The 62,331-nt window shown below is 35.3% G+C and overlaps 2 protein-coding genes across 4 annotated transcripts; one reads left to right on the top strand and one right to left on the bottom strand.

Annotated features, from left to right (window-relative positions):
• Positions 1 to 29,080: 29,080 nt before the first annotated feature.
• LOC120253763 (phosphatidylinositol-glycan biosynthesis class X protein-like) lies at positions 29,081 to 36,985 on the top strand. 3 transcript variants are annotated; one of them, XM_039262010.1, is made up of 9 exons: positions 29,081 to 29,334; positions 30,400 to 30,535; positions 30,608 to 30,695; positions 31,534 to 31,627; positions 31,750 to 31,865; positions 33,699 to 33,737; positions 34,465 to 34,864; positions 34,948 to 35,105; positions 36,619 to 36,985. In XM_039262010.1, the coding sequence occupies exons 5-9, from the start codon at positions 31,812 to 31,814 to the stop codon at positions 36,676 to 36,678; spliced, it is 711 nt and encodes a 236-aa protein (XP_039117944.1). In that variant the 5' UTR covers positions 29,081 to 29,334; positions 30,400 to 30,535; positions 30,608 to 30,695; positions 31,534 to 31,627; positions 31,750 to 31,811; the 3' UTR covers positions 36,679 to 36,985. The 3 variants fall into 3 exon arrangements, with proteins under 3 accessions (XP_039117944.1, XP_039117943.1, XP_039117942.1); XM_039262009.1 differs by lacking the exon at positions 30,400 to 30,535 and adding an exon at positions 31,402 to 31,443; XM_039262008.1 differs by lacking the exon at positions 30,400 to 30,535.
• Positions 36,986 to 38,624: 1,639 nt separating this feature from the next.
• Positions 38,625 to 60,224, bottom strand: LOC120253762 (putative adenylate cyclase regulatory protein). Its single transcript, XM_039262007.1, has 13 exons — positions 60,188 to 60,224; positions 59,862 to 59,936; positions 58,821 to 58,892; positions 58,653 to 58,724; positions 52,174 to 52,245; positions 50,124 to 50,195; positions 49,587 to 49,658; positions 49,338 to 49,403; positions 49,143 to 49,208; positions 41,041 to 41,184; positions 40,338 to 40,409; positions 39,233 to 39,379; positions 38,625 to 39,136 (listed from the first exon to the last, which is right to left on the bottom strand). The coding sequence occupies exons 1-13, from the start codon at positions 60,222 to 60,224 to the stop codon at positions 38,949 to 38,951; spliced, it is 1,155 nt and encodes a 384-aa protein (XP_039117941.1). The 3' UTR covers positions 38,625 to 38,948.
• Positions 60,225 to 62,331: the final 2,107 nt, after the last annotated feature.

Raw genomic sequence — 62,331 nt, forward strand, 5'->3', positions numbered from 1 at the left:
TTTAAGTGGAAAAATTGAAAGTCATCAGCCTTAGGTTCACCAAACGTATACAAAAGAGGCATTCTGGAAGCAAGGAGAATTCAAACATCAATTAAGAGAAATCATTGCTCTAGTTAAAAACTTAAGCAAAAAGGACGATAAACCCGATATTATGCAAGTGTGTGTGTGAATTCACTCAAGTTCCCATAGTTGTCTCCCTTTGTTGTTCATGGATAACAGGACAGGGGGCATTATCACAGAGACTCAGGCCAATACAAGCATATTTTTTCGGGAGCTGAGTAATCCTTTGAATTTCCCTGTGAAAGATCATATCAACATACCCTTTCTCAACAATTGGGACCGCATAACCATTGAGATACGTTTCAACTATAATCTCCGGCGGGCTTTGCGCTTACACAAATGTTGGTTGTTCTTCACGGTATAGACAACCTTCCAGTCTCTGAGTGATACTTTTCTACATGTATTCCGATGTAATGTTACAAACTTTCTACATAGTTTTGGTGTTATCTCTATTAATTATGTCATTAGATCTATTACACATTTCGTGAGGCTGTTTGATTGTTATATCCTTGATGTATAGAATTTGGCCCATGTTCAGTTTGACTTGTATTAGTTTTTATTAAAGGTTGTTATATGATGTTTGTCCATTTCTATTATATGTATACGGGTCAGAAACAATACCTTACGCTAACGCATAAGTATTTTTTTTATAATAATAAAACCTTACATTACGTAAACAAAAAGCACTTAAACGCATATATCAATCCAAACTGCACATTACCGACCAGTTGATACGGCTCCTTTCAAGGTACCTATATTGCCCAAATCCTCAAATTTTATTTTTTCTTCATGCCACCTCTCTCTACGACTGTATACGCTTCGGTGACGTCTTCATCATCTTTACTTGTCGTTGTAGCTAGTCGTAGCATACGGTATACGACTTCCTCATGTTTCTGCAAAGCGTTGACGTACTCTAACAAGGGTTGCGGGTTTTCTTTGATGGTTTCCGCAATACAAATACCATGTATACATTTAATGAGGGTGGTTGGGTCGTATCTAAGGAATAATAAATACACTGTCATGATCTCCTCCTTCTCCATCATATTTACTCATTTCCTTCTCACTGGGGGTATAAATACTTATTTTTCTTATTGTCTACACTTCCCAACGGTCAAATTGTCAAAGTAAGTACCTTGTAGCTTTTATTATATTTAATACCATATGGGACCCACCTCCAGAATTTGATAACTCAAAATATTCCTGTTAGGGGCGGGGAATCCCCGGTTTTCTCCCCCACAAGGACGAGGGGCGGGGGAATAATTCCCCAGACACTGTAGTGGGGCGGGGCAGGGAGTGATCTCCTCGCCCCTGGAGTCCCCACCCCGAAATGCTATATATATATATAATAATAATATATTTGTTGAAATAAAAAATAAAAAATATATATAATACTATGTAGACATGAGCACGGGCCCGTTAAACAGACCTGCCAGGTCCAACTGTCACACCCACCCCTTCTACCGAGGTAAATGTGGCACCCATCAGTTAAAAATTTTTTTTTAACTGGAATCTGACGCCTCTCAAAAACCAAATCAAACTTACAAATCACATTTTACAACTTTACATCATCTACAGGTCCAAATACATAAATATAACAAATATAAATACTCAAATTTGCGGGTACAACCGCTACAAGATCACAACACCAATAACAAGAAAGAAAGAAAGAAAGGGGGACCCACTGCAATCCTGGATTCAACCCTGACTAGCTCTATACTCAATCAGGCAATCTAGGGTCCTGCTCCTGCAGCTACATCACATTCAGTTGGTCGGTAGTAGCTTAATAATTTCAAATACTTAAATATAGTGTATATAAAGTATATAAATACCAACTACTCAAATAATTTTCCAACTTTTCCAAAAATACCAGAATTCTAACAAAATACAATCTTTAAAGAACTCTTGAAACATAAAATTCAACATAAATCAACATCAATTTGATTTTCTCAGAAAACACAAATTTTGTGAGATACTGCCCTCATCACAATTCAAAAATAACATAAATCTCAAATTCAAAATAAAGCAATACCCAATACTCACCCAGCATAACATGGTCTAGAAAACTCTCTAAACCTTCGCCGTGGCCGCGGCTAGGTTCAGAGCCGTCAAGGAACTCATGTCCTTAACGTTGACCCATCAGTTCACCGGTTGGTGACTCCGGCTACCCGATGAATATCCAGTCAGGGCTCTACACTCCCACCTAAACTGGCCCTCGTAGTAATCAGCCGGTCAACACGCCACCTCAACAGGCTGGCCGTGGAGACCGCCTACTGCAGTAGTATATCACCAAAACAAATCACCACAATAAACATAACTCCACTCGGAGTACAATATCCATCCATAATCATAAATCAATAATACCTCGGCCATTTGCACGAGGACAAGATAAACACATAAGCAAAGCTCAAACTTTTATTACAAAATAATTTGCAAGTCCCAACACAAGAAGCAACATGGAAATCCTTTAGGAATGAAAACCAGTACCACAAATATTATTGATTAAACATTTTAATACATGCACATGATTTCACAAATCATTCCAAATCAAAGCATATGTAACCATCCAAAAATAAATACATGAATTGAATAATTAAATCACATATACATGTATTTCCACTATTCACAAATATGTATAATTATACAAAACTGATGTATCAATATGGTTATCATGGCACATCGTAGGAAAATAAATATAAGTATATTTCGACCTTATACGCAATTAAACATGATAAAATAAAATACTTAAACATTTATTTCCAAAATACTAGCCATTAAACAATTATTTCAAAATAATTATAATTATTTATTTATTTAAAATAATAGCCACGACCAACTCACCTGGTGTCCTTGGGTTCCTTCCTAGGCCCGGAACTCCCTCCCAAGCCTGAACAACACCTAACAGAATAATATAATAAAAATAAATAACACATTTAAACCCAAAATAAAATACAATAAACAATAATAGACTCTCTATTGGGCTCACTCATTCCAATCGGTTAAAACCCGACCTTACATAATCCAACTGGCTTTCAATTGCACTTAAACCAACTCAATTTAGGGTAAACACTACTAAATCAATCTGAACCAACCTTAATTCCACTGAACCAAACTCAATTTCACTGAACCAGCCTTGAACCAACTCAATTCTTATATAAAATCTGTTGAACCAACTTGGTTCAGCCCAAAACACTTAGCCCAAATCAACTGAACCCAAACCCAAACCATCTCAACTTGATTTGATCAAACTCAACTCAACCAAATCAATTCAATTCAACCAAATCAATTTCAACTTGATTTGATCCAACCAAATCAATTTGGTTAAACCCAACAAATCAATTCAACCATCATCATTAACACCTTAATCATCATTATCATCAACTTGATTAACCAAACCAAACCCTAATCTTAGTACTACATTAATGCTACAGTAAATCCGGCAATCTCATCTCCATTTCAAGCAAATTTCAACTCAAATACAAGTGTTTTTCCAAGTAATTTCAAGCAACAATCTCATCATTTTTCATCATAGATCCTTCTTCTTTCTCAAGAAAAAATTAGATTTCTCAATCCAAATTACACACACATACATTCAAGTATACCAACAAATAAATCATCAAAAATACTTTACCAAATAATACTTCATCCATTCTCCTCTCCAAATACCAAGCTTTTATCTCTTCCAATTTCTCTCCAAATCTCACTCTTTTTCTCTTGTCTCTCTCGCATCAGTATCGCTTAGATGGAGAAGAAGATGAACAACACTCAAGCTCTAGATTTTTCTCTCAATTAACTTTTCAGCCGAAATTCACTTTTAGTCCCTCAGAAGATAATTTCTTACATAACAGTCCCTCAAAAACTCGCAAATGGTCCCTGAATTATAAAATAGTGTTCTCAAAAGGTCCAATGGTCCCTGGATTATAAAACAACATTTCAAAAAGATCCCTTCATCTTACCTTTCAGTCCTTGGTTGTCAGAAGCATTTTATATCAATCCTTTTTCTATTACTCTTTAACCCAAAATCTTTTAAAATCTTTTACACTTAGGTCCTTATTTTTTTCACTTGGGGTTTCTCAACAATATTACTCTGTAGAAAACCTTACTGCAACTATAGTAATACCCTGAATATATTTTACAACAGGTATCCAAAGATTCAGGGTATTACACCAACCCACCTGGCCCAAGTCAGTTTCTACCCGACCCACAACCGGCCAGGTGCATAGTTGTGACCCGCCGGGCTGGGCCATGGGCCACCCAAAGTTGACCCGGACCAGGCCCGGAGAGCCTCACAACCCGCCAGGTCCGGGCTTGGCCCAAACTTAAAATGGTTTTATTATTTTTTTAATAAAATTAAAATTAGCTTTGAATGTAGGTTGTGGGATTTGAACTTGAATCAGTTGCAAAGCATTCCAACACATTAAGCAAGGACACCACAACTTTTTGTTACATTGCTATTAAAAACAATTAAATAAAAAGAAACCTCAAATCATATTTTTTAAAATTAATTTTTAAAATTGTAAAATTAATAATAATTTCAATAAATAAAATAGTGAAACAAATCAAAATAACTTAAACAAATTATGAAGGGGCTTACACTTAATTTGTTTTTTTATTGAATTAATTGTTTATATATTTACTTGGGTGTGATTTAAATTGCTTATATATTTTCATGAGTGTGGTAGAAATGAGAGTTCATATATTTATTTTTAATTTATATCAAAATTACCACTCAATTACTTTGTCACTATTGTTGTTTACCTAAGACTTAGTTTCACTCTTGAACTCTCAAAAACTATTATTTTTATGCTCATGTTGTTAGTGAAGAAGAAATAACTAGTTTTAGGACATTCTATCTTTAGTTTTTGTTATCGAATTTAAATACACTTCTAATCATTTATACAAATTTGCATTTCAATGTTTAGTGATGATAATTGAGAACATAATATGTTCATTATGTTTCCACTTAACAGTAAATATCTACTCACACTATATTGCAGGTATAAGACACAAAAATATTTTATGCAACTAATTAAATAAAATATAATATATGTTTTTTATTATCTTGTCATTATTCAATAGCATGATCTTATATATATATATATATTCACTATTGTCATTTAAGTATGCTAGTGCAATTGGTAAAAACTTTTTGAATTGTAACATGGATCAAGGGTTCAAAACCCATATGAAGCATTAGGCTCACCGGGTTGAACAGGTCAACCCGTAACTGGGCCCGCTATAATGCGGGCCGGTTACGGGTTGATGGCCTGGCCCGCCGGGTCAGCTGACCCGGCAGATTTGGACACGCCGGGCCGGGCCAAATCTCCGCCCGTCCCCCTTCTATACCATGTTTGTTGTTAGTAATGATTAGTCTCAATTAATATCTAATTTCATTAAGTTTTTCCATTAGATTATTGGATTTTTATTAGAAATGTGTTAAAATAAAAAATTAAAAAACATATTATAGAATATCATGTTTGTTATTAATAAAGATGGATCTTAATTAGTATCTAAGATTCTAAGTTCATGAATTTAAATATTAGATTAGTGGATTTAAAAAAAAATTGTGTTGGGAGGTCGAGGCGGGGATCCCCGCATCACCGGGATCCTCGTGGGGGCGGGGAGTGGGGGCTTCTTTCTACCCGATTCGCCAGTCGGGGCGAGGACGGGGAATCCTACCTGGGATGGGGGAGTGAGTGGGGAGATACTGCCCGTCCCGGCCCCGCCCCATGCCCATCCTTAGTGATGATGATTGGGGGATATTGTATTTGAAAGCATCTACCACAATCAGATAATGGATTGATGCAAGTATCTTCCACCACATTTCTGAAGATGTAAAGGTTTATAAGCTATGGAATAAGCTAGCAGCCATGTATAAGAATAATACCTTCAGAAATAAAGCCACAACCATTAGAAGGTTGGTGAATTTGAACTACAGAGATGAAAGAAGTATGACTGAGCATACTAGTGACTTTCAGGGCTTGGTGAACCAATTGACATCTATGAAGATGACTCTTGAGGATGAGTTACAAGCATTGCTACTTTTAAGCTCTCTACCATATAATTGGGAAACACTGGTAGTATCTTTGAGTACTTCAGCACTTTGTGTGAAACTAACCATGAAAATGGTTAAAGAAATTTTGTTGAGTGAAGAAGCCAGAAGGAAAGAGAAAGGTGAACTTTCTTATGTAGCACTCATATCGGAAACTCATGAACATCGTAGAAGAAGTGCAAGTAAACTTCCATAGGGTTATTGGGACAAAGAAACATTCAGAGAAAGACCAAGAAGTATGAAAAACCATCAAGTGTTTTCACTACAATAGAATGGGTCATATGAAGAAGTGCAGATTCCTAAGGATGGAACAGGATAAAGGAAGTGAATAAGAGAAAGAGACAAATACAGTAGCCGCAGAGGGTGACATTTGTGTTATCTGTGGTGATAGCTGTATCAGTCTTGTTAGCCAAGAGAGTCACTGGGTGTTTGACTCAGGAGCGTCATTCCATATTACTCCTCATGATGAGCTCTTTACTTCTAACTCAAGTGGTGATTTTGGGAATGTGAAGATGGGGAACAATGCTACATCAAAGATTGCGGGTATTGGAGATGTTTGGTTGGAGACAAACCTTGGGTACAAGTTGCTACTCAAAGATGTCAGGCATGTTCCAGACATGCGCCTAAACCTAATATCTACAAGCAAGCTTGATGATGAAGGGTTTGTCAGTTGGTTTGGTGATGATAAATGCAAGCTCACCAAAGGCTCCCTAGTTGTTTCTAGAGGAAGAAAGATGGAAGCACTCTATGTTTTGCAAGCAAGACTTCACAAAGGAGAGGTTAACACAATTAAGAAGGGTAGAGACATTGATCTATGGCAAGAGGCTTGGCCACATCGACGAAAAAGAATTGATGCTATAGAACCAACTGATGAAGAAGAAGAACAACCATCACCAACACCACCAGTGGAGCCTCAGTTGAGAAGGACTACTAGAGAGCATTATCCTTCTAGTAGATGTTGTGTGGAGTCTGTGATGTTTAGTAATGGTGGAGAGCCAGAAACCTACCAAGAGGCTAAGCTACATGACAAGAAACAAAAGTGGTTTAAAGCCGTGCAAGAAGGAATGAGTTCCTTGTACGAGAACTACAATTATGATTTGGTGAAGTTGCGAAAAAGCAAGAAGACACTCAAGTACAAGCGAGTGTACAAGCAGAAGATCTTGCCTAAGAAGAAGTTTAAAGCTTGTGGGCAAAGGGTATGCTTGAATGAAGCCCCCAAATGGAGCTGAGAGGGAGGCTTGTAAAGGTTTTAGCCCATTTGGGCTAGAAAAATAAGTTGGGCTTTGGCCCAATATAAAAATGAAAAAAAATGAAGCTATGTCAATTGGTAGAAAAGGCAAGGGCAAAGTTGAGGTATCACATGAAACCCTATTTGATGAAATCTCTCATTCATTGGAGAGAGAAAGGAGAGGGTGGAAAAAAAAGAGAGGTAAGAAGCCAAGAAGAAGAGGAAGAAGAAAAGGGGGTTAGTTCTTGAGCAAGCAAGATGATCAAACGACAAATCGGTGCCGGATCTTACCCAAATCTTAGGTACAGAATCCTTGCAAGTGGCTCTCCTAACCTACCGGGTTTTATCTTCCCTTGATCTTTTCTTAATGTCTTTATTGTGTAGATCCATCCTAGTGATGATGTATGTGTTGTTGAGATTGAGCTCTTAACTTGTAATGCTCTCATTCCTCTTCTAAATCTCTAACCCCTTGTATCTCCATTAATTGACATAGTGAAAGCTTTGTAAGAGGCTCTAAGGGTTCCGTGGTTTTTTTCCTCGATTTAAAGTGTTTTCCACGCTAAAATTGTTGTCTTGCATTGTTGTATGTTTGATCATCTCATTCTAACAAGAATTGAGGGGTTTTATAGTGTTTTAAGATTGTTTTGAAGCTTTGAAGGGTTGTAGAAGACTGGAGAAGGCAATAGAAGCCTCAAGGAACCTCTACAAGCTTGGTTGTGAGGTATACGGGCCGTATATGGTCTGCACAAGGTCGTATGTGAATAGTGACCTTGCTACTATATCCATGAACAGTGTTTTTGCTATAGTACCTTTGTTGGTTGGAGAGTGTGCGGTCCGCATACAGGTCGCACAGGGTCAGCCATAATGTTCACGGGCAAGTGTACGTCCATAGTCAGACCGCACATGAATAATAACAGTGCTGCAGTGCAGTAAACAATCATAGCATTGCTATAGTGACTTCCATTGAAATTTTCACTGTTCCAAAAACCGGAATAATAAAAAGGAGAAGGATTTTGAATTTTTGACTTATATTTCATTGATCATTTGCCATCAATATATATACAACAAATTTACATTGAAGGGCTAAAAGTTACAGGATGAAATCAAGGAAGATTGGTAACGTTGGCTAAAATAAAGGAAACAAAATAGGAAAAATAATTTATGTTACAAAAATCCATATGAATCATTCAAATTTATGTTACAAAAATCCATATGAATCATTCAACACCCCCTCAAGGTGGAGTGGGATCGGAAATGTCGATCACGCCCAACTTAGGAAGAAAAACGATCGATGTTATCACCGCCGAGTGGTTTGGGTGAAGATGTCCGCAAGTTGATCAAAGGAGCGTATGTAAGAGGGAGAGATGAGTCCGGAGAGTATTTTTTCACGAACGAAGTGGCAATCTATTTCAATATGTTTGGTACGTTCATGAAAAACCGGATTATGGGCAATGTGAAGAGTCACCGGATTGTCACAATATAATCGGGTATTGACGCAGGGGGTGGAAGACCAAGATCAAGTAGGAGTGCATGGAGCCACCGGAGTTCGGGATGTAAGAGCGGCAAGCGTAACGATATTCACTTCCGCAGAGGATCGAGAGACGGTTGGTTGCTTTTTTTGTTTTTACATGAGATGGGACAAGAGCCAAGCATAGTGAGGTAACCAAAGTGGTAGAACGTCGCGTAATGGGACATCCTGCCCAATCTGAGTCGGAGAAACCCACGAGTTGTAAGGAACTCGTGGCAGGGAGGAGAAGACCTTTACCAACTTAACCTTTGAGATAACGTAGGACTTTGTGAGCCCCGTCCAGATGTGATGAGTGAGGATTTTGCATGAATTGACTAAGTGTGTTCACTGCAAATTGGATATCTGGACGAGTGACCGTCAAATATAGGAGACGACCAATTAAGCGGCGATAAATGGCGGGATTCGGTAGGGGAGTACCACTATTATTATGGAGGTTTAGGTTTTGATCCATTGGGAAAGAGGAAGGACAACAACCTAACATGCCAGAGTCAGTAAGGATGTCGAGGATATATTTTCGTTGACAGAGGAATATGCCAGTTTTGGAGCGAGAAACCTCAATACCGAGAAAATAATGAAGGCTACCAAGGTCTTTGATTGAGAAAGAACGAGCAAGAAAAAATTTAGTTTTGGTAATTAGAGAGTTGTTGTTTCCAGTAACAATGATATCGTCAACATAAACGAGGACGAAAACAGAGGAATGGCCAGAGGTATAGATGAAGAGACTATGGTCTGAGGCCGATTGACGGAAACCGTGAGAAATGAGAGTAGAGGATAGTTTATGGAACAATTGACGTGAGGCTTGTTTAAGACCATAAAGTGATTTTTGTAATTTACAAACCCGACTATCATGGGAATGAGAAAGACCAGGTGGTAATTGCATGTAAATTTCTTCGGTGAGATCACCTTGTAGAAAAGCATTATTGACGTCGAGTTGATGAATTGATCAATTTTGGACAAAAGCGATGGAAAGGAGAACACGAACGGTGGCAAGTTTTCATGGCATGGGGCAAATGTTTCGTGGTAATCAATACCATCCCTGCTAGTGTATCCTTTTCGCACATAAGCGTGCTTTTGTAACGCTCAATGGAGCCATCTCGAAGAAATTTGATTTTTATATACCCATTTACAACTCAATAGTCGCTTTTATCAAGCGGTAAAGGACACAATGTCCAAGTGTTATTGGAAGAAAGAGCATGTAGTTCAGCCAGCCCATGGCATCACGCCACTCAACAATTTTTGGGTCACCGAGAATATGTCCGGGGCTCACTATGATCAAGAACTTTAGATAGGAAAATACGATGATGAAGACTGAGTGTGCGGGAGGATAAATAATCATGTAAGGGAAAGGATGAAGAAGGAGCAACACCACATACATAGTCGCTCAGATGAGACGGTGGGCGACGATTACGCTAGGGGGCGTTCATGTGAAATTTGAGTGACGGAGTCGAGAGGGTGATGATACAAAGTGTCACCAAAAAGAGAGGCGTTACCCGATTGGGGAGCGGTGATGTCAGAAGAAACGATCATAGGTTCTTCATCAATTGGTATGATTGAGAGATCAACCGGACTAGTGGACTTGGGTTTGTCACGATATGGAAAAATATTTTCGTGAAATACAACATCACGCGAGACATGAGTTTGTTGAGTGGAAGGATCATAGATGCGATATCCTTTTTGACCATAAGGATATCCCACAAAAATGTGAGGTTTGGCGCGGGCGTCAAACTTATGGTGGACGTGCATGTTTTTGGCAAAGCATAAACAACCAAAAACGCGGAGGGAAGAATAAGATGGAATTTTTTTGAAAAGGATCTCATGAGGGGATTTGAAATTGAGAATCGGTGTTGGCATTTTGTTGATGAGGTAGGCAGCGGTGAGAATGCACTCGCCCCAAAAATGACAAATGGAAGATTTGCTTGAAAGCGAAGGGCTCGCGCAACGCCGAGTAAATGACGATGTTTACGCTCCACGACTCCATTTTTGTTGTGGTGTGAATATACAAGAGCGTTGGTGGATAATTCCACTCGCTAGAAACCATTGTTTGAATTTATTTGAGAGAAATTCGGTTCCATTGTCGGAACGCATAAAATTGTATTTGGGGAATGAAAATGTCACCATTACCGGTGTGAATATTTGATATTGGATATTTGAATTGACATTGGATTTGATTAACAAAGTGCATTGTCATATCAAAGGTTTGTGATTTATTATTCATTAAATAAACCCAAGTACATCTAGAGTAATCGTCGATAATGGTAAGGAAGAAACGTGATCCATTCATAGACGGGATTGAAAATGGTCCCCAAATATCGAGATGAATTAATTCAAAAACATCTAGTAGAACAAGAATTACTTAAAGGAAATGAATTACGTAGATTGTTTTTGTTTTGAGGACAAACATCACAGATGAAACTTTTTATTTGCAACAATATCGGAAATTTTTGTAGCTAGAAAATTTAATCTAGCATTACAAGGATGCCCAAGGCGTGAATGCCATAGGTTAAAAATTATTCACGGGTTGACAATAAAATGCTCGAAATTGATGTGGGAGCAAAGCGTCCAAATAGAAAAAAAGACCATGTAGCAGCTTTACCCCGACCAATCTCCTTCTTCGTTAAACGGTCCTCGAAAACATACACCATGTAGGGAGAGAATATGATTTCACAAGTTAGTTGTTGCGTAAGTTGTGAGATTGATAGAAGATTGAATTTGAATGAAGGAATAAAAATAGCAATCTTTTGAGAATGAGTGTGGGAGAGCACTCAACAGTACTAATATGAGTGACGGTTACGAGTGAACCATCAGGAAGTTGTACCGATAGAGTTTTTGTTAATGGAATATATGAGGAAAATAAAGACAATGAATTGCAAATATGATTTGATGTGCCGGAATCTATTATCCAACAAGGTGAGGATGAGAAAGAGAGAACAGTACCTACGAGATTGGCTGAGTCGTTGCTGGACACATCCTTGGCAAGCAACGCCATGAGTTTGTTGTATTGTCCTGGCGTAAGTTGATTGAATGAAGGAGAAGCAGAGTTTGACTTACCCACGTTGTCGGGTTTTCGCTGTTGCTTGTCAGGAAAACCATGGATTTGATAACAAGTCGCTTGGGTGTGGCCATGACGATTACAATGTTCGCAGAAAGGTCGTGGTCGCTTCCCGGGGGGACGATTGAATGGTGCTTGTGCCTTGGAGGTTTGGAGAGCAGCAGCTTCAACGGATGGGACATTCTGGAGATTAAGCTCCTGTTGTTTTTCTTCTTGTCGAACGAGATTGTAGATGCGTTGGATGGATGGGAACGGTTCCATGAGTAGAATCTGGCTGCGCACCACCGAGTATTTGTCGTGGAGTCCTTGAAGGAATTCCATGGCTCGATCTTGATGTTGTTGATCGAGAACAGACTTAGCATTACCACATATGCATGGTGTGATAGGAAGAATATTGCTCAACTCATCCCAAAGTGATTTAAGTTGGGTGAAATAAAATGAAACCGCTCATTCCCTCTTGTTTGAGGGCGTAGATTGAATGCTTGAGTTGGTAAATTTTTTTGGCGCGTTTGATCGAGAGAAGCGCTCGCTGAGGTCGCTCCATATTTGACTTGCGGTTTCAGCATACAAGATACTAGGACGAATCTCTAGAGAGACGGAGTTAAGGATCCAACTGCTAACAAGATCGTTGCAGCGTCCCCAATTGCCAATTAAGATTGCATCGGTCGGTTTCGAGAGGGATCCATCGACGAATCCGACTTACTCTTGGCACGCAGCGCTAAGGTTATCGCATCGACCTCGTGGAGGCATGGTTATCTCCCCGTGAGAAGGGGTTGGACAAGGATAGTCGTGGGATTGTCGGAGTGGTGGATCACATACGGATCGGAATGAAGCAGCGGTGAGGAAGGCTCAGAATTGGAAATTCCGCCAGTCATGGCTGAAAGCTCTGGTACCATAATAAAAAAAGGAGAAGGATTTTTGAATTTTTTTGACTTATATTTCATTGATCATTTGCCATCAATATATATACAACAAATTTACATTGAAGGGCTAAAAGTTAGGAATAAAAGTTACAGGATGAAATCAAGGAAGATTGGTAACGTTGGCTAAAATAAAGGAAACAAAATAGAAAAAATAATTTATGTTACAAAATCCATATGAATCATTCAAATTTATGTTACAAAATCCATATGAATCATTCAACACATTCTAGGGCCAATATGTGATGATCATGACATGAATCTGTAAATGAAAAGATGGATCTTTAATTCCTTCAAAAGATAAAACTTTAAAGTAATTTTAATATTTTTTTTAAGTGGATAAACCACAATTTAATAAAAGTAGAACACAACAGAACCAGAACCCGATAACAAATTAGGAAATTTACAAGTAAAGAAAGTAATACAGCCAGAGAGGCCGAGCAGTACCAAATAACAACATACAAGACAAAAACCAAGTGCACTAGATGTGGGAAGGAACAGAAGGATAAAACAGTATCCTAGTGTGGGATAAAACCACTAGGATCTACCCAAAGAGATCAGGGGCTGCTAGACTCTCTCCTCCTGGGCTCAACAAACTCCAAGCCCCTCTTGACTATATGTGAAGCATCCTCAAGTTTTTGTCTTTTTCACTCAGGAACTGCGGAAACTCAAAATAAAATCAAGTGAGAAACTTTAATAATCACAGATAAACAATCAACAAAACAATCATCAGTAATTTTAATATTTATTTGTCTTAATAATAGCTACCAATTTATTTCCGTTTAATTTCCCACAATATTAATTGGGGGTAGATTAAAAACATGAATATATATATATATATATATATATATATATATATATATATATATATATATATATATATATATATCCATCTAGATGTGCCCCCTTTTTACACTGTCAAAGATCTCAAGCTAATTAGAAGATTTAATTATTGATATATAAACAATTTTTTAAATTTTTAATCCGTATAAACGAAAAGAGGAATTAACTTTATCATAGTATATGTGTAATTTTGGTGTTTTACATAATATATAATATATAAACCAAAAAAATTATAACTTTGATAGAGGTACAGTGACTAAACTTTTGAATATATATATATCTTGTCTTCTCATCATTTTGTCTTAAATTTGGCCTTTGCACAACAAGGAATGAATTCCTAAATATAATTACCTCAGCAGTGTGCCTTTTTGAATTTATTAATATAAAGAATTAAAAAAAGATTTGCCAGAGTGACCAAAGTTTGCAGTTAAAATGATCAAATTAATAAGCACTAATTAAATCCTTCATATTTTATTATTATATCATATCTAATCATATCCCATCTTGATTGATTTGGATTAAAAGATGAACCTTTGTCCTCTTAGACACTTAGACCTGCTCCAGGCAACTGATTAATTAGCTTCCTTTGTGCGTTAGACCAACATGCAAGTAATTCTTAAATATAAAATTGCCAACAGAATTTTATGCAAGCATGACATCCCTTTGATCCATAGATTTATTTTGACTAAGTTATATGCATGAAATTTAAATACAGTTGTATTTCTTCAATTAATAAATTGTTGATAAAAGATTTGTAAACCAGAGAAATAAAATACTATTTTCTAGAAATACGCACAAATATGGTATTTTTTTTCTAGAAAACATACAAGATAGAAGCATGAATTGACACATATACCCTCATATACTTTTAATATATTACTCCATGGTAAAATCTCAAGTTTTTACACCATAAGTTCTTTTTTAAAAAAAATTAGATAAACTACATCAATTCAAATAAGAAACACATTCCACCATAATATTATATATCTATATACATATAATTCTTAATTTGTTAAATTATTAATTCTCTAATGAAACAACCTTAATTTATTTAATCGGGTTTACTATTTTTTTTTAAATAAGATACTAATTTCGATCTTTGAACCCTCTAGCATGTCAAATATACCTGCACTATATTTTTAAAAACAAATTTATTTCTTAAATGAATAAAATTATAACAAACAATGCATATGAAAACAAAATACATTACAAACAAAGATATAAAGTATTAAAAAGTAAAAGGTGTGAGCTTAAAAAACAGAAGAAAATTTGCAATTAATTGTTTGAATGATAATGAATATTTCACTCAACTCAAGAGTGTGCATAAGGGAAAAGCAAGAAAACTCAGATACAAACATAATTTCATATGTTTACAAGGATATATATGTAAAAACACAGGAGTTGTCTCATTCCTAAACACAAACAAACAACACACTCACTTGTCCAATCCAAAGCAAGGTCTCATTAATACATGAATGCATTACTGGCTTGATAACAACAAAAGCACATATCTATCAATCAAATGAGAGATATTGAGGTTTGTAATCTTCTTTGTTTTCTTCTGTTAAATATATATAAAAAAGAAGTAATCATGAATCAAGATGAGACAGCTGAAAATTGCGATAGTGATACTGAGTAGAGGTTGGTGCAGAGAAATAGCAAGATCAGTTAAAATAGTATATAGTTTATGATAATATATAATTATGTAAATCCTAAATCCCTTATAATTGAATTGCACTCATGTGTAATGAAAACGCAGGAACACTGCCATTTGGCATGATGGATAAGGACTGCTCCACGCCACATGGTTTAGGAACACAAGTAGCTTTTCACTGTTACTTGTCCTGGCTTCATTATGAATTTATATTCTCAAGTTTTATCAATTATGGACGTTGTGGTTATAAACTATTGATAACAAGAGCTTTCTGGAGCAGCATACCATGCCTTGTGGGCAATGATTTCCCAGAAAAAACAAGAAATATAATTTCATTGACTTGTAGCTCTCTTTGCTATTGACTTGTAGCTCTCTCAGTCCATATTATATGGCTGTGGTGGATAGAGTGGAGGAGAGGTGATGAAAGCCATGGAAATTATATATTTCAGTATGTAAATTGAGTTATGCTCCATATAATGATTTAAAAATTGTTTGGTTGATTGTAATCATATGTCTGGTCTAACTTTAAATAAAGAATGTTGAGTTATATTGATTTCAAGCAAGAGAGAACAAAGGTTTTGAGGCTGGCAATATCCACTAATTGAATCATAAGTGCAGAATTTATACATAAATGTTGTACAAGAAAGGGCATCAAAAGAGCAGTGAATCAAGCTACGCATTGGACAAACAGCTTCCTACTATAGGATAGCAATAGAATTTTGACTTAAAAACAGAAACAAGAATAGTTTAAATGCTCTAAGAATCTGGTAGACTTCAATTGCACATGGGTGATCGAGAAATTCTGATTGCCTACTATTTTTAGAAGATTTTATCATCTGAGTAGTACTCATTACAATTTGTCCAGCCATGTCAACATCCCAGTGCGTCTTTGTTGCAAGGAGTTCATTCAAAGGAGACGACCAGATAATGACTCCCTTTGGGCGAAGTTCAAGAAAGAATCAAGGGAAGCATAACACCAAGTATGATGATTTTGTTATGGGAGCTGTTAATACCAGCCTTAATTAGTAGTTACTGAATAAATGAATTATAATTCCTAGTATTTGTAGTTTATTACAAGGTTGTTACAATGGGGGTAGTGTCCTGGTATAGGAGGTGTTTGATGAAATGCTAGAGTGGACAATTAGTTACAAATTGTAATGATTCTCAGGGATCTACTATATATCAGAATGAGTAATGAGAGGAATGGCATCTTTGGCCATAGTTTTCTCAACTTTTCCTCTCTCTTTCTCTTAGCTCTCTTCTTCCATCTCTGCTTTCCTTATTCCCCTCTTCTTCTCTGTATTCTGATAAGTGCATGTGTATTACTAATACGAAGTATTCTTTTTTTACATTGAGCATTACTTATCTTAGATTTTATTGCTTATGCATGTGTATTTGTGTTCTTTTGTGCATGAAGGATTGTGGAGACAAGTGCGAAAGAAAGGAACCAAAAGTAGATCATTAATGCAATTTTTGATGAAGTCTTAGATTGAACAAACGTGAAAACACAAGTTGTGCTCAAAAACATGTGAGTGTATGCCAACCTCCATTGTGCTCGAGCGAACATACAAATTGAAGGGGCACAAAGATAGTCACACTCATGTGTTCCAACTTGTGCAATGCTAGCAAAATCTTCGTCAATATGGCTTGTATTGAAGACGCAACACAATCTACCACATGGATGTGTGCCCATTCATGTGGCCTCGATGAAAAGTGTGGATTCGGGAGTATTTTGGCGAAGTACTGTAGTAATTTACTATAGTAAATCGCTGTAACAAAAGTATTGTAGCAGTTACTGTTCATAGCTCGCAGGAAATCGATCCCGGGAAATTCACACGGGCGTGTGGAAATTCCACATGGCTGTGTGGATGCCCGATTCCAGCCCCTATAAAAGCCGTGATTTCTAACGTTTTAAGGAATTCTTTTATCATCTTTTCCCCATCTTTGGAAGCACTCATGACTGGGGTTTGGAGAGGCTTTGGCTAGGTCCTTGGAGTGGTTTTACGGCCTTCGACACCGCGTTCCTTCGGAAGATAGTTATTGGGGGAGCTTTCGTCGGCATCGATTCGGTGAGGTGTACCCTAGGCTTGATGAGGGAATCCGTGGAGAAGACGAGACAACTCCACAAGACCATCGATATGAACTACAAGGGGGTTTCACCTATGGATTGCATGCTTTTACATTTAATTTCATTATTGATTGTATCTTGCTCCATGGAGAGCTAAACCCCTAGTGGGTGCTTGGACTTGTAAACACTAGGATGATTTTGTTTCATTGATCTTTCATTATGTTTATTTAATTGATGTTTTTAATTGAGTTCCAACCTTGAATACTTGTTGAATTGATTTTCTCTTAGAGTGACACTAGGGTTGAGAATCTATCTTGGTAATCCTTGTGGATGAGTGACACACCATGAGGGTTAAACAAAGCTAGGTTGGAGAGGGTCGAGAGGGTGAGTCGAGAGGTAGCGGAACGTCCCATTTCTCTTCCAATGTGATTTATCCTACCTCCACATTCCAAGAGTTCTTTGCGGTCACAATAGAGTAATGTGCTAAGAGACAAACTCCATTGGGGCTTAGTTGCGCGAGCAACAGAGTGAAGTGTTGAAGTAAATCTTAGTGCTGTGGTTTAATTGTGACTAGGGGTCTTTCGCCTAGACCAAAGGGTTAGATCTATATTAGGGAGTATGGTTTATCACTTGGAGTCCCTAAATCTTCATGCAACCCCACACTGTGTGAAGTATCGAGAGTATCACTTTCCATCGAGGCATAGTGTGAGGGTTGGTCACGGTTGACCTTAAGTTTGGGACCGTGTGTCTTAAGATTTCCACGACTCATTAGACATTAGTTATGAGACATAATAATTGGTCTTGCACTTGAAACAATAGTTCTAGGGCGAGCAATGTTCGGGTGCCCCATTTTCTATCGATTGCCTCTCCAGTTATTCTATTGCGTCTCTTTCTTCTTTACTTTATTTTTATTTGCATTAATATTGTTCACACCATTCTTAACTCATCTTCACTATAGTTAAATAGCAATTCTTGTGCTTATGAGCACTATTCTCTTTGGATACGACTACCCACTCACCAGTATACTTTATTACTTTGACAACCCGTGCACTTGCGGTATACACACGCAAGGGGTGTGTCAGTATCACCATCCAGATTTCTGAAAACAACTGAAGCTTGCTACAATCTTCATCGTAATAGGGCAACCGGTTCATCCTTCGCCCTTGGCAATGGGTATCGATATTGGGGTTTGGAAGAAAGTTGGACTTTGTCAAGGTGGCATCTATTATCAAAATGGCAAAATACCGGGCCGAACCATTACCACTGACCTAGGGTGAAACTATAGAAAAGTTGAAGTCTCTGTGTCGGACTTCCTTCGTCGGATGGATAATGAATCTTGATTAAGAACTAAAGAAAGATTCTAGTATGCTAGAGCACATCAAACATACACTCAAGTGAAATGCTTAGGAAGATGTTTTGATAGCTGACATATTGAATGAATATTGTCTTATTAGATGTGATAGTTAGGAGATAATACAAAAGGCAATACTCTTTGAAGGGGCCTTGACTGTTAATGGTATAATCTTTTAGCTTGCGCCATAGTAGGAGAACTTCCAACCAATATTTGCAAAACTAACATGACCGAAGTATAGTTACAACTACACCATCTCCCACAAGGGTTATGGGATGGGGACATGCATACTGGAGACTATAACAGGGGACAAGCAAAGATTATTAAAAATTGATGAACACATAGCTTTGCTAACCGAGCAAAATTCGCATGGGTCTGTATAAAGGTTGATCTCTCTCAACCAATATTGAAATGTGGATTTTAAATGGGAGATGATGACCAAGGTCTTCATAGTGGTTTTATATGAGAAAATACCAGCTCTTTTTTATACTAAAAACTGATTGGAAACGGGAATGGATCATTCAGTCACTAACAAGTGAGTTTATTAGGTGTAATGGCTCCATTTAGTCACTCTAATTCTCAAGCTTGTCATGTGACTGAAGAATGCACTTTGTCGGAAATCATTATTTGGATATTCATAAATCTAGATCCTGGATGTTTTCCACTGTTTGTAGAGATGGTGGATGTTCAGAATAATGACCATAGGTTATGGATGACAGTGTCATGGCAATGCAATAACAACCAAGAATAAGGCGAGTCGCTAGTGAGTTAATCATGAACTAGTGAACTACACATGTGGCACACACCATGGGCATGGGGACTATACTTGGCCAAAGCAAGCAACACATGGAACGAGGTCCACTACCTAGCGTAACATGTAAAGCTAAAGGAATAAATGATCAGGGTAGTCTTCATCATTCCTAATCTTGTTACTCTCAACTCAATATGGTTGACATCACTGGTATTGATTAAGAGCAAAAGGTGCCACTTGACAATCTTAGCCCTTTTTCCAAAGTATTAAGGGAATAGGTTTGATTGAATTTAATGGCTCTCAAAGTGGTGTAATTGGCAACAAATTATCTAGAACTTTCATCATAGCCATATGGATAGGCATATAATAGGACTACTGGATGATCTAATTGTAGATAGTAAGAAATCTAAGGACAAGGATGATTTGGTGGCATGTCACTCTGGAAACCAGGAACAAAATCCTTTCTTCTTGACATCTACATCTCCATGTCTAGTGAACTCCTCAAATTAAAAAATAGTTCATAAGAATTTTTTCATAAAAATAAATGCCATTGAAAGTATAAATTTTAGAGTTTCCAATTTCTTTTTTTTTAATTTATATTATAAAGCACCACATTTTTTTAAAAAAAAATTAGGTCAAATACTTTTACATTACAAGCTAGATAAAACTTATTTTTACCTCAAGAGAAATATGTGCATTTGGTGTTTACTTTTCGGAGAGAATTCACGCATGCATGATGGTTTTTCAAAATATTTAAAAAGACTTTTCAAAAATTCTTTGATAATATAATATGAGTGTTTGACATTTTTTTAAAAAAATAATTTTTAGAAAACTAAAACAATTAAAAAAGAAATACAATGGGATTAATGAAACAATATTTTGTCAAAATATTAAAAAAAAAAAAACAAATTGAAGAAAATGGAAACATGGGCCATGATTTTTTGCCCTAATAGCACGGGATCCCTTACTTAGGGTGTTTGTTTCGAAAAAGATTAGAGATTGAATCCCAAATGCTTGTTGAGCTTGCTTTATATATATATATATATATATTTGACAAAATCAATAAGCGACAAAGCCCAAGGGGACCCAAAAAGTTAATTGTAATCTAAGAGGCTCGAACTTGATGTCTCTCAATCTCAAACATGAGTAATTACCAATGGGTTAATCCACAATTTCTATCTTGCCTTCTATTAAGTGGGATACTTATAGCTTATTTGTAAAAATAAAAAATAAAATAAAATAAAATGGAAGCATGGGCTAAAAGTAACAGTTCATTCTTTAGTTGGGCCAAAATCCATGAAAGCATCACGTGTAAGGCACGTGATGGCATGCTTGTTAAACTCACCGCTGGTAGCACTTACCGCCTCCGCTTCTTTCACTCCATTTTGCCAAAAGTATTGGGTCTGATATTAGGGTTTCAATGGGTGTGGATGAAGAGATGGACGGGAGGAGCTAAAAGGTGGAATCTTTCTTCTCATTGTGCAATTTATTTATTTATTTATTTATTCTTAGATTTTTGCTGCGAAATTTAAGGTTTTGGAATTATGAATAATTGGGAAGTGGATTTTGGAAAAACATGGAATTAATTCAGAGTTTCTAAGAGATTGTGATGAGCTTTAAGAGCATTAGGCAATGTATGAATCTGCATTAGAAGATAATTTCAAAGTTGAGAAGTAGTGATTAGGGCAAGATTTTGTTTGTTTTAATTGTATATTAATGCCTCAAGGTTTTTAGCCAAAAACTCTGCTGATAAGTAGCTAATTGAAAATGAGAATTTCACTTGTTAATTAGAATGTTCATAAATATATTTGAGTTTCGAAGAAATGGTTATTGTTTCTTGTTATATATTGTGGGATCGAAAATACGCGCCCTAGCGTCGTGTCAGTTAAGAGACATCAGGCGATATATCGAATCACAAATGTTATTTTATTTTATTTATTTTTGTCCTTGTAGGCTCTTCCATTCTTAATAGAGGCAAGCCTCCATTATTAATTACCCTAGACTGAAATCTTAGGAACCTCCGATTAAGGGCTCGAGTACAAGGCAAAAAAAATTGCGAATTATAAATTTTATTATTTATTATATATATTTATATATCATATATCGTTGTCGCTGCCCGTGCCTTGTCGCCACGTTGCATGCTTTGTTATCGCCTTAAAATATAGAATTTATTATTGCCTTGAAATTTATATATTTATTTTAGATATCGCCGTTGCCTCGAAATAAGCTTCCTTGTCATTGCTTTGGGATGAGTTCACTGCATTGGATTGATACATCAATTTTAGATAACTCCAATCTTCACTTGGGTTGATATTTAATAAGCTTCAAAGTTGCAAAGCATGTGCAACAGTATAACATTAAATGTAGTCCGGTCCATGCATCCTCAAATGATCATTTTAATATATCATTTCTCAAATATATATATATAATATTAATCCATGCTCATCCCATGTGCATCTTTTGAATGGTAGAGCCCGCCTTTAGATTCTTCTCTTTAGTTCACGCTTGCATGCATCCACACAATAACATGCTTCTCATTTCATGCTTCTCATCATTTTCATTTTCATTTATTATTATTTTTATTTTTATTTCATTTTATTTCCTTTCATATATATACATGCATAGGCAATGGTGGGTCCCATGTTCCTTGATTCAATTCATAGCTTCAAACATTCAAACAATGATTGCATCAATAACTATCTAAAGCCATACATGCCATGCACGGATAGTGGTAGGTCCCCCCTTATACATGATTATATATAATATTGGGTTGCATTTTTTTCTTCAAATAATAGATTGGGCCCTTTTTTTTTTTATAAACTATTATGAAAGTTGATCCCAAACCATACATGCCAATCTTGATTTCAGCAAGCACCTTGAACTTAGCAAGCAAGTCTGGATTCTGGAGCCATTGCCAAAAGGACAATGGGTTGCTTGAGAATAGTGTGTATGTCCATAAAGTCTTTCCAATGCATGAATGTAATGCCTTATATATATATATATATATATATATATATATATATATATATCAAATCTAGTTAAGTCTTCATCTTACACGTGATTATATATACATATATATACCATTCATGGAGGTTATTTGAGGCACTTCCTTCATTCAAGTATTCAACTTCTCACGTAGGCTTTCTCTTTGCATATATATATATATATTTTGGGTTTGCCTGTCAAGAGGCCATATGGCTATCACGTCCATACATTTACTTTTTTTTTTTATTTCACTTGCCATGTGTCCTTATATGTATATATATATATATATATATTGGGTTTGCTATAGGTCAAATGGCCACCATGTTCATGCCATGTATATATATATATTTGAATCATAACCAATGGATGAAAGAGAAGACAAGGATCATACTTCTTAAAGTCATTTCGTATGAAAGAGTGCCATGTAAACATTTTCCTATAGCATGATTGTTGCATCAACAATGAATTAAAATCAGAGTTCCTATGCTATGTATTTGGTCACATTTTGAAATAATAATAATATATATGTGCATATATATATATATATATATATATATATATATATATATATTAATGTTATGGCAAGACCAACATGCAGCACAGGCACCACTCCATGTAGATCATGTACATTGTTCTCAAAGACTTCTTCATAGTGCATGAGAGAATTATGAAAGAAAACCCGCCATTTGGTGTGATTAATGGTCTTTGGTTCTCCATTCATTGATTGTAAATTGGCTTTCAAGACTACAGCACTGGTCTTGACTTCATTTATATATCTTCCTCTTCCAGCCAATTATGGCCAGATAAAGCATAAATATTGTATGCTCTTCTTGCTCATCCTAGATGGTGGTATGCATGTTGTAGGCGTAGTAATTGTACCATGTTAAACTTTTCTAGTATCCTTCACATATAAGTCTCATAAGGTATTTTTGAAATATGCATATGTATCTGTCTTCAGTTCTTCCGTAGCATCTTTTGTTTTGAGAAGTAACTCATCAGTTGCATTCATTATTTGTCTTAAAATAAATCATATTTTGATGCGTTGAACAAGCTCGGATGTCAAGCAACTCCACTGCTTTTTAGCCATCCCACCTACATGCATGTCACGCTGGAGTGAATAAACTCAATGTCATAGAGCAGTGTTGACACGTACGAGTCCTCCCCCATCATGCTTGCTTCGTACAACCATATGCGCTCGTGCAAACATATATTAGGTAGACGCCGTCAGTGCTTCATAGGATGCTCACTGTCGGTGAAAATTGTGGGTTTAGCATCAACTCCACTGCTAGTTCTTTCGTTTCTTCTCATCCATCTTTGTGGGTTTAGCATCAACAGCGACCGCCAGCAGCGGGTAAGGATAACAACGCAGGCTACATCGGCAATGGCAGCAACTTCTCAAGCTCTTGTATCCTCGTTGTCTCTTCATGCTTCGGTTCCGCAGTCCTCACAGCATCTTGCAGTTTCTCACTCTTCTCTGTCTTCGCAAGCTCCACATCAAAGACAACAATGATGGCAACGGCACCACACAACAAGAGGCAATAGCGGCAGCATGTGGCTTCAATATTTGCTCAATGACAGCAGCATTGGCATGCAATGGTAGTGGAAACCTCAGCAGGCAGCGTAGTAACGGCTGCATTGTCTACAGCATAACAATGACGGCAGCAGACAGAATCAGACGGCAACAATGGCAGGCAGCAGTGATGGAGCAACGACATCAGGTGGCGACGACATTATGCAATGGCAGCGACAACAACGACACCAAACAGTAGCAACGGCGGCAAGGCAACGGGCAGCAGCAACTTTCTTTTTCCTATATATATATATAAGTTTGGAGAGAAAAGAATAACGAGGACCTTCTTCTTCTTCTTCTTCTTCTTCTTCTTCTTTGTCTTTATCCTTCGTTTCTTCTCCTTCGATCTTCCTTTCTTTCTTCTTTCACCTTCTTCTCTCTTCTTCCCTCCTCTCTTCCGTTCCCCCTCATCGATTTTTAAAACCTTTCAACGTCTCCACGGTTATGTTGATCGTGGAGATGGTTACATCATTCATGGGTTGGTTCCATTGATCGTGGCGTCCACGAAAATCATCCACACGTCCACTATTTTTTTTATTCTATTTTTTATATTATATATATTATTGCATTTTATGATATATATATTTAAATTATGTTATTTAATTTTATTGTTTTATTATTTTATTATTATTATTATTAAACTATTATTATATATATATGCATGTATATATATTTTTATATTATACACACCTATAATTTTTTTTATTATTATATTTATTTGATTTTTATTTGATTTTGATTATTATTATTTTTTTATTAATTTTTTTATCTGATATCTATTAATATTAATTTAAATAAATTTTTTATCCGATAATTTTATTATAATAATTATATATATATATATATATATATAAATTTTATTATCTTTATCATATTTGATTATTTGCTTTTTTTTAATATTAGTATCATTATTTATTTGTATATTATTTTGTTATATATATATATATATATTATCATTATCTGATTTAATTATTTTATTATTATTTTATTTATTTATTTATATATATTTATATTATTTTTTATTTGATTTATTATTATATATATATATATTATCTAATTTTATTATCATTTATTTATTTTATTATTATTTTTTTATCTGATGTAATAATTTTTTTAAGTAATTAATTATTTTTTTATTTTTAATTTTTATTATATTTATTATTATTATTTTATATATATATTTGCTTCGTGATTTGTATTTATGGCTGATCTGTGGGATTGAGATTGCCTGGAGATCTATGTTTCAGATAATCTTGAGATTTGAATTTTTTTGTATCGTCTCGTCTCGGTTGATCCTGAGATTTGAGTATTTTCGACCACCTCGAGATATGTGCTTTAGGTTGGTCTTGAGATTTGAATATTTTGGATCGCCTCGAGATCGGTGCTCTCGGCTGATCCTGAGATTTGAATATTTTAGACCAAATTGAGATCGGTGCTCTCGACTGGTCCTGAGATTTGTGTATTTTGGATATTTTGGATCACCTCGAGATCGGTGCTCTCGGCTGATTCTGAGATTTGAATATTTTAGACCATCTTGAGATCGGTGCTCTCGACTGGTCCTGAGATTTGTGTATTTTGGATATTTTGGATCGTCTCGAGATCTGTGCTCTCGGCTGATTCTGAGATTTGAGTATTTTAGACCGTCTCGAGATCAGTGCTCCTGATTGATCTTGAGATTTGTGTATTTTGGATATTTTGAACCGCCTTGAGATCGGTGCTCTCGACTGATCCTCAGATTTGAGTATTTTAGACCATCTTGAGATTGGTGCTCTCAATTGGTCTTGAGATTTGAATATTTTGGATATTTTGGATCGCCTCGAGATCAGTGCTCTCGGCTAATCAAGAGATTTATGTATTTTGAATATTTTGGATCGCCTTGAGATCGGTGCTCTCGGCTAGTCCAGGGATTTGAGCATTTTAGATCGTTTTGAGATCGGTGCTCTCAACTGATCTTGGGATTTGGATATTTGGTAATTTTAAATTAGGAGATGCATTTTATTTATTTATTTATTATTATTATTATTATTATATGAATATATATATATATATATATTCTCAGAGATGATTTAATAAAGGGAATTTCAATGGTCAGAATATTGGTAAAATCAGATTTTTAAGAAATGTTTTAGTGTTGCTTATGTTCAAGCTTGATAATTGATTTGGCTTCAAGCCAATGATTTTAAGAATGCAATAGATTCACTAACTTTGCGGATAAGTTGTTAAGCCTTTGTGGCAGGAGATGGATGATAATTAGGATTTTTATTTTTAGAATGTCAAAGTATTTGGATTTCTGAGAAATGATCAATATCCTCATGTGCAGTTTTGATACAAGCATCAAATGTTGATGCCTATATGTAACAGTTTCAATATTTTTGCTAGATAAGCTAGTTAATCTTATTTTGAGAGATGGATGAGAATAGGGATTTTAATGTTTAGAATGTCGGTGAATTTGAATTTCTGAGAAATGATCAATATCTTCGTGTGTGGTTTTGATACAACATCAAATGCTGATGACTATAAGTAAAAATTTCAATATTGTTGCTCGATAAGCTGGTTAATCTTATTTTGAGAGATGGATGAGAATAGGGATTTCAATATGCAGAATGTCGGTGAATTTGAATTTTTGAGAAATAATCAATATCCTTGCGTGCGGTTTTGATACATTATCAAATGATGACTATAAGTAAAAGTTTCAATATTTATATGCTAGATAAGCCGGTAAATCTTATTTTGAGAGATGGATGAGAATCAGAATTTGAGTGGATACAGTGTCGGTAAATTTAATTTATGAGAAATGGTCAATGTCCCTCTTGTTTGTGGTTTAATATGGCACCAAAATACAATGACTATAAGTGGTGTAAAAGTTTCAGTAACTCTGGTAGATAAGCTCATTAGGGTAATATTAAGCTATGCATGAGAACAGGGATTTCAATGTTATATATTAAGAGTATCTATAAATTTGAATTCCTCAGAAATGGTCTTGTGATAGTTTGATTTGACAGTAGAAAATGATAACTATAAGTCATGTAAATGTTTTTGTAATCCAATGAGAATTTTAATGCTTACATTGTTGATGAATTTCAATTTCAAAGACTTAATCCATGTACATTAATGTGTATAGAATTAATGTGGATGTGAGAATTTCAGTAAGATAGCATTGAGCAGTGATTGTTGGAGTATCTAATGTTTGGCATTGTTATTTGAATTTCAGTTACGAGTTTCTGCATGAATGCTTGTTTCAAGTGAATGAAAACATATCAATAAATTATAATCGAAGATGTTATTCATAAGAGTTGCTTTCTTATTTCGGTATTGGCTTATTAATTTAATTGAATTTCTAATGTTATTTTATTACTTGAACAAACAATTTTGCATGTTTACGATCACAGTTTGTAATATGTGATATGTAATGTTTTGATATTTATTTTGCATTGTGCACCAGAAAGCTTGTTTAGAAAAAAGAATTTAATTGTGCTTTTAAATTATTTGAATTTAATTTCTCAACTCTTTTGTATGAATTCTGCATTGGAAGTTTAATTCAAATATATTTTTAAAATATAAAGAATTATCAATGTGAATATATTCTTAAATGCACACCCTCTAGCAAATTTTTTAATTAGATGATAAATTATTTTTTAGGAATATAATGTTTATATTTTTCTTAAAAATATTAAACTTTTATTTATTCTCTCCGTAGACCACATCTAATATGACTTTATCAATATATATATATATATATATATTAACCTTCCTTCACAAGCAATTATTATATACTTATAGCTTAAAAGGCCAACTTGAATTTTTTTTAATTTTTTTTTAAATGTACAATAATTTTATCTTGTTTATATAAAAGGGGGTTAAGGGGAAAAATTATTTTTTATTAAAAAGTTAAATTGATTTATGATTGAAAAAAAAATATTAACAGCAGTGATGAACTCTAGATGATCAATGCTGATTACGAGGCATTTTTAACAGCTATGATTGTTCATAGGGCCCAAGAACTTATGGCCCAAGCCCATTTTGGGACTATAAATACTTATCACCATTAATTATTACTATATTAATTAATATTATTAATTAATATAATAGTTATAATTATAATATTAATTATATTAGTTAATATTATTATATTATTTAATTATATTAATTAATATTGTTATATTAATTACTATCATTATTAATATTATTATTAATAATATTAATTGATATAATAATATTAATAATGATATTAATTAATATAACAATATTAATTAATATAATTAAAAATATAATAATAAAATATAATAATATTAATTAATTAAATCTCACGATTAATAATAATATTAATAATGTTATTAATTAATATAATATTAATTTGTATAATTGAATAATATAATAATATTAATTAATAGTATTATATTATAAATTAATTAAATATCTTGTAATTTTTGTAAATGAGTATGGGCATTTTGGTCAATAAAAAAATATCAGTACCCAAAACCTCTCTAACCCTCCAATTCGGAGGGTTGAGAAATGAGAGAAAAGTGGAGGTTTTGAAACCTCCATTAACCCCTCTCAACTCTTACCTCCTCCTAAAACCTCCTGCCCAAGCATGGGTTTTTAAAAACCCTTCCCTTACCTTACCCGGGTAAATTTTTCATGTGGTCACTTATGGCTGATTTCCATTTTGGTCATTGTGTTTCAATTTGTTTGTTTTTGGTCATTAGATATTAATTTGTTTTCATCGGGTGGTCACTTGGGATTTTCCAGCCAAATTTAGATAATGTGGCTGCCGAAAATGCCACGTCACTCTTTTTTTAAGTGAGCTGAGTCAGCATCCTCTCTCTGGCTGGAATGAGAGAAAATATAAAAAAAAGTGACGTGATATTTCCGGCCGCCACGTCATCTAAATTTGCCCGAAAAATCCCAAGTGACCACCCGGTGAAAACAAATTAATATCTAATGATAAAAAAGAAACAAATTGAAACACAATTGACCAAAATAGAAATCAATCATAACATAGTGACCACATGAAAAATTTACCGTTCCTTACCCCAACCAAGCAAACCCTCAGTAGAAATTTCGTCTCAGTTCTTGTTTCACGTCTCTTGCGATTTCCTTCTTTTTTCTTTGATTTTGATCTCTATATACCCTAATTTGGCTTCTCTGATCCAATCCGGTGATCCCAATACCGGAAACCCTAGAAATGCAGCAGCAGCAGGCTCTGATGCATCAGGCGTTGCTTCAGCATCAGCAGCAGTCGCTTTATCACCATCCTGGTCTTCTAGCTGCCCCTCAGGTTGGGAAAGCTCTCTAATTTTGCCTGATTTTTCAATTAGATTGGTTAAAATTGGTCTGTGTTTTGATTTCATGGGTTTTTATTGTTCTGTGTTCATTGATGTTTGGATCTTTATTGAAAATTTCTGTTTTTTTTTTCTCACTTGTCCCCTGTGTGCAGCCTCCTTGCCTTATTCTGTTGTTCATATGTTGATGAACTTTGATGTTGAGTTTTTTCGTCGAAGTTTTAGTGAATATTTAGCTTGAGTCAAAGTCTGAGCCAAGAATTTGAGTTTATAATAGCTTTTCCTCAGTACATCACCCTCTTGCCTTTCATAGGGTTCATATTTATAAAACTCGTAACCATGTAGTCCTTAAATTCCAATATTTTAGGGCATGGGATTTATTTTAATTTATGAAAGTTGTTTATTTTTCGGATGCCTATAAGTGGAAAAGTGTATGTGTTCATAGGTTGAGTTTGTATGGATATATCTGTGAAGCAATATGGTAATGCTGATGTTGTAATCTTTGTATGGACTGAGATGTTTGCATTCTGTGGGAAGCAATTATTACCTTGTTAAAATGTGAATTATTTTTGCAGAATTCTTTTAGTGAGCCTGGGCCTCATCCCATTGTGCATAATTGCTTTATTGCTTACAAATAATTGCCTGCAATTTTGTGTGAGTGGTGATTGTGCATCTTGTTGTTCAGCTAAGTTTGGTTGAGTTGTCAGACAAATGGTTTTAGTATTATGAGCTTGGCAAGATTTAAACAATTACACTGCCATTTCAAAATGCTAAGGAACTTGGCTTTATTGCACTATTATATTGCACGCTTCCGGATACTCTATTGTATATTGCACTATTTTAATGATCATTTAATTCAATACCATTATTTTTAAAATATCTTTACATTTTAATAGTGTATACAAGGTACAGAGGTATATTTATATATCCCCATATAAAACTAAATTTTAAGTGGTATATATGGTATTTTGTTTTATTAAATATTATATATAATTAGTTAAATTTTTAGGCATACGGTTAAAAAGAAGAAAAAAACCCAATTTTATGACTTTTACTTTTAGGACTCTCCGACTAGAAACCCTAATCTTGACACCTGTTGCCGTTGCTGGCAATGGTGGTCGTTCGCCGTCCCCTCATCGCCGGACCTTAGGCTGTTGATGTAGCAGTACAACCATGGCAGACAAGCTGCTGCAAAGGGTGAAGAATTGGGCACTGATAAATGATTTTGGGATGGAATTAAAGCAGGTCTTAACGATTGAATCTCTGTAGGAAGCCATTTGCCGACATTGAGAGGAAGGAGGCCTAATTGGTTCACGCTAAGGACCAAATTCTCTAGCTTGAGCGCAGGGGATTCCAGGTTTGGTTTGTGCCCATCATCTGTTTAATTTTTTGCCTAACCTCAGATTATGATTTCTTATATTCATTGCTCTTGGAAAATTTGCACTTATAGCTACATTTTCATTGAATTTATTGGGCTTTCAGTTTTCTATTGAAGCAACAATGTGCTATATGTGCTATAGGATATGCAAGTTAGAATGTATCAACTGACAGTGTGGCTGTTTGTACTTCACATGTGGTAAATTTCAAGTGATTAGTGTCAATGGTAATTCTGAATAGATTGTACTTGTAGGATCAATACTTTTCTTCTTTTTCTTGTTAGTTGACCTATCAGAAAGGGGTTGGCGCTGAGTTTAAATTTTAGTATTAGAATCTTGTAATGGATGAGTTTTTCTCCATGAAATCTTTCAAGAACAAGCAATAAATTGTTGTGACTTGATGAAGAAAGATTATTTAGGTACTTAGGTTAATTGATATTAAGGGTTATGTTTTAGCGGGAAAATATAGGTGGCTGAAGTCATCTAGGCATACTTAATTCCTAAACAAACATGTCGTTTTACTTTGGAAAATATGCTATCTTCTAGACTTGCATTGACTTTTGTTGGTCTGTATTTTTTTCCTGCATATTTTTTTCCTGCATAAGATATCAAACAATTGTCCTTACTCAGTGGCATGATTTGTTTTCCGATAAATTTTGTGGCTAATTAGTAGATTTTTTTTGCTAGATCTTTGAGCAATATTCCCCTCATCATTCTTTTCCAGGGAAGGTTTAGATTTTATTTGTTAGCTTCAACCATTCTTTCTTTGGATGTGTATTTATGGGCCAGTGAGTTAATTACATGGTCACTGCTCTGCAGGTGCTATTATTCAGAATTTTGACCTTATCAACCTCTGGAGCTCTTTGCCTAACCTTAGGGACATACAAGACAGCCCTGTTTCTTTGTAAATCAGGTGAAAAAAAAACTCTACTAAAGATCTCATGTTGCTTTCATATGTTTTATATTTTTTTTTAAATAAATTAAACATATCATTGCAATGCTATAATCCTTTTCCATGTACCAATGAACTGGCAGTACAATTTTCCGAAAGTGCCTTGTTACTCAAAAAGTTAAATGATACAAAGACTGGAAGCATAATGTTCCTTAATGCTGCAAATTTTTCATCATCGATTCTCTTTTGGAGATCCAAGGTCCTTCATTCCTTCTTTGATTTTTCATTTTTGCTTTATCTTGTGGTTGCCAGCTTATTTCACTGTTGCTGATTTTTGCTAAATGACTTGGTGAACAATAATACTGATTTGCTGCTTGGAAGAAAACATTTGCTTTAACATATTTTTGCTTTACATTTTGTCATCGTTATATATAACCTTCTAAACCATACACATTGATTCAATTGCACATTTTAGAACCTTAGAAAGTAACCTAATTTCAGAGATAAGGGAAGTTGTTTTGTATGGGATACACCAAGTTAATAGCTTGTAAGAAAGTAGAAATATTCATAATATTGGAAAGCTTGTATTGCGTAGACAGTTTGTTCTTTCTAGAGTTCATGTGACTTCAGATGAAGAGGGAAAGACTAAGGATAAGTCAAGAAGCCGAGTAGTTCACAATTATGACGCTTTACAGAAATTATAAAGATCAAAAGCTGATTAAAAACCTTATTCTAGTACTACTAGTACTTCAACACTTCTAAATGATATTTCTAGTAAATGTATCTTAAACAAAGATAAGAACAAATTTTAGATTGAATACAGACAATTCACTTTATATTTCTATTTCTAAACCACTTGATTTTCAAGTAAAATAAAGTTATTTATTTATGTACCTCAAGATATATGGAAGAGTAAAAGGAATGCCTAAAGAATAAGTAACATGAACTGCTAGAATTCATTTCATTATTTTAGTAGCTGCTGCTTGTCACCTCATTTGGGCAACACACTAATTCTGTAAGGATATATAAGATTTTTACAGGAATTTATCAGTAATTACCACATTTGTATGGGCACGCAAGTAAAGACCACTTCAATTTTTCCTCCAATTGTGGGTTTGGTTTGGTTTTGGATCACATTGAGGCAAACTTATTGGGAAGATTAATTTCTAATTTTTTTTTTTTAATTCTATGCTGTTAGTACTTATCAGAGTTATATTCATTTGATGAGCAAAACTATTGGGAAAATTAATTTTCCCAATTTCTTTTTAAGTCTATTACTCATCAGAGTTCCTTTTGGTTTTTACTCTTTATCCTTATTTTATTCGTTCTTATGTTCAGGCTTTTCTTTAATGTTCATTCTTATGTTCATTTTTGCACCCTTCAGAGCAGAGCATTGCATTAGCTGCCTTATGTCGATGTGATGATTGAAGGGTTGGAGGCACCTTCAATTGTTAATTGCAAAGTTTAATATGTGGAGATTTCACAGTTTGATATTAAAAACATGGTTTGGCTTTTAAAAATAGGGAACAAGATATGATATTCATGACTTTTGTTAACCATCTGAGAAACGATTCATTATATTTTGACATGAAAATGATGAAAAGCGCTTCTGAATAGGGTATAACTTGCCTTTCCAGTTCCTCACTTGATGTACAAGGGCATTTAACTTATAGATCTTCTTGTGACCTCTGTGTTAACCATCTGGGTTTAATTTTGTATCAGTGTTTAAAAGGCACGTCTTCACAGCTGATAAACAAACCTTTTCAATTAAAATGGGAATTTGGTGTTCATTCATATTTTTCTAATGGATGATTCATGCCTACAATTTTCATTAGCCTGTGGGAAGAACGATTTTTTATTTTTAATTTAAATTTGCTTTATAACTCACAAATCAGAATTAATTTTTTTACAGAAGGTTCAGTTCTTTTGTCATATCTTCGGAAATATATTAGCCATAAATTCTTTCCTGATTCATTTTCTATCTTGAACGTGCTTTAATTATTTTATTTATCTTTCTAAAGACACATTCTTATTAAATCATGATTTATGAGATATTTGCCAATACTCATCCTAAATTACACTTGTATTTCAGGTGTTCTTGTTTCTCTTATGGGGCATTGTTTCTCTCAAGGTTAGTTTTATGACATATTATCCGTTGCAAGTTATACATGATTTTGAAATTCACAGAAAGAATGGTCTGGTTGTTTTGCATTTCATTATGTGAAGGTGGACATATTCTGAGGTTTTAGATTGTCACAGAAATGACTTACATGGCTTTATGTTTTGGATGAAATCATTCTGAAATACAATGTTAATTCCTATTTCGGCTGGAATCCTCTAGATATTTGCCTGAATGTGACCAAGCCATCCATAATAGGCAAATAGAAGTAGATGCATCTGATTTCCCCAGAATTATGGTTAAAACTTGTTGACAAGCAAAAGAACAGTTGACATTACCACAAAATGGTGGTGCACTAGATTGAAGGAAAGAGATTTTGCAGAAATTTATCATGTATGTGTGACAAAAGGCGGGTGCGTAGCCTCTTTCTAAGTTTCAACTGGTGTAGATGGCACTGGTTTAATCCAGTTACACCATAATCCAGTTTAAATTAGCTGCAACAATATTTTCTCTTTTGGCCATTTATCAAAGATTTCACTATATTCTGGTAAAATCCGAGTGTATTCCGGCTGGAATGGAATTAACCTTTGACAACTAATAATTTCAAACCAAACAGTCCGTTTTTGACTAAAAAAAGGTTTCCATTTTCTCACAGCAGCTTATAGCCATAGAAATTTCAGTTTAATTAATTATATATATCCTTTTTACTGAAGAAAATTTCTTTTATTGGTTTCTTCAGGTGGATAGTTTTGGTCTGCAGAATGATGTTAAACATAGTCATCCAAACATTGTTATTGAATTGCCATGCTTCCAAAAGTATCTCACTGGCTATTTCTATGAAAAACATGGGCAAATTCTTGAATCTGATTTTCATGGTTTAGCTCAAGAGGTTGGTTCAGATGAACTAGACAGAAGTCTAGTTCATAGTTTGAAGGATGTGTTTGGATTCTCAGAGCTGAACCGGCACCTGATTGGTGAAGGTTCTCATAGACGTCTTGTCACCAATTTCAAGTTAAATATCAAGCCAGATGACATGTCATGGTTGAACAATCATTACTGTGAAGTAGTTGTTATTGAACGATTCCCGATTGGGGTCTTTGCCGATCCATTTGAGCTTCAGCATCTTGTTGAGCATCAAGGTAAAAAGCTTTCCTTTTGCAATATTTTGCAGCTGATTAGCTTTTTTTCTCTAATAGGATGTAATCTATTTTGAAATTTGCAGTTTTCGTTGATGTTGCTGTTTTTGGAGACACCAATTTGGAACTTCCCTCCGCACTTTCGAATAAGTCTGTTGTTGAGGTCCACATGAACACTACACATAATGTTCTATCAAGACAAAGTGAGATCACTGTGGAACTACCATTACATGCTAGGTATCCGGTGAGTGAAAGAGAAGTTATTCTTTTTCCTAAAATTTATAATAGCAACAACTTATAACTGACACTAGAACTATATGGTTAATCATAATAAAGAAAAAAAATAAAAAAATAAATATCTGAATAGACACATAAAATACCTATTAACAGTCTCATATGAAGGCAACTGCTTTTTTTTTTCCGTGTGCAATACTTACAAGTAGACCGGTGACTGCAAATCCAACCAAGATTTTTTAGTTTCTGCAAACCTATTTAAGTTTCAAAATGCACTATTTTGCTAGCAGAATTGCAGCTTTTTATTAAATGCTTGAGAAACGGAGTGCTTCTTTATGGTGAGTTGTCAATTGTTCCATTAGATATTGATTGAGTTTATTGTCTCAATGGCTAGAGTATTTCCAGTAGATATGTATGGTTGCTGTTCTTTATTATTATTATTTTTATTATTTTTATTTTGGCAGCACTCTATCAATTTGCTCCGCTTTATGTGATACATCTTTGCTATAGATGGGATTTGGGTTATAGAAAAAGAGAACCTTTAAGGCTTCGTTTTGTTTGCTTCCTAGTCAAGAATAAAGAGGATTTCCAGGATCATTCTTATTATATTTCCTTAATTTGTTTGTGCATGTCTTTCCCCCTTGCTTTTGACATTTGTGTTCACTGATCGCAAAACTGCTTGAAACAGACTTGTAATGATGTGGTATCTCTATTCTTTCTTGTACTGGTGGATTCATTAGTGCAGACATACTCTTTGAAATCCAGCAGGGAAGCAATTATTTAATGATGCCTAATGGATGGCAGTTATTTGCTATCATTGTACATTCTCTTATTATAGTCTTTGGGTCCATTAGCTTTACTCCTCTGGAATGGTTTATTTGATTTCTTTCAATAGACATGTAGGATAGTGGCATAATTACTAGGACTCATGACAACAATCTACCCATGACTGGTGTAGTTTGTTCTTGATGCGAAAATTCTTCATCTTAGAATTATATTTAGGAAGTTAAACACCCACTATTCATTCTTTCGTATTAGATCGGCTAACAGTCCTACTTCGGTTAAGTTCATAAATATGTAGAAATATACAAGTGTTGGAGTATTTTATCCGATTAGTTTAAGCTTTTGGGTTGAATCGAGCCTAAATATGTTTGATTTGCATTTAACATGATATCGCTGTCGGTGTGGTTAATTGATTTATTTTACAAGCATATATTAAGGGTCGTTTATTAGAGCTAATAGTCCACTGTTGGTTTAGTTAGTGTGTATGTGCATTTAAGTTTTGAGTTTCTCATCCTATCAACTTTAATACAGAAATCATCCTATCCATTTAAATTTTGTGTTGAATTGATCCTAGAAAATGCATTTGGTTTGCTTCAACATTTGGAACCTATGGAAGATGTATAACTTGCCTTTGACATTTCTAGTTTATTCCCTGTCGGTAAATCCACAGCATTTACAATATTTTCCTTTGTTCTATAATTAATGAAATTACCTTACAAAAATACGGTTATTTATTGCAGCCCCTTGATGTTGCTGGTTACACCAAGATTGAATTCGGTCAACCAGATTTGCTTATGTGATGCAAACCTCAAGTTAACCAGCGTGATTTCTGTTCATGGATACTTACCGGTTGGAGTGATGATTCTCATAAAAACGGCATTTTTTGGTTGGTACCATGTGGTAACATGGAACACACAACTCTTGTATCCAGCATTACTTTCATTTCAGCACTAGTATCTGCTCTTTTGATTGTTCTTTCGGTTATATACCGCTCCACCAATGAAGATATGAAAAACTCATAGTTACATTTCACTTCAAAATTTTGTGTGGACTTTTACAGTGGAAGCTACAAGTTTAGCAATGTATTTGATTCTAATTCTTATTTCATTTTAATCTAATTTAAATAAGTTGAATTGAAAACTTACGTTCATTGGAATGATGTTGCTTGTGAATGGTCAATTTATCTCGTCATTATTTCTTATATATACATAATTCTTAATTTAGTTAGAACTTGCAGTTTGAATTCATTAAAGTAGATGTTAAACCTTTTCACATGAGCTTAAACTTCAACAGGTCATTTTGTCATTGTTTAGTTTTTGTATATTTGCCAAACTAATCACTGTTATTTATTTATCTCCATATTTCTCAAACCTCAAACGAATCCAAGTTTGTAAAAATAAGAGAAAAAAAAAAACTTTATAGATAAATATGATATCGCAATAATAAAAATGAATTTACCACAATCACTTTTCTATGGCAGAGAATATATATGAAACGGTTCACTTAGTCACAACATTATCACTCAACATTATGTCATTTGACACTGTATTTTTATGATCATAAGATACTAGTAAGTTTCCGAATATTTGTTTCTTCTCTCAAACAATTACAACACAAAGTCTTTAAGAGTTTAGCAGGAGAGCAAAGAAAAGAATCCTAGTTTGTAAAAATAAGAAAAAAAAAATTACATTATGGATAATATAAATTGGCAAGTTCACCATTACTATAAGAATGATGCCCAGATAAGAATTCAAAGGTAAGATTTACATGATCGAAAGTGCAATTTCACATGACAATATATCAAAATACAGTATTACAGAAATAAAAATGGATTTACCTTATCATCAAGAATGAACAAACAAGAACTGGATCCAATAATCACTTTCCTGTGGCAGAGAATATATATGAAACTGTTCACTTAGGTAGCGTTTGGTTGGATGTAATTCTAAATGCAGTGGATTTCTATTTACAATGTAACTGGAAATACTTGGCTTTCAAAATACAATGCAGTCAAATCTTGTGTTTGGTTGGATGTAACTGAAATTACTGTATTATAAGATTTTATGTTTGTTTGAAAGGATTTGTAAATCTAGAATTGGAAAACATGTGTATAAGTGTATGTATATGTCTGTGTATATGCATATATGCATATATATACATATATGTATACGATTATATATACATGTACATGTATAGGTATAGGTATAGGTATATGTGTATATTTGTGTATATATACATATATATATATTTATATATATACATATATATGTATATTTATATATGTAAACATACTATATATAGGCATATCTAGGGAATGTATATACATATATGTATGTATATATAAATATATGTATGTATACGTATGTGTATACATATATGTGTATATATGTATATGTGTATGAGTATATGTATATATTTCTATATGTATGTATGTATATGTATGTGTATACATATACATATATGTGTATGTGTATATGTATAGATTTATGTATATATATATATATATATATATATATATATATATGCATATATACTGATTTTGAAATCCCGGGATTTGGTTTTACGGTCATTTTGACCGTAAACCAAAATCCCTCAATGATGGGATTTCAAAAGCACATGAAAAATGAAATACATCAAAACAAACACCGGATTTTAAAAAGATAAAGGATTTGGAGTTACATGTAACTCCAAATCTCTTGAAACAAACACTACCTTAGTCACAACATTATGTCATTTGATACTGTATTTTTATGATCATTAAGTAAGCCACAGCCACAGATAAGTTTCTGAATATTTGGTTCTTCTCTCAAACAATTACAACACTAAGTCTTACCATTTTACCAGCATGCAACATGACCAATGAAAAGAATATCGGCAAAATTACTCACATTTACATGTACAAAGAAAACATATATCAACAATCATTCTCTTTTCATTATTTCACATCCAACAAACAAGGTGTCACAAGCCTAAGACACTCTTCAGACAGACCAACACAAATCCCAAGCCTTGGCAAGATTGCACCCATATCTGCAATTTATTTCAGGTTTTGCTTGACCAGAACAACACATTAGCGTGGTTGAAAAATTACCAGATTAGGAAGAAAATTACGTTGAAGTCTCCTTAGTTTATCTGCAGTCACTTCGGTGAAATCTAAATAAAGTGATCTTAAATTCTTCAATGGTGGAAGATGTTGCAGACCAGCATCAGTTATTTTAAAATTATATGAAGCGTTCAGCAAACACAAGGCAGTCAATCCTGCAGAGGTGGCAAAGTACAAGATAAGGGAGCAAGATAAGCATTCGGAAACCAAAAATGAAGAATAGTTTATGCTCTGGATCTTTATTGCAGTACCAGAAATACTTTCCAATGCCATATCTGTGAGCTCACAGTTATTAGACAGATTTAACAGTTTAAGCGAGGTAAGGCCTTTGATGCTGTCCACGCAGCTATCATCAAGATACCCGTCACATATCTCAAGGGACTGCAGATTCGTGAAGCCTGTTCGTCATATTTAAGCATCGGAAAAAATGAGTAATGGCTGAGAAGCAATAAAATTCAGATCACCACCATCAATTTCTGAAGGTTCACAGAGAATTCCACAATTGTCTAAGACAAAGCAGTTCAATCTAATATGATTATATAATATGACTTGATTTTAATATATAAACTGTACCTGCATGAATGTACAGACTAGTGACTAAACTTTACTTACACAACCTGATTCTGAAACATATTTAAGGTATGCATCGAACTGGTTTATCAACTTAACTCAAATGAAACCTTAAGAAGAATGTAAATTGTGCAAATGTATCGCAAAGTTCAAAACTCAAGTGCATGAATTATAAATACTTAAAAGACAAGCTTTGATAAGGATCTATGTATTAGTAAACAATAATAAACCATGTCATACTGACTTTGAAAGATATAAACTAGCATTAGGGTAAAACTAGAACAACTGTTCTTAAACAACATAACTAATTACACTAATTATGTTACTGCAACTTCAAATTCCAAACTCCTTTTCCTATTATTACCGAACACCACCTAAAATCATATCCAGCAAGAGAAATGTATTGCTAAAAACTGAAGAATTCATGGATTATCAAATTTCTGATGAAAAGTCAGGCAGTTTTGGCCAAGAAATTTCACGGATATGTGACACTTAAACTGAGAATAAAATACTTCTTGTGCAACATTGAACATGTAAGTTTTTTGACTCTTTATTTTAAGGATTTACATAGATATAAACATGGTATACAGATTAAACTAATTAACACAATCATATGACGCCAAAACCACTAGACTATAAAGTGTTTAAAGAAATGGACAGGTAGTGGCTGAAACTGAACTAGGAAAATAATATAGAGTAAAAAAATGGACAGGTAGTGGCTGAAACTGAACTAGAAAAATAGTATAGAGTAAAAAAACAAAAAATTAAAAAAAAAAATTTATGTACATTCTAATTTGTCAAATCCAATATCCAAATGTTTGCAACCAGACAAATCCAGATGAGTCAATCCAATGTGACCTGCATGAACATTGAAAGAAAGATAAATTAAACAAGAAACAGAAGTCTAGATTGACGACACCCTCTGAGTATGTGTGCATGTGCATTTTCTTTTTACATTTTTGTGTTTTAATTCATTTGTAAATTAAAATAGAAAACCTCGAATTAAAATAGAAAACCTCGATTTTCACGAAACACTGAAATAAATAAGTACCCTTTATATATAACTTTTCTCCTTCATATTTGGAAGCTACTCTGCTTATAATCCCTAAAGTTGTGAAATTAGATTCTTTTTCTCTCTTTACAAACCAACAGATGTAAAAGAAAGCGACAATAAAAGGATTACCTAATAGGATTTCTATAGAGCATGTTTTCAAAATTTTTTTAAAAAAATAAACATTTGGCATAAGAACAATGAGTAAAAGCATGGAAAAAGTAAGTTGAAAGTTTATACGATGTTGTACCCTTTTTTTTTTAAAAAAAAATATCAGCATGAAAAACTTGAAATTTCCCAGTATCACCACAAATTTGAGCATTATAGCATGGAAGAACCACAATAGAATAGAAGATATTTTACCGTGACCAAATGATCAGAACAGACATCTACATGTTAACATGAGTCAAGCATGGTAACATTTGTAAATGTGCTTACTTGAAAGAAAAGGCAGGCCTTCATCTGAAATCTTGAGGTACTGTAGATTAAGTGACATAAGGGATGTCAATGTAGATAATGCTGCTAAACTATTATCATTGACTAAAGTGAAAGACAGATCAAGATTCTCCAAATTGTGTAAACCTGAGAAGAATGAAACTGTCATAATAATCACAAGTTTGAATAAGCAAAGTATATGGCTCAAAATGAAGAAGTATTTAATTACATAATAAGACAATAAACGCTATGTATTTTGATATAACGAAGAATATATGCAGCACATTCTGGACAAAACAAATCAGTCAGGCTAAAAGGAAAATTGTCAAAAACAGCATATCGGAGACCTATCTTCAGGTTTTTCAGAAAGGAAAGGCAAAATGAACCAGCAGCCAAACTCCTTCAAGCAATTAGTTTGCTTTTACTTACTGTAGATTTTCCATTGTATTTAGCAACCTGTTGAAGTGCATGGACAATACAAAATGGTGGGTGTGCAATGTTGTCATCATCTAGTGACCCTAATTTCCCCATGTGATGATGTCTTTTTGAAAATGACCAGTCAAAATGTCTTTTCCTCAATGCTATGGAGCAGATACATCATTTATTGTTAAGAAAAATAGAAGACAATAATGAAACTAGGAACATGAATACCTTCTGAATTGATGACTTAAGCAGCTAACACAAAGTATTATTCAAGCAAGCAACAGAGCTAATGGCTCACAAATCACAATATAGTGCTGGAAGTTTTTTATTTTTTATTTTTTATTTTTGCAAGAAGTAATAACAACAAACAATGCAATATTTCCACAAAAGTATAATTGCGCAAAAAATACATCACAATTCACATTTGTTAAATGATATATCTGTAATAAACCATAAACAGAAGTTCTAAAAATATCATCTTCTTTACATGCGTACATGGATATTAAAACTAAATTCATAGAATAAGTAAAAAATATACTGAAACTGGTATCTATTAAGCTACTGTTATTGCACCTTCCAGCTCAATATAATAAAAACAGATCAATAATGGAAAAACATAAGGTACTCAAGGTCCTAGACATTTATTTCCAAAGTTATCATGCATGCCAAATTCTTCCGAAAGGAGACATCACTTCCCATAGAAGAAACATTTTTCTTAAATAAATAAAAAAGAAAAAGAAAAATCTGTTCATACAAGAGACCACATAATTTTTTGTGAATTGAATGAAGTGCTCTTTAAATGATTGTTAGAGATCAAAAATTGTGATGGCAAGCGGGGGAAACAAGCCGCATCCTGCCTCCAAACCTCCACAAACTCGAACTTGGGCCCAAATAGCCTCTAATGCCGCCCGTTCGTCGGAGAACTCTCCACTTTACAATCCCCAGCTTCTTTCCAAGATTAAAAGCTCTACATCTCAGTTTGTTCGATTAGATGACGACTCTCTTAATCGCGCTCGTATGAGATTCCAACACTCGCTATACGGGAAATTTTTTGGTAAGCCTCCACCATTTGAGCAGGTGAAGCTGTCTCTGCTGACAAAATGGGCGGAAATCGGAGAGGTCTATCTCCGACCTCCCAAATGGGTTCCTTTTGATTCGCTGCGCATCTCATACTGTTAAGCAGAGGATCCTGGTGGAAGGACCGTGGTCGATCAACGGTATCATTCTTCAGTTGTCTCCATGGCAACAGTTCTTTGAACCAGCTTTTGCCAAGCTTACCACTGCGGCCATCTGGGTCCAACTACACAACCTGCCTGTGGATTTTTGGGAAGCTGAAACTCTTGAATCTATCACAGCTCACATTGGCAACCTTCTGAAGGTTGATGATCTCACAAATTCTCTTGTTCGATCTCGGTTCGCTCGTGTCTGCCTAGAGGTGGATCTCTCCAAACCGTTGAGTCGTGGGTTTTGGCTTGGATACGACCTACACCGTGTCTTTGTGGTGGTACTCTACGAACGCCTTCCCACCTTCTGTTATTCTTGCTGCTTGGTCGGGCACGGTTCGAATACTTGTCCTCAACTAGTGATTGCTGGAGCGGAGCGATCTCATCCACCCCCTTGTGTTGCCCAAGGGATGGCGGTCGAATCGCACCCCGTTCCACTGTCACCGGTGATGAGGACAGACGCCTCGACTCCTTGTTCCGATGAGATGAATGCTTCGCTTTCTCCGGGCTCCGATGATCCTCCGCTTGAAAAGGAGTTTGGATCATGACTGTTAGCTCCTCCCCGGCGTGGTCGCGTCTGTGGCCGCGATGCCTCGACACGTGGCACGCATGCGGCTGGGGATGGGGCAACCGAGACGAGAACGGCTGACGAGGTCATTCGATCTGACTCCTCTGCGGCCCGAGGTATACGTGGCGGCTTCTCAGGACGTGGCAGGGAAGGGCACGCCCATGGTTTTTAAAATCGTGTGAGGCGTGCTCCTTGAGGTGCGCCTCAAGGCGAGGCGCAAGGGCAAAGCCTCAAGGCGCACGCCTATGAGAATGGAATTGAGGCCTAAGCCTTACTGAGAAAAAGCGCACGCACTGAGGCGCACCGCCTCAGTGCGTGTGAGGCTTAAGCCTCAAAAATCCAAATTTTGTAATATCATTATAAAGCAAATAAAAATATTTATATGTATATATTTTCATTAATAAAAACTTATACATGTAAAATTCAATAAAAAAACTCATCGACACCTATCAACACCTATGGTTTTGCATGTAATACGTACCAATTTAATTTTTTAATATAAAGATTATGTAAAAATGACAAAAACTATCAAGATAAACTACAAATAAAATAAGATGAGTTACAAATAAAATAAGTTATAATTTTATTAATTTTTGAAAAAAAAATATTTATTTTATAGATAAAAATAATATATTTTAATCAGATAAGATAAGTTTGAAAAATTTTATTTTATAAATAAAAATAATATATTTGTTACTTTGTATTTGGTAGACAATATTGTTGTTTTTTCCAAAAAAAATTGAGGCTTACGCCTCAAAACGCCTCGAGGCTTACGCCTCGCCTCACGGTTGAGAAGCGCCTCGAAGCCCGCCTTGGGTTTTTAAAAACCTTGGGCACGCCTCCTCTCGTACACCTAGAGCCGAAAATATTAATGGCAAAGTGACCCTTTCGATTGATGCTCCCCATGATCAAAATCCAGCCGTTGATAACCTTTCAATTGTGGTCTCTCGGGACTCTGGACCACCTAACGACTCTCCTTCCAAAACTTCTGACACTCTTTTCCTTGGAGAATACTCACCCTACTCCTCAAGCTACTCAGACGTGTCGAGACAAGGGTAAAGCCCCTCTCCTCCTTCGCTCTGTTTCCCCTTCACCTACTCTCCGCATCGCACCTGTGGAGCACCCCATTCATTCTTCTGGGGATCCTGGAGAGGCCCACATGATGGTAGTGGACAGGGTCATTGCGGCCCTAGCTCATAACGTTCATGGTGAGGATAGTGAGGTCTCTTCACCGGACGATAATATAGGAGAGGAAGAAGATGAAGACGATGAGGAGATGTCAGCAAAACATGATGAAATTGATGACCTGATGACCCTTGACCAATACCAGGAAGTACAGAGAAGGGATTCCTTGATTAGAAAGAATGTTACAGCTCCAAACAATTCTCATAAGAAAGGCAGGGTGGATGGTGGGGGGAGCCGTTCCTCCTAGGTCTACCTCTTTTCAGTTCCGGTCCTTCAGCTCCTCATGGAAGTTGCTCTTCTCTTTGCGATTGTGTTTATTTTCTTGTTAGTTTTCATGATTGCTCCTAAAATAATTTGTTGGAACTGCAGGGGGATCTCCAGTAGAGATACTTTCAACCGGATTTTGAGATTTATTCGTCATAATAAGCCTTGTTTGCTGTGTCTTGTTGAAACTCGGGCTGATTCCCCCAGAGTGGATCGTTTTGTGACCAAGCTTCCAAGAAATTGGAAATGGGCCATGATTCTGGCTCACGGTTACTCGGGCGGTATTATGGTTATTTGGAATATTTGTTTGGGTCAGGTTACCCCAATCGCTATTTCCAGAAGAGCTCTTCATCTGATTATATCCTCGGAAAAAACTCAAATTTGGCTGGTTTTAGTGATCTATGACGGTCTTTGTCTTGCTTCTCAAACTGCTCTCTGGTTTGAACTCTCTAAACTTTCCACTCTCGATTTTCCGTGGCTTATTATTGGTGATTTTAACTCCATCCTTTCCCCTAATGAGCTTAAAGGAGGATCTTACAGGCATTATTCCCGCAAGGCTGGTTTATTTCAAAATTTTATTAACAGTAATAATCTTTTGGACCTACATTTCATTGGGACTAACTTTACTTGGTGTAATAATAGAACAGGTCTTGCCCGGAGGTGGGCTCGCTTGGATCGTTGTTTAGTCAATCTTAATTGGTACTCTGCTTTTAATTCTTACACTCTTAATCACTTACCTAGGCTTTGTTCGGATCACGCCCCCTTTCTCCTTACGGTTCACTCTCGTAATATTAGAAAACCTAGTATTTTTAGATTTGATAATTTCTGGCTTGATTACCTTGGTTGTCATGATGCAGTGAGGAAAGCTTTTGATTGCATCCCCCATGGCAATGCTTTACATGCTTTCACTCATTTCCTTTCTCGGTCCCGTTCCTATATTAAAATTTGGCGTGCTAGTGGACTTAATTCTATTGAGGCTGAAATGTTCTCTGTTGAGAATGCTGTTAGAGCTGCTAAGCAGCAAGACCTTACTTTTTCTAGTAATCATTCTTATCTTTTGGATCTCTATGCTAAATATGATGCTCTTCAAAGACAGAATGCTATCAAATGGGCACAACTCAATCATTTGCTTTGGATTTGTAATGGAGATCGCAATACCAGTTTCTTTCATAAATCAGCTCGCCTCCGTAAGCATCAGTCCCACATTTCTCAAATTTCTGATCCTAATGGTAATACTTTTCATGAACAAAATTCTATTTATGATGCTTTCTTGAATTATTACTCTATGTTGTGGTCTGCTAATGTTTCTCATTCTCTTTCTGATATCCTTTTGGCTTTACCGGATGATTTACCCCGTTTGTCGGATCGTGACGGTGGGATGCTCATTGGTGAGGTTTCTAAGGAAGAAATTTATCGTATTGTTGTGGATCTCCCTGCTGGTAAGAGTCCTGGACCTGATGGTTTTAATGCAGAATTTTACCAATTTTTCTGGAATGATTTTGGGGATTACCTTTTTAATGCTGTTAATAAGTTTTTCACTAGCTGTTCTCTTCCGTCTTCTTGGGGTCGCACCTACATTGTCTTAATTCCGAAAAAAGATAACCCTACCTTAGTTTCTGATTTCAGACCTATTTCCCTTTGCAATGTGTGTTTCAAAATTTTATCTAAGGTTATGGCTAACCGGCTTAAGCTAGTTCTCCCAAAACTTATTGGTAGAGAGCAAACTGGGTTCGTGGCTGGCCGTAATCCTTTTGATAACATTATTGCCCTTCAAGAGATTGCCCATTCTATTGAGAAGGATCTTGCCCACCCCCCGAGGATGATTGTTAAGATTGACATTGAGAAAGCATATGACTCTATTAGCTGGAATGCAATTCTTGCCACCCTAACCAGAATCAATTTCCCTTCAATTTGGATTTCCTGGATCAAAACCTGTCTCTCTTCCACATCATTCTCTCTTCTTATCAATGGGGAGCCGAGTGCTTGGTTTACTTCCTCTCGTGGCATCCGTCAAGGGGATCCCTTTTCTTCTTACCTTTTCATCTTGGTTTCGCAAAATTTAACCTCAATGCTTAATTTTGCCCTTCATAGAAACTTCATTCCTGGATTTAATCACGATTTACCTGTCAATTTTAATCATCTTATGTATGTTGATGATTTAGTCCTGATTTCCCACGCTACCAGAAAAGCTGCCAGAAATATCAAACTCTGCCTTGCTATTTATGGTCGCCTTACTGGTTAGCATGTCAATTTGCACAAATCGACTATATATCTCCCCTCTTGGTTCAATAAAAGAGTTACCAACAGTATTTGCTCTATTCTTAACTTTAATCATGCCTCTTTCCCTTTTACCTATTTAGGTGTCCTTATTTCTCCTAAAAAGATTGCGATGATTTCTTTCAATCCTATGATTGACAGAATCCGCAGGCTCTGCTCTGTGTGGAAGCATTTTAAACTCTCCCAACCAGCTAAAATCATTCTCATTAATTCCTCTATTCTTTCAATTCCAACATACTATTCCTCTGTTTATAATATCCCAGACACTGTTCTCAAGGAAATTGATAAAATTGTTAGGGATTTTCTTTGGCACAAAGGTGGCAATGGAAAGGGCATTTATGCAGTTGCTTGGGCCAATTTAACTATACCCAAGCCTGAGGGGGGTCTTGGCATTAGAAATCTCTCAATAGCTAAGGTCTCCTTGATGGCCAATAATGTCTTCAAATATTTGAATGAGAATGACACAATTTGGGTTAGTATTATGGTTTCTAAATATGGTAAATTTAATTTTTGGAAAGACAATGTCCCTCCTGGTTGCTCTTGGTTCTTTAGAGGATTATGTTCTACAGCCAATCATTTGAAGCCTTACTGCTCTATGAACTCTGTGAACCCTAATTTGGCTTCTTTTCTTTATGATCCTTGGTGGGGTTCTATCCCCCTTGCTTTCAACCCCACATTTTGTAATATGAATCTGGATTTGGAAGGTTTCCAGGTTTCGGATTTTATCTTGCAGGGCTCCTAGGATGTTCAAAAGCTGTATAACTTATTCGGTGATAATTTGAATGGTTTTAATGATAGATTGGGTCATATTGATACTAATGTTCCTTGTAATTGGAGGTGGACCCCTGGGTTTAGCCGTACTAAACTTTCTTCCAGGATTTATCATTTCCTTAACCACACGTTTCAAGATTCTAGTTCTTGGAATGGCTGGAAGAAAATTTGGAACCTCAAAGTTGCCCCGCGGGTTCAGTACTTCATTTGGCTTTGTTTGAACGGTAAGTTGGCAACATATGATTTCCTTCACAGCATTAATTCAGGCCCTCGCAATTTATGTGTTCACTGTGGTCTTGATTATGAGCATACTGATCATCTTTTGATTTACTGTCCTAGAGCACAGTCTATCTGGCAAAGGCTTAATACTTTGGTTGGGCATATCTTTGATTCCCCTGATGGTTTTCTTAATGGCAATTGGATTATCTGTAGTAGCTATACATTGTTTTATAGGTCTATTATTGCAGCAACTACCTGGTATATTTGGAAACACAGATGTGATGTTATCTTCAAGCAAACTGCTCCTAACTTTTCTGTTATTGCTACAAAAGCAGTTGCACATGTAAAGAATTATTATACTGCCACAGCTTCTCTTGTCGGAAGGAAGTTAATTCTCAATAATTTCTCAAACGCTGATGGCCCCTTCCTCTTCATCTCGACTTCCTCAGTGCCGGGAAATCAGGTTAGTGGCTTTGGTTTCTTCATCGCTAATCATAACAAATTCATTACCTCTTCAGGCTGTGGACCTACCAGTGGAAATTCCCATATTTTGCTTGAGTTTCATGCTCTCCAAATTATCCTACATGAAGTCCTAAGAGCCCAGGTGCATCTTCATCACATCTTCACTGCTAGTCGGGAGATCTACATGGCGCTTAATGGTAATCATCTTGTTGACGATACTCCTGTCTCTACCATCATTCATTGGTGCCTGGTCATCAACTTGTTGCTAAATAGTGTGGGCAATCCTCGTCTTCATCATGTTCCTGCTGAGTGGATCAATCCGGCCAATAAACTGGCAATTCACAGTAGAAATCTTCATACTCTCGCGCTTTTCCATCAGGGCAGAGATCTCCCACATTGGATCATGAAAAGCTTCTGCAATGCTGGTTTCCAATTTTAATTCTTCTTTTTCTTTATCTGTTGTATTTGCTTGGTGTTGTCTTTGTTCTTGTCTTGTTGTCTTTTTTGCTTCTGGTTTGTACTAAACTCTCTTGTAGAACTCTTTTTTTCTTATTAATAAAATAGCGAATGGCAAACCTACAAAACTAATGCAAAGAATAGCGAACTCTACAAACTGAAGTAACACATGACTATTCACTAAATATAAGTCAACAGCAAAGAATGACACATGTGAATTATGTAATTTTGTATGTGACATTCAATGAAAGGCAAACCAGAAAGATGATCGAGTGCTTCCACTCTCGTTTCTGACAATTCCAAAGTTCTCAATGATATCAGTCCTGCAACAACAGATGGAAACATGCAAAGAAGGACTTGAAGATTCTTATTCACTAAATATAAGTCAACAGCAAAGAATGACACATGTGAATTATGTATTATTGTATGTGAGATTCAATGAAAGAGCAAACCAGAAAGATGACTAAGTGCTTCAACTCTCGTTTTTGACAATTCCAAAGTTCTCAATGATGTCAGTCCTGAAAAAACAGATGGAAACATGCATAGGACTTGAAGATTCTCAGGATAATTATGATAGTTGTCACAATGTTCAGTGATGGATATTGTGTTCAAGCTATGTGGAAAATGGAGACTGAAGCAAATGAAGAAATTTGAACCCACCTAACATATTGCTAACCTAAATGCAGAATTGTTGCACTCACCTTCGATGCTCAACAGACCTTCAGAACTAATTTTACACGCATCCAAGTTCAAGCTCTCCAGGTTAATTAACCCTGCAATTAACAAATTTGGAAGCTGGAAATCACATGAGCAGTTGAGAAAAGGATGCCAGTAAGTTTATCTTGTTAGGCTTAGAGGTGAAATCTTGAAGATATAAATCTGAGTTCATCTTGAAGTTTAACCAAGATGCCATCATTTAAAATTAAATTTGCTAAACAAACTTTGGCTCTAGCAAATTTAAAATTTATTAGAACAGAAAGAGAAGCTAAATGAGAAAATATGAAGATAAAATAAGAAAACTAATTGAGTATAGAGAAGAAGGAAAGTAATCAAAATCACAAACAGAGCAGGAAAGTGAAGCTAGGACTAAGAAACTGAAAACATGAACAACGGGAAAATCAAACCAAAAAATGGGGCATATAAACTAACATATAGAACAAAAATATAAGAACAGTGAGCTAGATATAGTATACTACGTGTTGAAGAAAACAGTGAAATATTAAAAACTATGTGCTCACCTTTTAAATTTATCAAACATGCATTGGTGATTTTGTTGCACCCCAGATTAAGGTCCTTCAACTGAATAAGCTCTACAGTTTTACACAGCCAGAATCAGACTGGGTCACAAATAAAATGCTCCTTAAACTCTGAGTAGAGTGAAAAACCAGAAACAACAACAGATAAGCGTTTAAGGAAAAGTTGAGCATGATATTTAACAGTGCAAAAAAGTCTGTACAAAACAGTATTCTACTGCAGTCAAATACCAAAGTTAATGCACAATATCACGGGCTAATGAACTAGAGGATTTCTTAAATATTTATATCTTATAAAATAATAGCATTAACACTTCATAACTGAAAGGAAAAATTAACAAAGTTGACTTATAAGATCCAGATGGCGTCAATCATATTGACTATGATCATATGCTCAATATGATTAAGAAAACATCAGGCAGAAGTGGTTAATTTTCCTAAAACAAATCATCCAAGCATTCTGGTATCTATCTTTCTCAAAAAACATACCAACTAATATTTATCATGTTGGAGCCTGAAATTTCCTCACCTCAGACACTAAATGTTCATCATTGAATCTCTTAGAGGAAATCACTTAAAGGCAAGCCCGCCTATTTATTACGATAATTGACGGTTTGTAAGAAAATCAGAAGACACAAGGGGAATATTCACAAATAGAGGCCAAGGCTTTCAGCTACTAGTGCCTGAGTGATTACCAAAAATTTAACAACATTTGGCCTCGGATACAGTTTTAAAAAATGAAGCCAATAATGGGACAATGTATGAATTCTTTTACACCAAGGTGACTAAGAAAAACATATAAAATGCAAGTGACATGTGGGACAAAAAAGAGAACCCATATGGAATAATCAGGAATCATACTTGTGATAGCTAATTATTTTTATAGCATTAAAAAGCTATTGTGATTTCTTCTACTAATCTACAAGGATAAGTATCAGCCAATTTTAGAGCTTTAACAAACCTAACATCATAAAAACAGCCAGATTTGTCCTTTACTTAGAACTCATATTTATTGGTCACTCGGTCTTTGTTTAACACTCGTACCTTTATTTAACACTCCTTTCTGCTTCACAAGTCAAAAAGTTATTGTTCATATAATGCAGGTTTAAAGTTATGCTAGAAACTAGATGACGCCAACTCTAAATTGAAATAACTAATTAGAACAAAATGAAACTAGTGTAGAAGCATCTCCTTACAATCCGACCAAACTTCAATTAATTAATAGTGCACATGCATAGATGCTATTCAATAAAGGTAGACCCAAAACAATAAATTAAGATAGCATACCAATAGCATAAGAACTATTTATTGTACTACCTTGCCTTAAAGTACCTGATAACTGGCCTTCCATCGAAATAACGTATGGGTTTCAGAAGCCAGTAATCTATCTAAAACATGAGCATATAGCTACACATATTTGCAGCAGAATAGTAATAAATTAAGCATGGTCATAACACAATAATTATGAAAATCAAATGTAGAATATCTGAAACAAACAGAACCTTCATGGAAGTGTACTATTACAATCTATGCACCCTACTTTGCGAAAAAATTACCATCTCCAACTCTGTAAATATTTCATGAAACAATTTCAAGCTTCCAACTCCGGGTAGATTCCACATATTCTCTTTAAACAATCACTTCCCACTTCCCCTTCTAATATTGCAAGTACATGCAATCAAATATTGTGAAATCATAATTGACAACTATGAACAAACTCCAAAAGTATCTAAATATATTTGTTAAATTATTACATGACTGTGACAATGTTAATGACTAACTGATGAAACTTCTATAGATTGTACAAAGGGGAGGTCATATCTTGCCAACAATTCTTGAGCCTGTCCTGTATCTCAAAACTAGTTGCAGACTATTCATGCAAACAGAGGCACAAAGAAGGGAAAATGGAGGCAGGATATAGTCAAATTAGCATAACTGCACTAGAAGAAGTAGCATTTTTCAAAATCATTATATGAATTGTATACCCAAATAAATATAATGGGTGTCAAGTCATCAAATTATTAAACTGACTCACCAGAAAGCTTCTGACACCCCTCATCAGATAGACCACATTGATTGAGATTTAATTGCAACAAAGAAGTAAAACCTGCAGATATAAAACCACTGTAATTTTATCAAACCAAAACCTACCAGTAACTCCATAATTAAGTATATTGCACATTGAAGGTATTAAACGATGATTATAACAGCAACTAATAAGAGACAAAAAAATAAAATACAATTTGTACACAAGCCTTTTAAGCCTTTTGCATGTTACTTAAAAAAAACAAGATATCAATTCAATGTTACAGCTTATAATTGCCATCAATAAATAAAACTCACAGGTACTCATGAGCAAGTAAGATGTGAAAATTGAAGTCATTTGAGGACAAAAAGTTCTTGTGTTAGATCTTTTCTTCACTTTACCAACAGAAAAAATGATTCACACATCATTATATCCAAAAATGGAGCTTAGAAAACAATTACTATATCTTTAACTTGTGTAAGGAAATCAAGAGGTATTCTAGAGTTAGCAAAGAACTCCTTTTACAAGTTACACAAGGGAAGTGTGAGCATAGGAAAAATAATTTCGATATCAATCAGGAAAAGAGTACAAGGGTATATATAGAAAAATATTAAGGTTTTGTGGTATGGGCCCAATACGGCCCATTAACCAATCTAAACTCTAAAACTCCCCCTTAAACTGGAGCATATATATCGAACATGCCTAGCTTGTTACATAGATTACTAAAGACTTTAACACTTAAACCCTTGGTGAAGATATCCACTAGTTGTTCAGACAGCTGGGTGTATGGCGTAGAGATGACTCCCTTCAATACTATATCATGAACATAGTGACAATCAACCTCCACATGCACATGGAATGTTGGATTGTTTGCAATGAAGATGGTGGCCTGATTATCACATAACATCTGCATAGGTATCGTGATGGGGAATCCTAACTCAGATAGCAAAGATTGTACCCAAACCATCTCACAAGCTATCTGTGCCATTGATCTGTACTCTGCTTCGGCACTCGATCTTGAAAGCACATTCTGCTTCTTGTTTCACCAAATAACCAAGTTTCCACCAACATACGTACAGAAACCAGACGTAGACTTTCTATCTCTTCTATCGCCAGCATAACCCGAGTCAGAATAGGTTGCAATGTCCAGGTGACCATGATTCTTGTAGAGAAGACCTTTGTTGGGAGCTCCTTTAACATATGTAAGAACCTTCTGAGCACCCTGCCAGTAAACTTCTCATGGCTCATACATAGATTGACTTAGGAGCCCAACTACGTAAGATATATCAGGATGAGCAACTGTTAGATATATGAGCTTGCCAATCAGATGTCTGTATTGATCTAGATCTTTGAGAGATGGGGAAGATGTCTCGCACAAGGGTGATGACTGCTCAATAGGTGTACTCTTTGGTTTACAACTCAATAAACCAGTCTCCTTAAGTAAGTCCAACACATACTTCTGCTGTGAGAGCATCATCTTTCCGCTGCCATATGCAAACTCAATACCAAGGAAGTATCTTGGTTGTCCCATGTCTTGTGTAACAAAATGCTTCATTAAATGCTCCTTAGTTCTCTGAATGCTCTGACGATCGCTACCCGTCAACAAGATGTCATCGACATATACCGCAAGTATAACACATCCAGATGAAGTGCTCTTATAGAACACAAAGTGATCCACATTGCACCTACGAAAATCATCTGCAACTGCAATTACACTAAAATTTTCAAACCATGAACAAGAACTCTGTTTCAGACCATAGATCGCTTTCTTGAGCTGGCAAACTAGATTCTCCCCCTGAGCAACATACCCTGGAAGTTGCTTCTTAAACACTGTCTCAACTAAGTCTCCATAGAGAAAGGCATTCTTTACATTGAGTTGACAGAGCACCCATGATCAATTCATAGCTAACGACAGTAGAATGCAAATGAAATTTAGACGAGCAACCAGTCAAAAATCTCAACATAATCAACACCATTAGTCTGAGTAAAACCATGGTCCACCAACAGGGCTTTGTAGCAATCAACTGTACCATCAGCTTTGTGCTTGACAGAGAAGACCCATCGGCAAGTGACGACGCTGGCATTATAGCAGGGTGAGGCACGAGCTTCCATGTACCATAAGATCTCAAGGCTTCTATTTCCTCATCCATTGCCATCTGCCATTGTGGAAGCATATGTCCATCCTAGTAGTTCCTGGGGATTGACTCGGCAGACAAAGAAAGAACAAAGGTGCCGAAGGACGGATGAAGATTATCTTAAGAAATAAAAAGTGCGATGGGATGTTTTGTGCAAGAACGAATACCTTTGTGAAAGGCAATAGGAAGATCAAGAGACAGATCTACATCGTCCGGGGAGACGACCGGAGGGGGCAGATCTGGGGGTGGTACATGTTGGCAGTGATGATAAAGCTGTCCAAAATGGCTATCATCTAGATTGACTGGAGGAGGCGTCACACTAGGCATAGGCACAGACGGAGTGACCGAAACAGGAATTGGGAGAACAATATCAGACGACGTAGTCAACAAATCATGAAAACCCGAGTCAGAAAAAAAGATTGAGACTCAAAAAATGTGACATCCATAGACACATAGTACTTATGACTAGCCGGGTGGTACAAACAATATCCATGTTGGGTGCGGGAATATCCGACAAAGACACATTTAAGCGCACACGGGCACAACTTATCCAAACCAGGAATTAAATCCTGAACAAAACTAACACAACCGAAAACACGAGGGCATAAGCGAAACAACTCAATATTAGGAAGAAAATGACGTAGAGGGACCTCTCTCCTTAGGGGTGTAGAAGACACACGATTAATAAGATATACTGCAGTTAAAATAGCATCAAACCCCAAATACCTAGGGACATTACGCTCCACTAAAAGAGTACGCACAACATCTAAGATGTGACGATGCTTTCTTTCAGTTGTTTGCTAGCATGGTTCACACTTAGTTTTCTATTGTCATTCATGTTTTCGTACTGATTCCGGGGGAGAGTATCCGTCCACTATTTTTCATCAATTTCTCTCATCTGATGGTATTCTTCCACACTTTCTTGTCCTGGTGCTCATCAGCAAAATGGGATCACTGAACATAAGTATCGTCATATGATTGAGACTGCTAGGACTCTTTTGATTTCGTCTTTTGTACTAGTTCATTTCTAGGCTAAGGCTATCTCATCAACTTGCAACCATCCTCTTCTCTTCAGGGGTAATGTCCTGGAGAAATCTTGTTCAATTCACCTCCTCGTTATGATCATCTTCGAGTCTTTGGTTGTGTTTGTAATGTCTTACTTGCACCTCTTGAACGTACTAAGTTAACAGCTCAACCAACTGAGTGCCTTTCTTCGGTATAGTCTTGAGCATAAGGGCTATCATTGCTATGACCCTTCTGCACGTCGCATTCAAATATCTCAAGATGCCACTTTTGACAAGAGTCGTCCTTATTTCTACTCTTCTGCTATTCAACGTCCCTCTTCCTTTTCTTCTTCCACAGATTTTTTTGTTTCTTCAACTTCCTCCTTTGGAATTGATTCCTACCATAGAGTCTTCCGTTGTTCGTTCTTCACCTCCTACTCCACCTCCAGCTCCATCTTCTGTTATATCAGCTCCACTTTCCATTATACCTCCACCCTCAGCTCCTAACACGTATCCTTTTCACTATCGTTGTCGGCCTAAAGTTCCTTATGATCCCCAGTTCCATTCCTACTCCTCTTGATGCTCTGGCCAGTACCACTGATGTAACGTCTGATGGTTTATTACCTGTCTTGATGTCTCGGTATGACCTTCATGATCGTGCTACTATTTGTTCACGTGACAGATATGGTTTTTCTACTGCTGGTGTTGTATATGAGCCCATCCCTTATTAGGAGGCAGCTAGTATCCCTGAGTGGTAATTGGTTATGCCTAAGGTCTAAGGGGCTTTCAGCTTTGGAAAAGACAGACACTTGGGATCTTGTTCTTCTACCTGCTCAAGCAATTCCTATTACATGCAAGTGAGTGTATAAGGTCAAGACAACGTCTAATGGTTCAGTAGAATGCTATAAGGCTCGTCTTGTGGCTCGTGGTTTTCTGCAGGCACATGGTCGTGATTATGATGAGACTTCCTCATGTGGCTCATCTGATTACAATCCGCACTCTGATTGCTGTGGTTGTTGTTCGCTCTTGGACTATCTCTCTCATGTAAATCATTGTGAAGAAAGTCTTCACAATGATTTACATGAGGTATATATGCATCCACCTCATGGTATTGAGACATCTGAAGGTTATGTTTGTCACCTTCACCGTGCTCTCTATAGTCTCAAACAAGCTCCACATGCTTGGTTTGAATGATTTAGTTCTGTGGTGTGTGCAGCTAGTTTTTCACCCAACGATCATGATCCTGCATTATTCATTCATATCTCTCAACATGGTCGCACCTTGCTTCTGCTCTATGTGGATGATATGCAGAAAACTGATGATGATATGGAGTATATTGCTTTTGTGAAGCAACATCTCAGCCAAAAGTTTATGATGTCTGATTTAGGACCTCTAAGTTATTTTATAGGGAACGAGGTGACTTCCACGTATGATGGTTACTATCTTTCTCAACATCCATATATTCAGGATCTTATTGTACGCTCTGATCTTACTGATTCACGGACTGCCGCTACACCTATGGAGCTTCATGTTCAACTTTGTCCCACCGATGGCACAACACTAGAGGATCCTTCTCACTATCGTCATCTTGTGGGCAGTCTTGTCTATCTTACGGTCACCAGGCCTAATATTGCTCATGTTGTTCATGTGTTAAGCCAGTTCGTTAGTGCTCCTACTTCAGTTCACTACAACCATTTATTTCGTGTGTTGCATTATCTGAGGGGGACAACATCTCGACGTCTATTCTATGCCCATTTCATGTGTTGCATATTTCTTGGTACTTCTCTTCTTACATGGAAGTCTAAGAAATAGACTGTGGTGTCATGTTCTAGCACTGAAGCGGAACTTCGGGCTCTTGCTACTACTACATTTAAAATTGTATGGTTTCATTGGTTGCTGGCTGAATTTGGTGTTTCATGTGATACTCCTACACCTCTTCTCTGTAACAACACTAGTGCTATATAGATTGCCAATGACCCCGTGAAGCGTGAATTGACCAAGCACATTGGTATGGATGCGTCTTTCATACGTTCACACTGTCAGCAGTCGATAATTACTCTTTAGTATGTGCCGCCTGAGTCTCAAGTTGCTGACTTCTTCACCAACGCATAGACCCCATAACATCAGTTCCATCTTCTCAAACTCTGTATCTCGGATCCTCCTGATCCACCTTGAGTTTGAAAGGGGGTGTTAAACATATAAAGCCCATTACTGTTTACTACTCTAGTGTATATATACATACTTGTAAACAATGTGATTGTAATGACATGGATTACCATTCTTTCTTCATCTCTCTATTCTAACAAAGGTTACTTAAAATAGATTAGCGCCTATTAAGGGACAGATTAGAGTGATTAATAATATCGATCCTAGATAATATGTTAGGCTTATATCTAACAATACAAACACCTAGAGGAATATGTAGAAGCCTTACTCAAGCTTTTGATAAACATTAGTTGTTTTAATTTAGTAAAAGCACTACATGAAGTCGAAGAAACATAAAAAATACAAGAATTAATTAATGACAATGAAAGAAATTCTAATGGTGCTCAACATTTATCTTCTACTAGAGCTTACTGCTCCATGATTAAATGAAAAATAGGTGTTAGATAACTGTCAAACATAGATGACCTTCCTATGATAATTTCCAAAAGAAGTCTCTACATAAAAAAAAAAAAAAAAATTCTACCTGGCTTTAAAACCACTTCTTTTCATATTAATCTAAATAGATCCTTCTATTTATTTATTTTTGTTCCACAAAAATAAAAACTGCATGTTTAATTAGGAATTCTATATTTTCCACATTACCTCATCAACCTCACATTTTGAACTCTCCTACCTGGCTTTAAAACCACTTCTTTTCATATTAATCTAAATAGATCCTTCTATTTATTTATTTTTGTTCCACAAAAATAAAAACCACATGTTTAATTAGGAATTTATATTTTCCACATTACCTCATGAACCTCACATTTTGAACTCTCCATGCCAAGCATGGTGTTGTTATTCTAGTGATATTTCAGGGCCACCAAGTTGTCTGATCATGGAAAGGATATATCAAATCAGAATTACTACAACATACTTGGTTTCAGGTCCTTTCTTGTGCCTTCATTGGTGCCATTTCTACATGAAAGCTAATAAATGCCACCTCTAATTGCCTGAATTAATAAGGTCCACCTTTGCCAAGTAAAAATATAAAATGTTTTCAATAATAAATTTCTTCAATGGATCAAAATAAGTTGTAAAGAATCATCAGATAGTGAAAGACAAAAATATACTCCTAAATAACTGTAAGTGCTTCTTCTTACGCCAAACTCTCAATGATTAAAGTGTCAAAAGAAATAGAAACCTGAGATAGTTCCCAATGAAGCAAAAGTCACAGGGCAACCCAGCAAATCTAGATGAGAAAGTTCACGCAAACCTAAAAGAGTACAAAAATCACAAATAAACTATGTATGTTATAACAGCCAATCCACTGTAACAATGTAATGTGTTGAAATGATTCTGAGATAGATACCCTCCAAGTATGCAATACCCAAATCTGTGACTTTAGTGCATGACAACTTTAGCTCTTTTAAGTTTGTTAAACCTGAACAAAGTGAATACATGTATATATGCCAATGCTGAATGAAAAGTGAAAATTTGAAGTTGAAAGGCTCATACAAGTAGGAAAAAGAAGAAAAAGGGCATGAGGATTCATGCAAGAAAAAGAAAATAAGTCGGAATACAACCAAAAATTTAATGTGAGCACTCTATACTTTGCAAAGTATAAAATGATAACTCTAACCATTGTGTTAAACTACAAAAGTCGATTTCAGATAAACAAAAACCAATAGGCAGATCAGTAGATAGCTGGACTTTTAAATAAAATGAAAGAAGCTGAAATCTTTAGGTACTTGCTGAGCAGCCGCTTAGTGAAGAAAATCTAAAATTCGATGTAGAAACACTTAACAAGATGCAGACACAACCACAAGGCTGCAAAGATGCAATCCAAGGATAGAAAACATTAATAACCTAATTGCAATCCTTTATTTAGACTTTAAAAAACTGAATTCTTCCATGATTCTTGATTTGCTTGCCTTTAATAAGCTTTCCATTTCTACAAAAAAATTTAAGCAAGTCTAACCTTCACTAAAACCATCTTTCAAAACATGCAGCGTCAATTGTGTTGATCATCCAAGTGATATTTGTAAAAGCATATTTGAGATTATAGAATTTTATGCAATAAAGTATCACTTACCTTGGACATTCTCTAAAAACAAATTTGCAAAATAATTAATTAAATTATTCGATCTTTAGAAATTGTAACTGCATTGCTTATATTGAATAATTAAAATAAGCAATAAAACCAAATAATCTCTTAACGACAACTTGCGATTCCATTAAAATAATGACTAATTTGCAATATCTTCTTAAGTTGTGATGGCGGAGGTTAAAGCATACTTCATGAAATATTTCTTTTTTAAATAATAGTTCTTGTAAAATTTTATCCATGTAAAAAAAAAAGCTAAGGTAAACTTATTATATATAAAAAAAAAGTTAAGATAATGGCACCAACCTGAAAGAGGCTCCATGTCTTCATCTGTCACGCTGTTACAATACCTAATATTAAGAGACTTAAGTTTTGTTAAACCTACAACAAGAACATTGATTAGAGACCTTCATAAAGAATATGAAATAATATTTCATAAAAAAATTGTGAATATATTGAAATTTACAATTAGATTATATAATAAGAAAACAAAACAAATTAAAGAGCAAGTAGATGATTGAAGGAGATACATTTGCATCAATATAAATGCTATGCATTCAAGGAAACATCAAAGCCATTCTTTAATGCTATTGTAATATAGTTTTTACGCAAGAGCTAGACTAATATCACACCGATAATTGTCTCAAGATTTCTAAGGATCATGGCCATGGTTCTTATTTTATTTCTATGCAGAAATTAGTCAAAGGTAAACCTGTCTGTAATTAAACAAAAAAAAAAATGAGAGGAAATAGTCTAATCTAATTCACAATTTAATGCATATCAACAACCAAACATGGTTCTTACTTTATTTCTATGCAGAAATTGGTCAAAGGTAAACTTGTTTGTAATTAAACATAAAAATGAGAGCCAATATTCTAATCTAATTCACAATTTAATGCATATCAACAACCAAGTAAAGGATAAGTTAGGAGCTAGTTTTTTTTTTTTTTTATTGATAATATTTGCAGAAATTTCTCCAAGTAATCATTCATGGGAATAACTTTTGGTGTTTCTAATTTAAATTATCTAGGTTTACAAGAATTTTTTGCTTGAAAATAACTTATAATGAAATCAAAATATTATTTAAAATGCTTCTTTAATATCGTTGTACCAGTACTTCAATTAGATCGGAGAGTGCTCAAGAAAAAGGAGCTTCTTCAATTCAATTCCTACATTGGGTACTATGGGTGGGAAGGCATTGTGTGGAAGACTGTGTTAGTATTTGAGGATCTAAATAAAGAATTAACATGACTCACATGGAAAAGAAAAAAAACTTCAAAAAGTAAAAAAAGGAATTCATATTATTTTAAGATTACTGGTCAAGGAAATAGAATCATAAGTCAATTTTATATTAACATTTTTGGATGATTATGGGCTCATGGCTTTTGTTGGGGCAAGCCCCTAATGTTAATTAACCCAAACAATGTCATGAGAACATATGACTAAGAATAAGTGCAAATGAAACAAAACAATGAGCAAAATAATTTCTTTTATTGATTTCATGGAAAAGGAAATTTCTTCTCCCGACCATTGAATATACAAAGTCTAACATTGCCTAAACACACAAAATAATGAGTTTGTTTTCACAATTGACCTATTTCTTTGTCTCAAAAAGTTACCATGGTAATACATGATGTTATCAAGGAACAAAGTATAGGATATTAGAATTGTGATTTGAAGTAAAGCAAATCATCATCAATTAAGTAGTACAAACTTTCATTTGCCTCATGCGTTGTTGATGAACCCACAAACTTCTCAACAATAAATAAAGCTGAAAGAGAATTTTTCTCTTTCAACTGCAGACTCCATCCTTCAGTAGTTTTTGTTATATGTTTAATCTAGGCGGAACAAGGCAAAAAAGATCAAGATAACTTCACACAATAAACTAATCTAACTTGATTGTCACTAAATTAGGCATCAAGCGGCAAAATTTTGACTCTTTTAGGATTCACCCATCACCAATTTAACCAAATTTGGACAATTTAGCACACATTTTAAACTGATTGAGGATAAAGGAATGACAATTCTCGTAGAATTCATTCCAGATGGGTGCAATCCAATATATACTAGCTCTTTATAAGGAAAATAGTAGAGTAAGTGAAGTCATCTCAACATGTAATTATAAGAGTAGATGGATAAGTAAATTAAGGATAGAGTAAAACAGGTGCATATGGTGAAAAAATTGAATGGTTATAATGAAGCCATACAGGATACATCTTGCCAGAGGCATAAGCATAAAAGGGGCAAAGGTGCTTCAAGAACTTACAAAATTGGGCATTATGCACCATATTCTTTTAGATGGGAGCTTCATGGCATGCACCAATTTAGTGTGGGAGCAACATCATTCAAGTGAGGAAATTTGTTTCTAAATAAATTTTAAAAGTATAATATAGCTAATACAATTTAGTTAATATAGTTAAAAGTATGAAGACTATAATGCACATATTCATTTATGATTTATGTGAGAATTTAAATTTTAATTAGAATGGGTCAGAAAATAAGCAATGTCTAAAATGGGCTATATTTGACATCGACCAAGATTGAATATTTAAACAATGATTATTATATTTATTAAAAAATTTTAACCCATCATCTTCTAAAAAAAGCTTCACGACATATAAGCATCCCTTTCCATGTCTTCCCTTTCCACGTCTTCAGAGACAACCATTAAGGGATTTCCCATTCATTGCACGTAAACCATTGTTAGTGTTTCATGAAGTTTTAGTAGTTCTTTTCTTGCAAGATAAATTTGTGAAAGTAATTTGTGAGTTAGTGA

This window comes from Dioscorea cayenensis, unplaced genomic scaffold (genome assembly GCF_009730915.1).
Source record: "Dioscorea cayenensis subsp. rotundata cultivar TDr96_F1 unplaced genomic scaffold, TDr96_F1_v2_PseudoChromosome.rev07_lg8_w22 25.fasta BLBR01000200.1, whole genome shotgun sequence".
In the NCBI taxonomy this organism is placed as follows: domain Eukaryota; kingdom Viridiplantae; phylum Streptophyta; class Magnoliopsida; order Dioscoreales; family Dioscoreaceae; genus Dioscorea; species Dioscorea cayenensis.

Bases quoted from the DNA above. Each gene is read 5' to 3' on its own strand.
- LOC120253763 (XM_039262010.1), top strand. From the start codon at position 31,812: ATGTTCCTTAATGCTGCAAATTTTTCATCATCGATTCTCTTTTGGAGA. The intron at 33,738-34,464 runs GTTAGTTTTATG...TGGTTTCTTCAG, and splicing joins GGGGCATTGTTTCTCTCAAG to GTGGATAGTTTTGGTCTGCA. The intron at 35,106-36,618 runs GTGAGTGAAAGA...TATTTATTGCAG, and splicing joins CATTACATGCTAGGTATCCG to CCCCTTGATGTTGCTGGTTA.
- LOC120253762 (XM_039262007.1), bottom strand. From the start codon at position 60,224: ATGGCCATGATCCTTAGAAATCTTGAGACAATTATCG. The intron at 59,937-60,187 runs GTGTGATATTAG...TTCTTGTTGTAG, and splicing joins AAATCTTGAGACAATTATCG to GTTTAACAAAACTTAAGTCT. The intron at 58,725-58,820 runs GTATCTATCTCA...GTACTCTTTTAG, and splicing joins GGGTATTGCATACTTGGAGG to GTTTGCGTGAACTTTCTCAT.